General features: G+C 41.5%; 3 protein-coding genes and 1 long non-coding RNA gene across 5 annotated transcripts; 2 read left to right on the forward strand and 2 right to left on the reverse strand.

Annotated features, from left to right (window-relative positions):
- Positions 1 to 10093: 10093 nt before the first annotated feature.
- Positions 10094 to 36605, reverse strand: LOC116326936 (protein NLRC3-like). The gene is made up of 5 exons (XM_039602632.1): positions 36117 to 36605; positions 35897 to 36004; positions 35225 to 35737; positions 11578 to 13337; positions 10094 to 10271 (listed from the first exon to the last, which is right to left on the reverse strand). The coding sequence occupies exons 1-5, from the start codon at positions 36603 to 36605 to the stop codon at positions 10094 to 10096; spliced, it is 3048 nt and encodes a 1015-aa protein (XP_039458566.1).
- Positions 36606 to 47043: 10438 nt separating this feature from the next.
- Positions 47044 to 50701, forward strand: LOC120437728 (P2Y purinoceptor 14-like). 2 transcript variants are annotated; one of them, XM_039608275.1, is made up of 4 exons: positions 47044 to 47091; positions 49252 to 49366; positions 49461 to 49720; positions 49909 to 50701. In XM_039608275.1, exons 2-4 carry the CDS (start codon positions 49262 to 49264, stop codon positions 50075 to 50077), a joined length of 534 nt encoding a protein of 177 aa, XP_039464209.1. In that variant the 5' UTR covers positions 47044 to 47091; positions 49252 to 49261; the 3' UTR covers positions 50078 to 50701. The 2 variants fall into 2 exon arrangements, with proteins under 2 accessions (XP_039464209.1, XP_039464210.1); XM_039608276.1 differs by lacking the exon at positions 47044 to 47091 and having other exon boundaries at positions 49091 to 49366.
- Positions 50702 to 55173: 4472 nt separating this feature from the next.
- LOC120437729 lies at positions 55174 to 59224 on the reverse strand. Its single transcript, XR_005611366.1, has 2 exons — positions 58941 to 59224; positions 55174 to 55250 (listed from the first exon to the last, which is right to left on the reverse strand). It is a non-coding gene; the product is annotated as an uncharacterized LOC120437729 (long non-coding RNA).
- Positions 59225 to 59774: 550 nt separating this feature from the next.
- On the forward strand, positions 59775 to 63754 carry LOC120434481 (P2Y purinoceptor 14-like). The gene is made up of 4 exons (XM_039602636.1): positions 59775 to 61512; positions 62531 to 62596; positions 62702 to 62961; positions 63136 to 63754. The coding sequence occupies exons 1-4, from the start codon at positions 61432 to 61434 to the stop codon at positions 63752 to 63754; spliced, it is 1026 nt and encodes a 341-aa protein (XP_039458570.1). The 5' UTR covers positions 59775 to 61431.
- The last annotated feature ends 8335 nt before the right edge of the window (positions 63755 to 72089 follow it).

Raw genomic sequence — 72089 nt, forward strand, 5'->3', positions numbered from 1 at the left:
CAGACAGAATGTTCACTCCTGAATCTTCCAGGTCATTGTCACTCAGGTGGAGCTGTCTCACACTAGAGGACTGGGAGCTTAGAACTGAGGACAGAATATCACAGCTTTTCTCTGTGAGAAAACAGCCATTGAGTCTAAAAAAAAAAAGAAAGACAAAAATGAAAAAAAAAACTAGATTAAACTGCTTAGTCTAGAAATTAAGAGCACACACACAAAGCTGAATTCAAAGTGTAGCAACGATGCAGTGATTAGTTACTAGATCTGGCAATACTGAATTTTCAAAACTGGCTGTAATTGCAATTTCCTTATTTTAAACACATCAGAAATGTGACACCTTGCTGTGATTTAGAATTAATCAAAAATGCTAAGATAAAACAACAAATTGATGAAGCTGAAATTTTGTAAGTTTTAACTATAAATTATGTCATTTGGCAAAAAATATCCTTTAAACCGACCTCAGCGTTTCCAGTTTACAGTGTGGACTCTGCAGTGCAGTAAGTAGAAGGTTGACTCCTGAATTATGTAGGTTGTTGTTACTCAGGTCCAGCTGTCTCAGTCTAGAGTACTGGGAGCTGAGAACTGAGGACAGAGCTTCACAGCTTCTCTCCAAGAGGTTACATTGACTCATTCTGAAAAAAGTTAAATAAATAAATGGAAATATTTGTGTTTAATACCAATTTTTTTTTTATGTTCAACCTAAAGAAAACTAATGTCAGTGGGCACCTGAATTTATAGTTGAGAAAATAACTTAAAACTTAAGTTGAGAACAACAAAGAATTGCTCAGTAAAATCACAAATATAGCTCTAAATGGAAACCAGCAAGGAAAAGGTACATTTAGTGACACTAGTTTAGTATGTGCTGCCACAGGCATGCAGAACTATTGATCGTTCATCTGTGGTTATTGTTGTTAGATACAATTCAAAATAATCCTGTTTTTATTTCACATACTGGTCCATGGTACGAGCCCTCAGTTCATCCTCTGTCTAAAAATAGCTGTTTTAGCTCCTTTCCCATTATCTCCCTTAAAGGCTGTTTCCTTGTGATTGGCTAGTTTCAGAAAGTATGATAAAGAGCAGCACTCAATCCTTGTGAACTCCACCTCCTTAACCTTCCAATTTAGACATTCTAAAAACAAACTGTAAACCTACTTAAAACATACTTTCTGATTTCTTGATGGTAAATAACATTTTCTGATATATCTTTACATTTTAGCCATATGACACCTGTTTGGTAAATGTACTAAATACTATGCTTTTTCATATCTTTAACATATTCAAAACTGATTTAAATTGTTGGAAAGCAACCCTAAAACAAACAAACAAAAAAACAAACAAACAAAAAAACAAACATTGTATATATCCTGCTACATTTTATTTTCAGAATTAGGATATTTTAATAATCCCAGAGGAATATGTGAAACTGCACACACACACACACACACACACACACACACCCACCCACCCACCCACCAATGGAACAATTTTCACTTGTTCCATTGGCAGAGTTTTTTTTTTTCACTTGTATTAAGTGAAAAAAATCTGCCAATGGAACAAGTGAAAATTATCTAGTTTTTCTCTAGTTTTAAGATTTTCGGTCTTGAAACAACTTCCTTTAGCTTACTGAAATGTTACCCTTTAGCTGATTGTGTCTTATTTTAAGTGTAATGAGATAATTTTGACTATAAAATAGACAAATACTCTTGGTAAGATTTTGTTTTTGCAGTGTGGATGGGCGTACATTCAATGAAATTGATTTTATCTGCATTAGCCAAAAATGGAGGTCGACACAAGGACCTATCAAAAGATGTCAAATGGCGCCCTGGAATGGCGGCTGCGGTATTTCAGAAGATGAACGAGATCTGGTCCTCTCTGACCAGCTCCCTCAAGATCAAACTCCGCTTGCTTAATTCGATCGTGATCCCAACCGCCATTTATGCCAGCGAGACTTGGAAGGTGCATCAACACCAAGCTCGACTCAAACGATGTCTTCGCTGGATTCTGAACATACGCTATACCGACCACATCACCAACGAGGAGGTCTTGCGAAGGAGTGGCACAGTCAAACTTCACAACATCGTTGCACGCCAAAGGCTCCCACTGGCCAGCCATTTCTAATCATGGATGATGGACGGATTCCAAAAACAACGATGCGCTGGCAACCCCTGGGCGTTAAAAGACCACGAACGTCCCCGTAACACCTGGCGAAGGTCATTCCATCAAGACCTAAAGACACTGAATATATCGTTGGAAGAACCTGAAGCCAGGGCACAAGATCGAACCTGGTGGCATTTGTTTTTTCCGCCCGATATGCCACATAAGGCATGGGAAGATCTAAGTCTAAGCAAGTAAGTAAAAGGAAATATAAGGTGAACTTCTCCAGATTACTTAGGAGAAATTCACCTATGTGGAACACTGATCAGATGGCAAGTCCCTGTTTAAAAGGATTTTAGCGAGTTAATCGATTCCAACATCATAAAAGATAGATTTGAAATGACGTCATATTGCTGTTTGTGGATACTCATATATGTCCTGAATTTGAATTGAGATTAAAGACTGTACCCATTTTAGCATCACTCACTTCCGATGCCTAATTCACCCCTAGTAGTAAAAAAAGGGTGGACGTTTTATTTTTTGTTTGTGTTTTTGCAGGAGCAGGAGGATGACAGAGACCAGAGGAGGGGGAGACAGTAGGTTCTGTGAGATTATTATACTATCTTATGCCACTTCATACTTCTAATCAAAGAATTGTTGAATCGTTATATGGCTATAGGCCACATTATGCCTTGGATTAAAGATTGTGAAATCATTAAACTGTTTTATGATACATTATACTGCTGATTTATAAGACATACTGTTTTCAGAGAATCATGGCCTTATTTGTCTGATTAGAAAGAACAGAACATACTGTACAGGAAGCCGAGGTCGTAACTTAGGCTCACTGAGAGAGAAAGAATGTGGATGTTTAGGATTTATGACTTTGTCATAGCTTCAACCCCCCCTCCAATGTGAGAAACGGTCAGATACTTCGAGATCTGGCGGACACCCTCCTGTCCACATCTCCCGTCTGAACGTTTATGCTCAAAGTGTTGTATGGAATAATGAGAATTGTATGGAATAAAGAGATTGTTTATTGAGCATTTATACACCGAGTGTTGTTCTTCCTTCATCTCAAAGATCAAATAATTGTGATATTTAACAGTTCACATAATTGTGTGTGGGCCCCTCCAGATCTACCCCTTTTAGCTGCCACTTTTCTGTGTTACTGATTTTTGTGTGAAGGAAACTGATTTTACTGGCTGCTTGTTGGTAATGGTATCACACTGTATTGTTGGAAGAGGCCAAATGCTACAGTGCGAAAAATGTGCATACAAGTCCAAAATATAATGTGTTAAAACCAGTGTTACTCCTTCACAGCAGAGGGTTGACCACATGAATTACAGCAGCACCTCTGGAATCTGTTGATTCAGGCCTGACATCCAGGATGCTCCACTGGTTATTATATATTTTTTTCCTCTGAGGGTTTTGTGGAGGATTTGGCATCACGCAGACAGACATGAGTGAAAATAGAGCAGGATGTGCAGTAGGAAAATCTGGTTTGATCTGGATGGGGCTAAGTAGAATGGCACAAAGGAGCGTGTGTGATGTATGGTGAGGTGTGTGTGCCTCTATCCCTAAGAATATTAGGGATAAGTGATCTTTTACTTAAACAGTTACTAAATTGGGAAACAGGGGTTGATGGATTTAATGATAAAGTGGAGAAATATGTCTCACAGTGAAGGACTTTCTTGTCTTAATAACAGGTTCTTATGAATGAACAACTTGATGTCAACTTGAAATTTTATTTTGCAGATGAACAACTAATGCCGTTTCATATTTCTGTGTGGATATATAAGATATTTATATGTATAGGTATATGAGGGCGGTGGCTAAACTTCAGAGACTATCCTAGTGTTGACTGAGGTGTTTCTCTCCACATTGCAATGTCTTTATTAAACTCCACGTCATGCTCACTGGGGGGTGTTTTTTAGTTTATTTCAAATTTTAGCTCACATGAGTAAATTCCCTGCGCAAATAATATGGCCTGTGTACAATAGTGTACAATTCAATGTCTGGGAAACAAATCTGCTTTGATTGTTATGTGAACAGGGTTGTACCACCGGTTGTTAACAAGAATAGCAAGCCCGTTTCCTTTCCGTTTACCACTTGCAACACTGTCCCTGCTGGCCCGAACGGTGTAGAAGCCTTCCACAGATGTGTTGTCATCAGGAATATGGTGGTGCATCCATGATTCGGTGAAACACATCAAGCTACACTCCCAATATTCCACCTGACTGTGCTAGCACTGTTAGCTCATCCACCTTGTTTGCTAGCGGCTGAACGTTCCACATGGCAGACATGGTTAGTACCACCTCCTTTCTTTAAGCCTTTGTTTTCTCACCATCTACCTTCTTTCTCCTCCTCTTTCCTCCACCTCTGCATCCAGTGTTTTTCTCCAGATTTCAGCTGGTACATCCATGGGTCTGGACGATCAGCTGATCTCTGCAGTAGACAACATCTGCATTGTGTAGCTGAATCAACTACTTTACTCAAGCAAAAATAAAAAAGTACAGGCTCTGAAATGTACTCAAAGTAAGGAAGTGAATAGTAGCTTTGTAGAGGACTTTACATTTGTGTGCAAGGCTAACTAAACTTGTGCTATATTAATATAATAAAATAATATAGATGGTAATACAAACTTAAGCCTAATTTTTAAATTCTAACTATACTCAGCTTGAATCAGAAGAAAAAGAAGGAAAATATCTCTGTTTTATGTTCCCTGGATTGTAGATGGTGACTTTGCCTCTAAACAGGAAAATGTGTACAGTCAAGGTTTAACGTGATATACAGTAAGTGGGGGAACCCTAAAATCAGCTGACCTGCTGCTCTTTTTGTGTGGAAACTAAATTCTACCAGACGTGAGCAGATGTTTAATGATGTCTTCTGGTTCATTTCCATCCTCTACACTGACAGTACACTGTTTATGCTGTCTGATTTCTATATGGTATAAAGTTGGTATGAAGGTGGAATTCATTCAAGGAATTCGGCTCAAATCAGTTTGAGGTCTAAAGGCCCACAGTGACATGAAATAATAACCCCACTTAAATGTGTTAAACCAAAAGTAACAAGCCTTTTATGAACATGTAATGAGTAGAAAGTACAGATATTTGTTTAAAAATGTAGGGAGTCAAGGTAAAAACCAGTGTAGTGTCTAACGCGTTAAGTTACGCGTTACAGTAACTACGTTATTATTGTGATAACGAGCACGGTAACTAGTTATGCCAAAATCAGGAACGCGTTAATCGTTACTGGGATTTAGATAGGGTCGTTATTTGTTACTTCGTGTGGTGGCTATTGCGGAGCTTCCACAGATTCGGTAACATTAGCAAGTGGTGGAGGCCAACAGGTGGATGAGGGGATGCAGGAGGAGGAGAAACCCAAGGCGGCCGCCGGTCCGAGTGTTGGGGGAACTGAAGTTTAGGTCGTGTTAAAAAACAGCAGTACTTTTAAGCTTGATCATCTGTTGTTAGAATTTATTTAATATTACTTTCTAGTATCAGCTGATGTTTGTGGGAGCCACAGCTGTAAAACTGCTGGTCATGATGTCGGTTTGGTTATCTGGTGAGAGGGAAACATGAAGATGAAACCAGGAGATGTCCTTACTGAATCATCAGAGCTGAACAGGTGATGGAGAAACAGCTTTACCTTTTAGGTGACATGAATGAGTTGAAGGGAAGTTATGAACTGTTTCTGAGAGAAAAATAACACCAGGATCCTTTTCTAAGTAGCTGACAGCTGGTAACTGTGCAGGGGCGGGTCTAGCAAAGTGTTGCCAGGTGGGCCAGGTAGGGCATTAACAGGGAGAGGGGGGCACAAAGTACTATTTTTTCTTATTCTCATTTAAAATATCTAACTTTTAAAAATAATTATCTAAATCTTACAACAAACCATTGATAGATTGATACATATATATACCATCAAAACAGTGTACATCACTGTCACAACAGCGTTTGTTTTCATTCAAAGGCTTTATGATTTTTCCTATAATGACGGGCCGGTCTCTAGTCAAAACGCCCGGGCCGATTTTTTGTCCCAGTCCAGCCGTGTATGCAGCTCATCTGCAGTCTGGTGTTACCTACATCTTCCTATTCGGAAGGCAGAATTTTCGAGTTCTCGGTACAATCGAGAGCACCACAACTGCAGTTTTTGTGTTGAATGTAAAAAGCGCACATGACGTTGTGACGTAGGCTAGAATCATGGCGGTGGTCAATGAAGGTCCAGGCGTGGGATTTCTCTCGTGGAATTATGCACATTATTTTTCCTTTCTATTGGTAGGTGGCACAGTGCACTTGTGGCAAGTAAGCAAGCCAGAAGACTGGCAGTCTTGCTGGGTATCGAGTTACAGAAGCAACACATTAACAAGAGAATTTTGAGTAAAAACGAACTTACTTTCCCTAGTAACTAGTTACTTTGAAAGTAACGAGTAACTTGAAGTAACTGAGTTAGTTACATTACTAGTTACTTCTATCAAAAGTAACTAGTAATGTAACTAGGTACTTTTGTAGTTACATTACTAGTTATTTCTATCAAAAGTAACTAGTAATGTAACTAAGTTACTAATTTAAAGTAACTTACCCAACACTGGTAAAAAGTAGTCAGAAAAATTTTAGTAAATGGTAAATGGCCTGTATTTATATAGCGCTTTACTAGGACCCCAAAGCGCTTTACACATCCAGTCATTCACCCATTCACACACACATTCACACACTGGTGATGGCAAGCTACGTTGTAGCCACAGCCACCCTGGGGCGCACTGACAGAGGCGAGGCTACCGGACACTGGCACCACCGGGCCCTCTGACCACCACCAGTAGGCAATGGGTGAAGTGTCTTGCCCAAGGACACAACGACAGAAACTGTCCAAGCCAGGGCTCGAACCAGCAACCTTCTGATTACAAGTCAAACTCCCAACTCTTGAGCCACGATCGCCCACAAAAAAATACTGTAACAACGTATTTTTACTTTGTTATTTACAACCTCTGGGGACCAGCTTTAACGTCTTTATAACACTGGGCCCAGTGTAACTGTGGAGGAATGGCTTATGGGGACAGAGGCCACTGCCCTTTCAGGCAGTCAATCCCCTTCATTCCAGCAAGGTATGACATCAAACTCTGGGCTGGTTGTGATCTTGCTTCATTTTATGTATGGAACGTAAATTTATACAGAGAAGCCAGAAGGAGGAGATGCTGAAAATAACCAGGGGGCATGAGTGGTGCTGGATATGTCAGAATGGCGGTGTCGTGTAACATGGAGTAAAGAAAGACTGAAGTACCCCTGGCTGCTCCTTAGTGTTATGATCCAATGTTGTCAGTGTTTGTTTTATGTGTGACTCCTCCCACCAGAGGATGGCTGTGGGTTTTTTCCCCTTTCTCTCTTAGGAGGTGGACACCTGGGCGTGTCTGCTGAGTAGTTGGGTGGAGTCTCTTCCTATCCTCGGATTGGATAATTGGTTGATCACCTCCAGTATTTAACTACCAGATGACAGTCACCTTGCCCCCTCTCTCCTAGCCTCCACCATCCAACAAAGAGCATGTGTTTTTGAGTCATTGTTTCATAGAGTGTCTTTGCCCATTGATTTGCAAGTCTAAACATGTGTGTCCTCAATTTTGTAAATAGCTGTAAATAGATTTGTCAAGTAACAATCGTGTATTTTGTTCACCTTGTATACTGCACACTGCAGCAGCCGAGTAGGCATGAGAAGCCATTTCTGTTGATTGAGTTTTCTCCTTTTTCATTTAGAAAGTTAGGTAAGTGAATTGTCTTTTGTTTGGTTTTCATTTGTGTAGGGAAGCATAGGGACCATTAGGGATTTTTGTTTGTTATTTTTGGCACTGCTCACTGCTGAAGCAAATAAATGACTGCTTAGCACTTTAAAAGATACTACTGTTTGTGCTCTTGCTTTGGTGGTGCGGGAGTGGGCCAATTTCGTGTTGCGTTCAATACACGCTTAGACAAAGAACGTAATATAAGAATCACAGCTGAGGGGATAAAAGGACTTCTGACATATCTACCATACACCATAAAAGCACCTTGAGGTGACAGTTGTTGTGATTTGGTGCTGTGTAAAAAGAATTGAATTGTCTTGACATCAGCCTTATGTGTTAAGATGTGTTGAAAATGGTCAGATTGCAATAAGATTTTACATGTTGAAAGAGAGATTGAGAGAGTGTTATAAGGTGGGGCTGAAGATCATTTAATCTTATGTAAACACCTGATTAGTAGGGGCGAGTGAGCACTTGACAAAGTATAAATCAGGATGAATGGAGGTGTTTTGGGTCAAGGGGAGATTGGCCACAGTGGACTGGAATTACAGACTGGATTTGGATTAGAATCTATTTCTGCTCCTCCTCATGATCACCGTGTTGGATTATAATTCTGAGAAGGATGTGGACTTCCATCATTTTCCAAGTGAATTGCTGCTCCTCAAGTCTTCTAATGTTTATTGCTGGTACCAGCAGCCCTGTACAGAAAGTCTAAGAAGTTCTAATCTAAGGTGAGATCATTTTTATTTTAACGGGCGATTTATGCTTTTATTATATCCCAGCTAGACTATTGTAACTCCTTATATGCTGGAGTTAGCCAGACCTGCCTGGCAAGGCTGCAGTTAGTCTAGAATGCTGCAGCTTGTCTTCTGACATGTACTAAAAGATGTGAACACATTTCCTCAGTGCTTGCCTCTCTTCATTGTCCCCCTGTCCACTTCAGAATTAGTTTTAAAATTTTATTGTTGACTTACAAAGCCCTGAATGGACAGGCTCCTGGGTATTTGTCTGACCTCTTGCAGACTTATACCCCCTTAGATCTCTTAGATCAAGTGATCTTTTGCTTTTAGCCATACCAAGGTCGAGGCTGGTTCATAGAGGCAATCGAACATTTGCAGTCGTAGCGCCTAAGCTGTGGAATAATTTACCCCTATACATCAGACGGGCTCCGACTGTCAATCTTTTTAAATCTTATCTTAAAACACATTTTTATTTACTGGCTTTTAATACAGTGTGAGAGTTATTTGTTAATTCATATTTGATGTTTGCTATCAATACTCTAAGTTATTTTATTAGGTATGTTGTATTCTTGTACAGCACTTTGGTCAACGCTCCTGTTGTAATTAAATGTGCTACATAAATAATTAAACTAGTAAACTATTCATCTCTGTTCTGAATAACAAATATTAGATTATAAGGGTTCTGGAGCTGATTTGGGAGGGGGGACTATCTCTGCTTCATTGTCTTGACGTCCAAGTGTCTTCCCTGCTTGCCCTGATACGAAAAAACCTGAGTAGCCTTGCAGGTCAAATCTTATCATTTATACCTATTATGCCAGCTTTCTTGATGATTGCTAATCTGGGATGGTTTTAGAAGTGGAAATCAACTACAGCCCGAAAAAGTCCCAAAAAAGTTGGGAGAGTGGGAGAAACGTTTCATCACTCATCCAAGTGACTTCTTCAGTCTCAGCTTACTGCAGATTTCCCCAACCTTATAAAAAGTACATTTCACAATGACTGAAAGAAGCACCACTGAATGAACAATGGGCTGTGACGTCAGTTTCATGATCATTAATATGCAAATTGTCATGGAAATTGATGAATTACCATTGATCAAGTGAAGAAAGAAAAAGAAACACACAGCCATCTCTTTGCATCACAAAGTATTGGAATTGGATCCAACTTTCTGAAGCAGATTTCTAATCAGCTGCTGTTTTAACATTTCTAATTTCCTCTTGAACTGTATTAAACTCTGTAAATGAACTGAGAACTATTTCTACATTTGAATTCAACTATGAATTCATTTCCCCATTCACTTCTGTAAATTATTGTATAAATGAATGTTAGACTGGGTTCCATGGAAACCTCAGAGACTTGGACTGGTCTCGGCTGCCTTCTTTCTGTAGTCATTCCAAGGGGCGAGTGAGCACTTGACAAAGTATAAATCAGAATTTCTGTAGTCATTCCAATGATTCAGGACAGTCCTTTCTCTTCTTCAGCTGTTGTTTGAAATCCCTCACCTCAGAGTCTCAAGTCGACATTTTGGACTCTCCAGTCCAGCACACAGAAGCTTCAATGCTGAATCCTGAAGGTCGTTTCCACTCATGTCCAGTGCTGTCAGATGGGAGGGGTCAGACTTCAGAGCTGAGGCCACAACTTCGCAGTGGGTCTCTGAGAGTCCACACTGAGTCAGTCTGTGATTGGACAAAATTTAAAAAATATTATCATAAAAGCAGAAAATCTGCATCAGCGTCATGAACACAGACTGAATGTATATGAAGACAAAATAGACATCATAATCCGATGAACACCTGTGCTTCAGCTCGTTTTGCTGCATTTGACACAACGATTCAGTCTTTCTCAGACCTGGAGGCTTTTAATGAGAATCTTTGTTTGGCTATAATCTGCAGATGAAGGAGTGAAGAGAGAGTCACATTTAGGCTTCCATAATGCCCAAATTCCAGCTAGGAAAGCTCTTTTCCATTTGCCAACTGCCAGATGGTATGATGGAGTATTAGGGCCACATTAAGACGCAAAAATATTGCTGATCATTTGGAGAATACAGTGGAAATTTGGAGATAAAAGTGGAAAATCTATTTGAAGTAAAAAGTGGAACTGTGCAGGTTACAGTTGTTGTTTCGAGGCAAACTGCAACAGCTGCTGTACCCTTTAGAAAATGCCTTGTGTAGATGAGTTAGTGAAACAAACTGATCAGTTATCTAGTGATACAACATCCATCCTCTTTATTGCACGAGGGTGGAACCATTGATAACTTTGCATCTTTCCATGACCGGACGTTTCACTTTCTACAATTCCACTCTTCTGAGTTTGCTTTTCTGTCTAAACAGACGCAGCTTTCTGCAACATCTTTTCAACATTATTACACTCATCACCTGTGTTTACGAGCTAAAAATGATTCTGAAGTAGAATTTCTCCAACTCAGAGGTTACAGCAACTGTGAAACAACAACCCTGATCTCCACATTTCCACTTTATTCTCAAAATGATCAATAATATTTGTTTTGTTATGTGGCTCTAATACTTAACTGTAGGTACGACTGTTTACGCCAACACGCAGCAGAAATCTCATCAGTGGACATTAAACATGAATTAAGACAGTTCCACGTTACATCTTGAAAATCTCGTTGACAGTTGGATTTCATAACATCAAAACAGGTGAATGAATCAAAGGGACTAAAGAGGATAACAGTGACTTACTCCACATCACTACATCCTAAAAATTAATAAATGTGTATGATAACAAAAAGGACATCAAAATTAAGTGGCAAAGCCATGAAAAATTATTTAGAAAATGCATCTTAATAGCTATGCTATGTATTGATACACAAATTGATACTGATAGGTAATTTAATTTAGAAATATGATCTGAAATTTTCCTTATTTTCAGACTTTTTCATATCCTACAGAAACCCTGGTGTATTTCTAAATAACAAATCTACTGCTCTATGCTGATGATGTTGATGAATAAATTTGGACTCACTGAGCCTTTCTGCAGTTCCTTACAGCTGGAATCAGTCTTAGTCGTCCCCTCTCTGATGTGTTGTACTTCTGCAGGTCCAACTCATCCAGAACCTCCTCTGACATTTGCAGCATGAAGGCCAGAGCTGAGCAGTGGATCTCAGAGAGTTCCTTCTTTGATCTGTTCTCTGACTTCAGGAACTCTTGGATCTCGTGATATACTGAGAGGTCGTTCATCTCCATCAGACAGTGGAAGATGTTGATGCTTCTGTCAGGAGAGATTTTGTCACTATTGATTTCCTTCAGATTGTTGATGGCCCTCTTAATGATTTTTGGACTGTTGTCTGTCTGGCCCAGCAGACCTTCTAAGAGTTTGTGGTTGGACTCCAGAGAGAGGCCATAAAGGAAGCGAACAAATAGGTCCCAGTGGGCATTTTTTGTTTGGAGGGATGTTTTCATGACTCTCTTTAAGAAACCATCCAGAGATAATTCATTGTAGTCTTTCCCCAGGAAGTTCTTCAGCACCTCTGTCTTCTTGTTGGTGTGACAGTGGAACATGTAGACTGCAGCCAGAAACTCCTGAATGCTCAGATGAACAAAGCAGTAGACTGTTTTCTGGAAGATCACACTCTCTCTTTTGAAGATCTCTGTACAAACTCCTGAGTACACAGAGGCTTCTTTAACATCCAGACCACACTGCTCCAGGTCTTCTTGGTAGAACATGATGTTTCCTTTCTCCAGATGTTCAAACGCCAGCCTCCCCAGCTTCAGAAGAACTTTCCTGTCAGCCTCAGTCAGCTCCTGTGGACTCGTCTCATGTCCCTCATGGTACTTGTTCTTCTTCCTCTTTGTCTGAACCAGCAGGAAGTGTGAGTACATGTCAGTCAGGGTCTTGGGCAGCTCTCCTCTCTGCTCTGTAGTCAACATGTGCTCCAGAACTGTAGCAGTGATCCAGCAGAAGACTGGGATACTACACATGATGTGGAGGCTCCTGGATGTCTTCATGTGGGAGATGATTGTGCTGGACTGCTCTTCATCACTGAATCTCCTCCTGAAGTACTCCTCCTTCTGGGCGTCAGTGAAGCCTCGTACTTCTGTTACCCTGTCAACACATGTAGGAGGGATCCGATTGGCTGCTGCAGGTCGGGAAGTTATCCAGACGAGAGCCGAAGGAAGCAGATTCCCCTGGATGAGGTTTGTCAGCAGCTCGCTGACTGATGACTTCTGTGTGACATCAGACAGCAGCTTCCTGTTGGTGAAATCCAATGAAAGTCTGCTTTCATCCAGGCCGTCAAAGATGAACAAAAGCTGAGAGACAGCCAGCTTCTCTGCTGTGACCTTCTGTAATGTTGGATGGAAAACATGGAGCAGCTCCAGAAGACTGTACTGTTCATCTCTGATCAGGTTCAGCTCCCTGAATGAAAGCAGAACCACCACACTGACATCTTGGTTCTCCAAGCCCTCTGCCCAGTCCAGAGTGAACTTCTGCACCAAGAAGGTTTTTCCAACACCAGCCACGCCGTTGGTCAGAACCACTCTGATGGGTCTCTGTTGGTCAGGTAAGGCTTTAAAGATGTCCTGGCACCTGATTGGAGTGTCATGGAGGGCGTCCATCTTGGAAGCTGTCTCCAGCTGCCTCACCTCATGTTGGGTATGAACCTCTTCACTCTGTCCCTCTGTGATGTAGAGCTCAGTGTAGACCCTGTTGAGGAGGGTTCTACTTCCTGTTTCATCGCTTCCTTCTGTCACACGTTCACATCTCCTCCTCAGACTGATCTTATGTTCATCTAAAACCTCCTGCAGACCAACATCAGCTGAAAGAAAAAACAATGAGGCTAAAGAGAAAAAAAACTCTTAAATGTTTGAAAAACACAACAAAAAGTCCAGTTTTCAGAAATGAGTCCATCAGCAGACAGATGTTCAGTCTTACTTTGTACACAGCTGCTCTGACTGGCTGTCTGCAGTCCAGCTCTGGTTCTGGATCTTTTTCCACACTGGGGACAGGAGGAGTCTCCTGATGAAGCAGATCTGTCACAGTATGAGGTGATGCACTGTCTGCAGAACCAGTGTCCACAGCTGGTAGAGACTGGATCCTTCAGGACATCCTGACACAAAGCACAGCAGGACAGCTGCTCCTCCTCACAAACACCACACCTCTTTCTCTCTCTGTCAATAAATTTCTTTATCACTAAAATCATTTACTGACTGTTGCTGGAAATATCAAAATTTTTACAATGGTGAAGAAATTCTGATGGTCACAGAGAAGAGTAAAAGTGGAGATACTTTTCTGTTTGAAGGCAGCATTCAGTCTGGAAACAAAGTGATGCTTCATTTGATTTCATTAACACTAATGAGCTGCTTTTCCTGTCTGCCTGTCTGATTAAACAGTCAGTGATCTAACTGCAGTTTGCAATGAATACACACTTCCTGGAAAGACTTCACAGTAAAAGCCTTCCATCAGAGGGGGCTGCTTATATCCTTCATGTTTTCCAGTCAGTGTGCAGATTAGCAGGGTTTAGTTCATTTAGATTATTTTAAGAAGTAACTGTTTAGTTACAGAAACATATCCAAGGTGAGCAGGTTCCCCTTGTTAGATTATTATTCTATCATATGTTATCCTATGCCTGTAATCGAAATGAGTGAATCATTATACTGCTGTAAGCCGCATCATACTTCTTATTATAGAGAGTATAGTCATTATGTAGTTTTAGTTTGCATTATACTTCTGAATTACAAGAAGGTGATAACTATTAGATTTATTAAACTGATTTGTATTACATTAGACTGCTGATTTATTGTGAATGAATGATATTGTTTTATGATCCATTATACTGCTGAGGTATAAGAAATACTGTTTTCAGAGAGTCATCACCTTATTTGTCTGATTAGAAAAGAACAGAACACTGCACAGGAAGCCAAGGTCATAACTTAGGCTCACTGAGAGAGAAAGAATGTGGATGTTTAGGTTTTATGACTAGGTGGAGGGGGGCTGAAGCTATAAGAATCTGAGGAACGCTCAGACACTTCGAGATCAGGCGGACACCCTCCCGCGCTCATCTCCCCTCCGGATGGTTTATGCTCAAAAGTGTTGTATGGAATAATAAGATTTGTATGGAATAAAAGATTGTTGATTGAGCATTTATACACCGAGTATTGTCCTTCCTTCAGCCCAAAGATCAAAAGAATTGGGAGGTTTCAACACCCTCCAGCATAAACTCTAAACAGCTAAAACATGAATGAATGTGAAAAGTGTCACAGCTTTCAGTCAGACTTTACTCTGTGTCACATTACAGATGTGGTTTCTGACAGCTGCTCCAGCTGCAGGATCAAACACATGCACGTCCAAACATCTTTGTCTTTGCTGCTTCTTTATTATTTATCAGCACAACATGTAGTTCTTGCCCCAATAGAGCATTAGTTATGCAGCCTGTAACATTACCATTATTAGCATATCTACAACAGAAAACATTCAAGGCTTGGATGCAATCCAAGCCTTACATCACCAAGCACAAAACATAGTTGAATGCATTGGCGAGTAAAGGTTTAGTGGTTGCCAGGACAACAGTACTTGTTGTAATTGTGCCAATTATAAAGCTCTCATCAAACATCAGTGGCTGACCTGAGAAATGTGCTTCGTGATGAATTCCCATAAACACTCCTAAAACTGTGGAAAGCCTTTTTAGAAAAGTTCAAGTTCTTATAGCTTGGACTCTTGGGTGGGCTGATATTATATCAATTGGATTAAGAATGGGATGTCACTCAAGTTTAAACGTGTGTGAAGGCAGACAAGTGAATATTTTGGCAGTATAGTGTACAGTTGAGGTGAATTTAATGTGATTTCCATGTACACCACTGTTGTTCAGTGTTACCCTGATGGAGGCCTCATTAACACCACCCGGTATGATCCAGGCTTCAGCTGCTGGGTGTCTTTGTGACCTCTCAGACTGTTTAATAGATCAGACACAAAGACATGAGAATCAGAGACAAAGCAGCTCTGTTCTTTAAAAACAAACATGAACCCACTCAGTACACACTTTCCCCACAGATAGGAGCATCACTGGAGCGGTCGTCGCTCAAGAGTTGGGAGTTCGCCTTGTAATCAGAAGGTTGCCGGTTTGAGCCCTGGCTTGGACAGTCTCAGTCGTTGTGTCCTTGGGCAAGACACTTCACCCATTGCCTACTGCTGGTGGTCAGAGGGCCCGGTGGCGCCAGTGTCCGGCAGCTTCGCCTCTGTCAGTGCGCCCCAGGGTGGCTGTGGCTACAATGTAGCTTGCCATCACTAGTGTGTGAATGTGTGTGTGAATGGGTGGATGACTGGGTGTGTAAAGCATTTTGGGGTCCTTTGGGAGTAGTAAAGCACTATACAAATACAGACCATCACTGTCCTCAAACAGCAAGATTTTTATCTTTGTGGTTTCATTGTTTTCTTTTAATAACTCTTTGTAAATATCTGAGGAATTTTTCAGGAAAATACAAACATATAAAGGAGCTCAGCACAGTTCTCTGACCTTGTTGGTCCAGGTTCATCACTGAAGTCTGGATTGTTTCCTCTGGACCAGTCACTCCTCACAGATGGACAGCTGGATCTTGCAGACTGTGATCTCTGAGCTCTGCAGACACAGATATGTTTTATTCAATAATAAATTATCTGATGGAGGTCATTGAAGCAGCTCTTATCACACAGACTGCAGAAAAAGTAGCTGTTTCCTGTCAGTAACAGTCCTCTTAGATTAGGTTACAGCTTTTTACAGCAAAACTGGACAAAAGAGATTTATGTTATAAGTTCATTTTCATTTCCTCTCAGCTCACAAACAGAGTCATGAAATGTACCAGAATCAACACTAATTATAATGTCAGTGCAGAATTATTTTTCTGTCAACTCAGTGAGTTCAGGTCTCTGACCTCGTTGGTCCAGGTTCAGCAATGAAGAGTGTATGTGGATCTTTGGACCGGTCACTGGTCACAGACGGACAGCTGGATCCTGCAGACTCTGCTCTGTCCTCCTCTTCATCCATCATCATCTTCTTGTGGACTTCAGTCCGTCTGAGAGGTAAACCACAAAAACTCAGTAAAGTTCATGTTACTGGGTGAAACTGACACGTTTTAACTTTGTGATTTTAAGCATTTGTACATGGGTTGCTGTGTTGTATCACTTTTAATCTTTTAATAATGTACAGTGTTTTATTTTTACAGTTTTATTGCATGCTTTTATTGTATATATTGTTGATGTATTCTAGGGAGACTTCCTCCACCTACTAATTACTAATTTGGTATACCTGAGCAGGCATGCCAATTCAGTTCGCCTTTGGCCACTGTAGGCCAATAAAGCCAATAAGGCCTGAACTTCAAACTCTTAAAAATCATGAAGCTAGAGTCATCATACTTTATACAAGACATCTACTATTGATTATTACATGCAGTGCCTTTAAAAAGTATTCAAAACTAAAACAAAATGTTATTGAAAGAAAATATAGATTTTTAAGCCAGGAAATAAAAATTCTGCCAATTAAAAACAAAAGAGCATTAATGAGAAATATAGAAAAACTACATAAACACTGGACTAATGTGGTCATTAGAATTAATTAAAAAGGTGGGGAAAAAAGAACTGTACATCACTGTATTGAAATGATTTAATAGTACCTTTATAATGAGACCAACTCACACAAATACACCCAAAGGCCACAGTGGTTTGTTAGAGAACATTACTGAACAAACAGTATTATCATCAAGACCAAGGTACTCACCATACAGGTCAGGGGTAAAGTTTAAGTTTAAAGTAGAGTTAGGTTATAAAAATATCCCAAGTGTTGAACATCTGAAGGAGCACTGTTCAATCCAAAAAATGGAAAAAGTATGCTACAGCTGCAAACCTACCAAGACATGACTGTCCACCTAAACTGACAGACCGAGTAGGGAGAGCACTGGTCAAAGAAGCTTCCTTGAGGCCCACAGTCACTCTGGAGGTGCTGCAGAAATCAACAGCTCAGGTGGGAAATCTGGCGTATATGGACGAGCGGCAAGAAGAAAACTATTGTTGACCGAAAGACATAAAACGTCCTGTGTGCAGTTTGCCTGGAACCATGTAGGGTACACAGCAAACATGTGGATGAAGGTGCTCTGGTCAGACAAAACCAAAGTTGAACATTTGGGCCTAAATGCAAAGCGCTACGTGTGGCGGCAAAGTAACACTGCTCATCACCTACCATCCCCACAGTGAAACATGGTGGTGGCAGCATCATGCTGTGGGGATGTTTTTCTTCTGCAAGAACAGGGAATCTGGTCAGAGTTCATGGGAAGATGGATGGAGCCAAATATAGAAATCCTGGAAGGAGAACCGGGGATGAGGTCACACTGAGAGGGTCAGAGGCTCGTGAGCTCCCGATAAGACTTTTCAGAACTTTAATATTTTGCTCATAAATTGTGTTGCCATTGCGCACAAATCAGGTGACTGACTAACAGAAATCATGCCAAATAAAAAAGATAAAACAGAGAACGCCGATAAGAGACCTCCAAAGTCTAATCTGCAAGTCCGAAGTCAGGTCAGCCCGGAGGCTAACCTTGAAGCTAATGACGGAAATATGGTTGAAGCTAATCCAAGGTATCCCTTCGACTACAGTGTTGGGTAAGTTACTTTAAATTAGTAACTTAGTTACATTACTAGTTACTTCTCTAAAAAAGTAACTCAGTTACTTCAAGTTACTCAATTCAATTCAATTCAATTTTATTTATATAGCGCCAAATCACAACAAAAGTCGCCTCAAGGCGCTTTATATTGTACAGTAGATAGCACAATAATAAATACACAGAAAAACCCAACAATCATATGACCCCTATGAGCAAGCACTTTGGCGACAGTGGGAAGGAAAAACTCCCTTTAACAGGAAGAAACCTCCAGCAGAACCAGGCTCAGGGAGGGGCGGGGCCATCTGCTGCGGCCGGTTGGGGTGAAAGAAGGAAAACAGGATAAAGACATGCTGTGGAAGAGAGACAGAGATTAATAACAGATATGATTCGATGCAGAGAAGTCTATTAACACATAGTGAGTGAGAAAGGTGACTGAAAGGGAAAAACTCAATGCATCATGGGAATCCCCGGCAGCCTACGTCTATTGCAGCATAACTAAGGGAAGATTCAGGGTCACCTGGTCCAGCCCTAACTATATGCTTTAGCAAAAAGGAAAGCCTAATCTTGAAAGTAGAGATAGTGTCTGTCTCCCGAATCCAAACTGGAAGCTGGTTCCACAGAAGAGAGGCCTGAAAACTGAAGGCTCTGCCTCCCATTCTACTTTTAAATACTCTAGGAACAACAAGTAGGCCTGCAGTGCGAGAGCGAAGTGCTCTAATAGGGTGATATGGCACTACAAGGTCATTAAGATAAGATGGGGCCTGATTATTTAAGACCTTGTATGTGAGGAGCAGGATTTTGAAATCAATTCTGGATTTAACAGGAAGCCAATGAAGGGAAGCCAAAACAGGAGAAATATGCTCTCTCTTTCTAGTCCCTGTCAGTACTCTTGCTGCAGCATTTTGGATTAGCTGAAGGCTTCTCAGCGAGTTTTTAGGACTTCCTGATAATAGTGAATTACAGTAGTCCAGCCTGGAAGTAATAAATGCATGAACTAGTTTTTCAGCATCACTCTGAGACAGGATATTTCTAATTTTAGAGATGTTGCGCAAATGGAAGAAAGCAGTCTTACATATTTGTTTAATATGTGCGTTGAAGGACATGTCCTGGTCAAAATGACTCAAGGTTTCTCACAGTGTTACTGGAGGCCAAGGTAATGCCATCCAGAGTAAGAATCTGCTTAGATACCATATTTCTAAGATTTTCAGGGCCGAGTACAATAACCTCAGTTTTATCTGAATTAAGAAGCAGAAAGTTAGCGGCCATCCAGGTCTTTATGTCTTTAAGACATTCCTGCAGTTTAACTAATTGGTGTGTGTTACCTGGCTTCATGGATAGATAGAGCTGCGTGTCATCTGCATAGCAGTGAAAATTTATGCTATGTCTTCTAATGATGTTGCCTAGGGGAAGCATGTATAATGTAAATAGAATTGGTCCTAGCACTGAACCCTGTGGAACACCATAATTGACCTTAGTGTGTGAAGAGGACTCTCCATTTACTTGAACAAATTGGAGTCTATTAGATAGATATGATACAAACCACTGCAGTACAGTACCTGTAATACCTACATCATGTTCTAATCGCTCTAATAGGATATTATGGTCAACAGTATCGAATGCAGCACTGAGGTCTAGCAGGACAAGCACAGAGATGAGTCCACTGTCAGAGGCCATAAGAAGATCATTTGTAACCTTCACTAAAGCTGTTTCTGTGCTGTGATGAGCTCTGAAACCTGACTGAAACTCTTCAAATAAGCCATTCCTCTGCAGATGATCTGTTAGCTGTTTGACAACTACTCTTTCAAGGATTTTTGATATGAAAGGAAGGTTGGAGATTGGCCTATAATTAGCTAAGACAGCTGGGTCTAGAGATGGCTTTTTGAGTAAAGGTTTAACTACAGCCACCTTGAAGGCCTGTGGTACATAGCCGATTATTAGAGATAGGTTGATCATATTTAAGATTGAAGCATTAATTAATGGCAGGACTTCTTTGAGCAGTTTTGTAGGAATGGGGTCTAAAAGACACGTTGATGGTTTGGAGGAATTAATTATTGAAGTTAACTCAGAAAGATCAATTGGAGAAAAGAGTCTAACTTAACATTGATGGTACTAAGAGTAGCTGTAGATAATATTACATCTGTGGGATGATTATTGGTAATTTTTTCTCTAATGATAAAAATTTTATTTGTGAAGAAGTTCATGAAGTCATTACTAGTTAACGTTAAAGGGATTGTTGGCTCAGTAGAGCTCTGACTTTTTGTCAGCCTGGCTACAGTGCTGAAGAGAAACCTGGGGTTGTTCTTATTTTCTTCCATCAGTGACGAATAGTAAGATGTTCTGGCTTTGCGGAGGGCTTTCTTATAAAGAAACAAACTATTTCTCCAGGCTAAATGATGATCCTCTAAATTTGTGACACGCCATTTCCTCTCCAGCTTACGAGTCATCTGCTTTAGGCTACGTGTTTGAGAATTATACCACGGAGTCAGGGACTTTGGATTTGAGGCCTTAGTTTTCACAGGAGCTACAGTATCCAGAGTCGTACATAGTGAGGAGGTAAAATTATTAACAAGATAATCGACCTCTGTTGGAGTAGCATTCAGATAGCTGCTCTGCTCTGTGTTGGTACAGGGCATTGAAGATGATAACAGTGGGTGGATTATATTCTTAAACTTAGTTACAGCGCTTTCAGAAAGACATCTACTTTGATAAAGTCTACTCTCCACTGCTGTGTAATCAATTATTGTAAATGTAAATGTTATCAGGAAATGATCAGACAGCAGAGGGTTTTCAGGAAACATTGTTAAATGTTCAGTTTCTATGCCATATGTTAAAACAAGATCTAGAGTGATTAAAGTGGTGGGTGGGTTCTTTTACATTTTGAGAGAAGCCAATTGAGTCTAATAACAGATTAAATGCGATGTTGAGGCTGTCATTTTTAGCATCTACATGGATGTTAAAATCACCACAATAATTATTTTATCTGAGCTGAGCACTAAATCAGATAAAAAGTCTGAGAAATCAGAGAGAAACTCTGTGTAAGGCCCAGGTGGACGATAGATGATAACAAGTAAGACTGGTTTCTGAGTTTTACAGCTGGGGTGGACAAGGTTAAGCATCAGGCTTTCAAATGAATTAAAAGTCTGTCTTGGTCTTTCGTTAATTAATAGGCTGGTGTGAAAAATTGCTGCCACACCGCCCCCTCGGCCTGTGCTTCGAGATTTCTGGTAGTTAGAATGACTCGGGGTGTTGATTCATTTAAACTAACATACTCATCCGGCTGCAACCAGGTTTCTGTAAGGCAGAGTAAATCGATTTGTTGATCAATTATTAAGTCATGTACTAACAGAGACTTGGAGGAGAGAGACCTAATATTTAATAATCCACATTTCACTGTTTTACTCTTTGGTTCAGATGTGGATACTGTATTGTTCTTTCTTTTGATTTTTATGTTTAAGTTGTTTATTGCTGGTTTTGGTTTGTTTTTTGTCCTTTTGGGAGCTGACACAGTCTCAATGGAGATGGGTTTTTGGGGGTAGCAGGAGGAGAGAAGCTGCAGAGAGGCGTGTAAGACTGCAGCTCTGCTTCCTGGTCCCAACTCTGGATAGTCATATTTTGGGGTCAAGGAGTTTGCAAAGAAAAGCGTCTGGACTTCTTTGAGTTGCTTGAAGCGTTTCACCTCTCATCCGAGAAGCTTCTTCAGTTCCAGGTCAAATGGCCGAGAGTCCCAGATTTAAACCCAGTGGGAGTATCCCCAAAGAGGGACAAGGACCCCTGGTGATCCTCTAATCACGCGACAAGGGTGAAAGCGGGTGTGGTACCTAATCAGCCAGGGTTCGGGTGAGCTCATTGTGAAACCTGGCCCCACCCTATCATGTGATTTCCTGAGGTCAGATGGCCCAGGATGTGAGTGGGCGCAGCAGGCGTCTGGGAGGGAACTCAAAACTGGATTATAGATGGCAGACAGTTGGTGTCGTAAACCACCGCCTCGCCAAAGATGGTCGCTCACAGTGGACATAGATGGCCTCTTTCACTCCTCTTTCAAACCATCTGTCCTCTCTGTCCAATATGTGAACATTGGCATCCTCGAAAGAGTGACCTTTATCCTTAAGATGCAGGTGGACTGCTGAGTCTTGTCCTGTGGAGGTGGCTCTTCTATGTTGTGTGCCATGGCTTGTGAAGTGAGCTGTTTGGTCTCTCCAATGCAGAGGTCCGGGCATTCCTCACATGAATGCCCCTCACATTGGAGAGACCAAACAGCCACTTCACAAGCGCATGGCACAACATAGAAGAGCCACCTCCACAGGACAAGACTCAGCAGTCCACCTGCATCTTAAGGATAAAGGTCACTTTTCGAGGATGCCAATGTTCACATATTGGACAGAGAGGACAGATGGTTTGAAAGAGGAGTGAAAGAGGCCATCTATGTCCACTGTGAGCGACCATCTTTGAACAGAGGCGGTGGTTTACGACACCAACTGTCTGCCATCTATAATCCAGTTTTGAGTTCCTCCCAGACGCCTTAACGCCCACTCACATCCTGGGCCATCTGACCTCAGGAAATCACATGATAGGGTGGGGCCAGGTTTCACAATGAGCTCACCCAAACCCTGGCTGATTAGGTACCACACCCGCTTTCACACCTTGTCGCATGTGATTAGAGGATCACCAGGGGTCCTTTGTCCTCTTTGGGGATACTCCCACTGGGTTTAAATCTGGGACTCTCGGCCATTTGACCTTAGAACTGAAGAAGCTCGGATGAGAGGTGAAACGCTCTTCAAGCAACTCAAAGAAGTCCAGACGCTTTTCTTTGCAAACTCCTTTGACTACGATGACCTGGATGACTGAGAACCTTCACAGACATATTTTGGGGGGTTTAATAAATTGGTCCATATTTCTAGAAATGAGAGCTGCTCCATCCAAAGTGGGATGGATGCCGTCCCTCCTAACAAGACCAGGTTTCCTCCAGAAGGTTTGCCAATTATCTATGAAGCCCACATCGTTTCTGGGACACCACTCAGACAGCCAGCAATTTAAGGAGAACATGCGGCTAAACATGTCACTCCTGGTCTGATTGGGAGGGACCAGAGAAAACTACAGAGTCCGACATTGTTTTGGCAAAGTTACACACTGATTCAATATTGATTTTAGTGACCTCCGATTGGCGTAACGGGTGTCATTACTGCCGACGTGAATTATGATCTTACTGTATTTACGTTTACCCTTAGCCAGCAGTTTTAAATTTCCTTCAATGTCGCCTGCTCTGGCCCCTGGAAGACAATTGACTATGGTTGCCGGTGTCTCTAGCTTCACATGTCTGACAACAGAATCACCAATTACCAGAGTTTGACCCCGGCGGGTGTGTCGCCGAGTGGGGAAAAACGGTTAGACACATGAACAGGTTGGTGGTGTACCTGGGGCTTCAGTTTAAGACTATGCTTCCTCCTCACTGTCACCCAGCCGCCTCTTTCCCCAGCTGCTTGGGGTCTGCCGGGGAACAGCTAGCGGGCCCACGCTATCTTCGGCTGCACCAGCTACAGGGGCCTGGCTAGCTACGGGTGAATGAAGGGTGCGGCCGAGTCTCCAATTCAGTAATCCTGGCCTCCAGAGCTGCAAATATGCTACATTTATTACAGGTATCATTACTGCTAAAGGAGGCCGAGGAGTAACTAAACATCTGACACAATGAGCAGGAAAGTGCAGGAGGGACAGGTGAAGTAGCCATGGTGCTAACGAGTCGGCTACGAGCTAAGCTAAGCTAGCGAAACAGTAAAGAGACAGTGAGTGAATACTTTGGCTATAAATTAGGTAGTGAGTACACAGAAAGGGTGATTCAGATGAAGCACGTTAAGATTATACTATGAAAAAGGGATGTATCAAAAGATTTAAATTAAATTGCTAAGCAGAAAAGCTACTCAGAAACACCACTGTGTTTGAGCAGGAACAGGAAGTGATACTCTACCACAAAGCGAGCGAACACCAAGTGACAGCACCACCTACTCGTTACTTTCAAAGTAACTAGTTACTAGGGAAAGTAACTTTGGTTTTACTCAGAATTCTCTTGTTAATGTGTTGCTTCCGTAACTGGATACCCAGCCAGACTGCCAGTCTTCTAGCTTGCTTACTTGCCACAAGTGCACTGTGCTACCTACCAATAGAAAGGAAAAATAATGTGCACATTTCCACGAGAGAAATCACGCCTGGACCGTCGTTGACCGCCGCCATGATTCTAGCCTGCTTTTTACATCCACACACAAAACTGCAGTCGTGGTGCTTTTGATTGTACTCAGAACTTGGAAATTCTGCCTTCTGAATAGGAAGATGTAGGTAACACCAGACTGCAGATGAGCTGCATACAGAGCTGGACTGGGACAAAAAAATCGTCCCGGCATTTTGACTAGAGACCGCCCACCATTATAGGAAAAATCATAAAGCCTTTGAATGAAAATAAACACTGTTGTGACAGTGATGTATACTGTTCTGATGGTATATATATGTATCAATCTATCAATTGTTTGTTGTAAGACTCAGATAATTATTTTTTTTTTAAAAGCGAGACATTTTAAATGAGAATAATAAAGAAAAGTATTTCCTTGTCCCCCTTTCCTGTTAATGCCCTACCTGGCCCCCTGGCAACACTTTGCTAGACCCGCCCCTGCACAGTTACCAGCTGTCAGCTACTTAGAAAAGGATCCTGGTGTTATTTGTCTCTCAGAAACAGCTCATAACTTCCCTTCAACTCATTCATGTCACCTAAAAAGGTAAACCTGTTTCTCCATCACCTGTTCAGCTCTGATGATTCAGTAAGGACATCTCCTGGTTCCATCTGCATGTTTCCTCTCACCAGATAACCAAACCGATATCATGACCAGCAGCTTTACAGCTGTGGCTCCAGCAAACATCAGCTGATACTAGAAATTAATATTAAATAAATTCTAACAACAGCTGATAAAGCTTAAACGTGCTGCTGTTGTTTAACGCGACATCCGCTGGTTACCTCTTTCTGGCGCAAAGTGGGCGATAAATAAACAAGAGAGAAAAGCCGATCAGCTGATCATTGATCAGTTTCGTGATTGAAGTAGAAACAGGAGAGGAGAGAATGAGAGAAGAAGAGGCAGCTGTGCAGCTTCAGCTTTGTGTCTTTTTCATTGTAGCTGAAGTCCGGGACAAACTGTGTTCCTTTTCACCTCAGTACAAAACGCGTAATATTTTCTCTGAATACGAGACGATTCTGTTTTTTACAGGACGGTTGGCAATTCTAATAATTAACCGTATGAACAAAATAAAGTTCAACATCAGTAACATAGCACCCACCCAGCTGTATAGAAACTCCGTCATGCTAGCTAGTACGCAGTACGAAAATGTCAGCATACCGAAAATAAACTCCACTAAACTTGGTTTATATCTGACTCCGATAGACTGCAGGTCATAACTTCTTACCTGAAGTTCAGTTCACCTGACACGCGGATCGGCGGCCGCTTCGGGTCTCTCCTCTTGCCTCCCTTTTCCTTCATCCACCTGCTGGCTTCCACCACTTGCTAATGTTATTGAATCTGTGGAAGCTCCGCAATATCCACCACACGAAGTAACGAGTAACGACCCTATCTAAATCCCAGTAACGAGTAACGCGTTCCTGGTTTTGGCATAATAACTAGTTACCGTGCTCGTTACCACAATAATAACGTAGTTACTGTAACGCATTACTTAATAACGCATTAGTCCCAACACTGTTCGACTATGATATGTTAACTGCAAAAATAACAGATGTGGTTGGTGCGATTGTAGAAGGGAAGATGGATGTTATTAACAATAAACTTGACGCTATTCAGGCAACCCTTGATGGCAACACAAGACGCCTTGATGAAGCCGAGACACGTAGATCGAAGGCAGAGGATATAATTGCCGACATGGAAGCCAGGCTGACTCGTGTAGAAAGTAAGATGTGCAGCTAGATGACCGGCTGTTTCCTGCAACCTTACATTTCAAATATGAAAACAGAAGATTTTCCTTTGACTCTGCAGAAGAGGCATTGAAAGTAGCATCAGCATTAGGAGCATTACGTGAGTAATCATGAGGTCTACCCAGAAAGTAATAACTGTCCCTTGTTTCAAGTGACGAACAGTTGACTATTACACTCAGTGAGTATGTTGTATTATGATATTCTGGGAAGAAAATAAGTAAAAGAAATGTGGCAACACCTATTGGTACATTGGAAGTCTTGTTGGGTGTTTGCTAGGCGCATACGTGGATGCGAGGTGTATCATCTCTCTTCAAGGTGCGCCCGCAACGGGTGAAGTTTCCTCCCAATCTTCGGGAGCAAGGAACATTTTCTGGGACTGGTCTAACCCTGTTTTTGGGACGATATAATTGTTTATTGCTGGAATATTATTTTTCTGCAAACAATCTCCTGCTAAAAACCAGGCAAAGACCCTGTATATCCCTCAAGCTATCGTCCAATATCTCTTATAATTGTAGACCGTAAAATAATCTGCAAAGCTCTCTTAAAGAGACTAGAGAAAATAACCCCCCTCTTAATCCATCCTGACCTAACTGGTTTCATAAAAGGTAGGCACTCATCAACAAATACACGTAGATTACTTAATTTGATAGACTACTCATACAGTAAAAACCTTGAAACTACAATATTTTCTTTAGATGCAGAAAAAGCATTTGACAGAGTTAACTGGAAATTTCTATTTGCAACTTTACACAAATTTGGTTTTGGTTCCTCTTTCATTAACTGGTTAAAAATATTATATAATTCCCCAACAGCTTGTGTCAAAACAAATGACCAACAATCCTCCAGCTTCTGTCTCCTGAGGGGCACCAGGCAGGGATGCTCACTCTCCCTTTCACTGTTTGCAATTTTTATTGAACCACTAGCAGCAGCAATTAGACAGAATTCAGTAATTAAGGGCATAAAATGCAAGAATGTGGAACATAAAATCAGCCTTTATGCGGATGATGTGTTACTTTTTCTCCAAAATTCACAAACCAATATCTCTGGGGTGATTGAATTGATAAACTCTTCTGCAAGACTATCAGATTACCCAATTAACTGGTCAAAATCTACAGTCCTTCCGATTAATTGCTCCTTCCATAATTCTTCTTCTACACCACTGCAATCGGGAAATATAAAATATTTAGGTATTAATGTTTCTCCCAAGCTTGCAGATCTAACTAAATTAAACCATATCCCACTTTTAAAGAACGTAGAAGGTGATCTGGCTAGGTGGAAATGTCTACCCATATCACTCATGGGAAGGGTTGCCGCTATAAAAATGATGGTCTAACCAAAAATAAATTATTTATTCTCAATGATCCCAACTAAACCACCACAAGATTGGTTCAGATCTCTAGAGTCATACATGTCCAAGTTCCTTTGGAAAAATAAACCTCCACGTATCAGCTTAAAAACACCACAAAAGACCAAGGATAAAGGAGGATTAGAACTACCTAACTTTCAGCACTACTTCTTAGCCAACAGGCTTCAATTTATCTCACAATAGCTAAAACATACCCTCTTAGATGAACCTTGGCTAGATGTAGAACAAGCACTTTGCAATAATCTAGAGATTTCAGATCTACCATTTATCAGCTCAAACATCCAACGACATGAATGCTTCAAAAGCATCAACATCAGCTCTTCTCTGACAGCATGGTGGGAGTTTCTAAAATTGACGGAGTCTTCATTAATCCCATGCAAACGTACACCTATCTGGAACAACCCTGACATATTACAAAACAATAATATGATAAACTTTCCAGATTGGAGTGGTAAAGGAATCAAATTCTTAGAACATATATTAGAAGGAACAGAATTTATTCCATTTGACAGACTAGTTACACAATATGGGATCAACAAGAAAAGCTTTTTAGAATATCAGCAAATTAAATGCATAGTAAAAAAGAAATTCAAACCGGGTCAAGTTGAACTACAAACACCACCAAGTGTGGATCAATTTCTTACTCTTAAAACCCCTAAATTACTTTCCAAAATTTACAGAATGCTTTCTAAAACAGACGAATCAATATCACTTCCTATTGCAAAATGGGAAGCGGATTTATCAGTTAACTTTGACCAAAACTTCTGGTCTCAGATTTGCTTAAAAACCTTTCATCTAATTAGAAATCCCAGTCTTCAATTAATTTAATACAAAATACTACATAGAGTGCACTATACAGGTCATCGGATGTTCAAGATGGGCTTTACATCTACCAACAACTGCTCACACTGCCACACCAATTCACCAGACAATTATATCCATGCTCTTTGGTTCTGTCCACCAGTTCAGAAGTTTTGGTGCGAGATATGTGAAGACTTATCAAAGTGTCTGAAATGTAACATTCCAACTTCCCGTTTAGTGTGTTTGTTGGGCAGCTTAGATAATGTCACTTCAGAAAAGAATATAGCCCATATGGTTTTCACTGCCCTATGCATAGCCAAGAAAACAGTCCTCCTGAACTGGAAAAATAAAAATAATCTTAATTCTAACCAATACAGAAATTATCTATTACATTACATTAGTGTAGATACAGCCTCTGCCACCACATCAGATCAATTGCTCTGGGCTACTTTGATCAGCTCCATCACCTAGTGGGGGTGGGGGGTCATAGTTTGGTCCCACCTTTGCTATGGTGATTGGTGTGGGGGTAGGGACAGGCTTAGGGCGTCGGGGGGTTCCCCAGGAGCATCTTCCTTGGAGGGCTCAACCCAGGGTAGCGGTCATGGCCTATTAGGGGCTCTGTCGGCTCTTAGGTGACGGTTTCCTCGTGGCTGTGTGCAGCAGGGCTAGGGGAGGGTCTGTGCTGACGGACGTGGGTTACTGACCTGGTAGCCTGGCTGCCCCAGGGTGGGTCCGGGACGGGCGTGGGGTTGTGGGAGTGCTCCGTCTCCGGGCTTGGGCCCTGGCTGGGCCTCGGGGGCTTGGGTCTTGGTTGGTGTGTTGCCGGGGTTGTGGGCGGGTGGGTGTATGGGGGCCCAGCCCTGGCGCAGGGTGCCGCCAGTGCATCGAGCCACCTGGGGGGCTCTTCGACTGGTGGGGGAGGTTGTTACATCTTGCAGGAGCTCTCCTCTCTTCAGGAACTCACTCTGCAGGAGGGGGAGATACAGGAGAGGTGGAGGAAGATCTCAGCCTGAGCGTCTATTGTCTCATGTAGTCTGAAAGATGAGTGGATGATGGGGTGGGTGCAGTTTTCTCTGTGGTGGGGTCGGGTGGGCCGTCCCGGGCTCTGTGGTGCCAGGCGGCCCTGCTGTACTGAGCCCCGGTCCGGATGGGTCAGGGCCCCCTTTCCCTGGCGGGTTGCAGAGTATGGGGGTGCCTACTGGGGTCAGCGGGGGAGCTGGCCCCAGGGAGGGGAGGGAAGGAAGGGAGGGCCCTTCCTTCCCTCCCCATCTCCAGCTGCCTCCCTCTTCCCGCTCCACCACAATCACCCACACATGCAGGGCCTTGGGGTAAAGGTGTGTCACCAGGGTGCAGAGGAGGCATCCACCCCTCTGTCCCCTTCTGGCTGCCTGTGCCTCAATTTTATCTCACAACTTAGACATTCACATTACTCACACTCTCATAACACATACATATAGGATCTTGGGGGTGGGCACGCTACACGGACTCCAAATTACCATCAGGGTGTACACCTCACCCCTGGCGTCGTTGCCCACCTCTCAATTTTAAATACACGTAGACATTGAGGGCTAGCAGGAGGGGGCATCGCGCATCGTGCGCGCCCCCCACGCCTGTGTGTCTGTGCGCGCTTGTGCGCGCGCCTGTCTCTGGACCGTGCTTGTGTCAAAATGTGTTAAACTAGAGTAAAAATGCTTAGTTAAACTTGTGCTTTTGTAACGTTCAGTATGGCCAGACATACAGGGTGCATGCCTTGGGGGAAAACTTTATTTCAATTTATATGCATTTGTTTAATCCGAACAAAGAAATTTAAAATCAAACTCAGAGTCACAAAAAACAATCGCGATCCCCGTGGCTCCCACCCCGATCCTTAGGCACATAAGCACGCAAAACTCCTTAAAAAACCCTCGGCGTTTTTCTCCAAAACCCCTAGACCAGGGGTGGGCAATCTCAGTCCACGAGGGCCGGTGTCCCTGCAGGTTTTAAATGTGTCCTCGAACCAACACAGCTGGTTTAAATGGCTAAATTAGCTCCTCAACATGTCCTGAAGTTCTCCAGAGGCCTGGTAACGAACTAATCATGTGATTCAGATGTGTTGACCCAAGGTGAGATCTAAAACCTGCAGGGACACCGGCCCTCGTGGACTGAGATTGCCCACCCCTGCCCTAGAATAACCCCTCTATTCCCAAAAACACCTGAAACAAAATCCTTAGTCTTTTTTCTCAAATTCAGCGCCCCACGGCTCCCACCCGATCCTTAGGCAAAATAAGCAGGGAGAAACTCCTGAAAAAGAAAAAAACCTCCGTATTTCTCCAAAAAACTCCCAACAAAAAACCCCTAGAAATAACCTGTAGGCAACCTTCCTACCCCCAAGCCTTGGGTGCGATAACAGGGGAAATCCTGAAAAAAATCCTTAGTCTTTTTTCTCCAAAACCAGCCCTCTCACTAGCTCCGTGTAAAATTCAGCGCAGAGTCTAAGTTCTACCTCGCCCTTACTCGCACCGAACCGCAGCCAGAGCACAGTTTTTTTCCACTGTTACTCTCGCTGTATCGTTCAAAATTTGCGCCGGAGACCAACTCCGCCTCCCAGGTGTACCTAACTGCCCCGCTGCCAATCACTTAACAAAGGGGCGGCTCCCCTCGCACCCCGGTTAGCCAATCGGCTGCAGATCCGATGGAGGAGAGATTCAGGCTCAACACCGGTGGGTTTTGGGGCTATGCTTTCAGCCTTAGAGAGAGCAAAATCTATTTCTATCAGCTTAAAGCGGGTGAAAGTTTTGGCCCGCTAACACCGCGGATCGACTTTACTTTGTCTAATTGGGGTGTTTTGAGCCTCATCGCTACGCCCGAAGTGCAGAAGAGCCTGCGGGAAACGAGCTCGCAACAACCGCGAACCAGGGATCAACAACAACTCGCCTCGCTTTCCCTATGTGCGTATCACTTGGTAAGTGTTAATCTTCCTCTCTAACTACATTTTTGCATTTTCCTTTTTACCATTCTGTCAATCCTTTCATTTAAAAAAAATATCACAATGGTTTGTAACACGTACAATACACCATCTGTCCATCCATTCGCTTCCGCTTATCCTTTTTTCAGGCTCGCGCTGTGCGCTGGAGCCTATCCCATGTACAATACACTTTAAAAATATTTATAACCTTGAGTTTAACTCCCGTGAAAGCTTATACATTACATCTCTACATCACCTATCATTTTCTCATCAGGTATCTCATATCATCTTCTTATTGTTATGTTATGCTCCTTTGATATTTTGCTAGTTTGCGTGTTTTAAAACTCTTTTTGTTTTTCTTTGTATTTTTAGACTCTGATATAAGCCAGATGTGTTAATCTGATCGCTGCGAAACACCAGCTCTGTGCGGATTTTGACCGCGAGTGACCGGATGTTGTTTCTGGCCTGAGGTTGCCTGAAATGCCGTGAGGCTTGTTTGAAAGATTGCGCCCGAGACCAACTCCGCCTCCAAGGCGTGCCTACCTTTTGCTGCCACCAGTGAGATATCAGAGCCGGGCTCCACATATCCAATCAGGAGCACAAGCAAGACAGCTTTTGCAGACTCTCCAGAAATATACAAGGCCTTACCAACTGCTCTGCAACTCAGTGTTTCTGGTCCCCTCACCAACATCGCTTTTTGAGATATTTTTTATGAACCACCAAAAAAAGCCATTTTACCCCCCAGTACAGAAGACTGGATCTGAGGGCAGCAGCGGGGACAAATGATTGTAATGAAGCGACGGACATTTCATGGCTGGTCTTAGATAATCGTGAGTTATTGTGTCTTATGGTGAAAAGTACATAGTTTTGCAAGAGGCAAGCACTGTAGAAAAAGTAATCATAAAACTGTTTTTGTGAACACTTTGCTCCCTACGTTATGCTTTAAAAAAATGTGATACAGGTGATGTGATCATCAAAGAACATGAGTTTTTAAAAAAAACTTTTATTCTTATGCTTTTCAAACTATGTCAGATTATCATAAAACACTTATTTGTATGTTATAATGTTTTTCTTACACCATGTGTAATTTTTTATAGACACCTTGTTCATTGTATCAATGTGTAATTATGTATCTTTGATAAATAAATAAAATATTTAATCTTGTATTTGTGTACTTTCTGCTGATTTAATAAAAAAATTAGTCACATATCGCTCTGATAAACAGAGATGTCTGAAAGAAATGTTTGATGGGACAAAGGAAACAAGTGTCTCGCTGCTAAACTTTTAAGTCACCATGGTTTAAATGAGAAAATGCCACTAGGAAACCAGCAGCCCTTAGTCTTTGTGTAAAACATGAAAAACTCCATATCAGTGATTTCTACAAAGGTGTACTCATTTCTTTGTTATGGTACTTTACTGTTCCAATGAAACAAAAAGAAAATCTCATTTTAAAGTACATTTTTCGGCCATCCTGACCTTTTTTCAGGGGCAAGAATGTTGATTTTAGACTGTGTTTTAAATCAGGTTTTGATCTTAAACTAACTATCACAGCACTGATTTTACTGATTACAGTTGTAATCTCAACTAGAATCCCAAACTGGCTTTTCTCCAGTCAGTGTTATGGTGAAATTTAAACTTGTTCTTTTGTGTAATTGCACATGGCCCATCAAAGGACCCCTTAGTAAGCTGTACAGCACAAGTTTTCAATTCACTTTTGTCAGAAAACTTCACAGTATGAGAAGTTACAGCACAGTTTCTCCAAATGTGTGCTTCTTTTTCAGTCAGCGTGCTTTTAGAGCATCTACATTAGCTCATGTAGTAAAAGTACAATCAGTAAGTGTACTTTAACATTTGAGATTCCGAGTGACTCTTGCTTAGATCATGTGAACTATGTCATGAACCTTTTTTTTTTTGTATAATGCATCAAACCTGTTCAATTCATTTTATTTTCAATTTATTTTAACTAATCTAGAGACAAGCAACTCATTTTTAGCTTCTGTGATGCATTTACCTCTCACATGTTAAACTAAATGTTAGTGTTCTCAGAGTTAACATGTCTCATGTTACCATGTTGTATTTCTAATACCCAGCCTCAGTGTTCGCCCTGTTGACCCTCAAATCCAAACACTAATGATCTAGATATTCACAAAATTCATCAGGAGATTCTTAAGGTCTTAAGTTTTTATTGTTTTAATGTTTTACACAAAAAACTTCACATTTTTTATATTTTTAAATGAAAGTGTCATGGAAAGACATTTTTTCTTTAATGATGTTGCTTCCACATTCTCAAATACTAATTATTCTGGGATTTTATGGTCAAACTGTGATTTTCCAAATGTGTGTGTGCTCTTCTTCAGTTCTGTTTATGTAGCTTTTATGAAACTGATTTTCCATAGTACAAGTAGCATTTAATCTTTCTTTGCTCTCCAGTATAAATGCAAGAATTTGCAGGCTTTATTGAAACTGTCACAAATGTAACCAAAAACACGGTTGATCAATGTTTCTATGAACACTGCTTCGTATATCAACAGCTCTGAAACCCCCCTTTATTTTTTTTAAAGTAATGCAGAAGAGGATCTTTCTCACACTCTGTGTCTCTAAAAATCCCAACAAAACTGGCAATCACCTTGTAGAGGAATTTCTTTCATTTATGTATTGATCACATTGTTTATTGGTAATGCTTTTAGGTCACTGTTTTAGCATGTCTGCCTCATGCTCCATTCAGTTTTCAGTTTTATTTGTCATATGCAAGTTAGCACAGGGTCAACATTGCAATGAAATGTGTTTGACGAGCAGCAGTCACTCAGCAGCATGATACAGTAGGAGAAAATATAATAAAATAAAATAAAAAATAGAAAAATAGTAAAGAGTATAATATTAGAGAGACATGGTAAAAGAGAAAAGATGACTAAATATATATGTATCTATAAATATAAATATATGTACACTAGTGATTAAATAAGAAAATCTTGAAAAGAAATATGACGGGAGGGCAGATGGGATATTGCACAGGAATGAGCAGCAGAAGATTACAGTATTGCACTTTTTAAATATAAATATCAATAACAATAAAGTGAAGTGACCAGTGCAGATTAAACAGAGTACTTGTGAAGCTGCAGGGTAGCTTCTGAGTGCTGTGTTGTGTGTGTTTAAGTGTTCTGGTTGAGGTGTCGTATGGCTTGGTGGTAAAAACTGTTTTTAAGTCTTGTAGTCCGAGCAGACAGACTCCTGTGACGTCTGCCAGATGGTAACAAGGAGAAGAGCTGATGTGCTGGGTGGCTGTGGTCCTTGATGATGCTGTGTGCTTTACGGAGGCATCGCTGGAGATAAATGTCCTGAATGGCAGGAAGCCTCGTGCCAGTGATGTGCTCTGCTGCCTTCACCACCCTCTGTAGTGATTTACGGCTGCTGGCAGAGCAGCTTCCGTAAAAAACTGTAATGCTGCTCGTCAGCAAGCTCTCAATTGCACACCTGTAAAAATTTGAGGTGATGTTGGCATTCATGCTAAACTTCCTCAGCCTCCTCAGGAAGTAAAGCCGCTGGCGAGCTTTCCTGATAGCAGTGTCTGTGTGAAGGGTCCAGGAGAAGTCCTCAGTGATGTTGACTCCAAGGAACTTGAAGCTTCTGACCCTTTCGACCTTGACACCGTTGATGTGGATGAGCTGGTGTTCTCTGACTGGTCGTTTCCGGTAGTCCACTATCATTTCTCTAGTTTTGCTGATGTTGAGAGTCAGGTTATTTTCCACGTACCACTCGTACAGTGCCATCACCTCCTCTCTATAGGCCGTCTCATCATTGCCTGTGATGAGGCCTATGATGGTTGTGTCATCAGCAAACTTGATGATGATGTTGGACTCATGTTTAGCAACACAGTCGTGTGTGAACAGGGAATATAGGAGGGGGCTAAGCACACAACCCTGTGGCGTACCTGTGTTTAGGATGAGTGATGAGGAGGTGTGCTTACCAACTCTCACCACCTGGGGCCTGTTTGTGAGGAAGTTTAGAATCCATCTGCAGATCGGTGTTCCCAGCCCAAGGTCGACGAGCTTCGTGGCAAGTTTTGAGGGGATGATGGTGTTAAATGCCGAGCTGTAGTCGATGAAGAACATCCTTGCATATGTATTCCCTTTCTCCAGGTGAGTGAGGGTGGTGTGTGTTGCCAGGGCGATGGCATCCTCTGTGGCTCTGTTTGTCCAATAGGCAAACCGAAGAGGGTCCAGTGTGTCAGGGAGGGAGGAGCAGATGTGACCTTTGACCAGCCGCTCCAGGCACTTCATGATGACGGATGTCAGTGCAACAGGATGGTAGTCATTCAGACAGGAGACCACTGATTTTTTGGGAACGGGAATGATGGTGGATGCTGTGGGGACCACTGACTGCCTCAGGGAGAGGTTGAAGATGTTGGTGAACACCTCTGCCAGCTCGTCTGCACACACTCTGAGTAGCTGGCCTGGGATGCCGTCCGGTCCTGGAGCTTTGTGAGGATCGACCTTTTTAAAGGTCCATCTCACAGCTTCTGTTTTCAGAGTTAAAGTTGCAGCCTCACTGTCCTCCTGAGGGTAGAGGATCTGCTCTCTGTTGTCTGCATCAAAACGAGCATAGAAGTTGTTGAGCTCGTCTGCGAGAGATGCAGTGGGCTGAACACTGACTGTGTTGACCTTCTTGTAGTCAGTGATCCAGCGCAGTCCATTCCACAGTCGCCTGGTGTCAAAGCTGTGGTAGCTGGACTCCATTTTGTCCCTGTAGTCCTTTCTGGCCTTTTTTTATGGACTTTCGGAGGTCATACCTGGCTGCTTTATAAGCATCAGCATCCCCGGAGTTAAAGGCGGAGGTCCGCACTTTTAGCTTGGCGCGAACGTCTTTATTTACCCAGGGTTTCTGATTTGGATATATGCGGACAGGGGTTTTTGTGATGATATCATCCATGCACTTTCCAATATATCCAATGACAGAGTCTGTGAGTTCATTGATGTTGCCATCAGCTGCATCCACAAATATCTGCCAGTCAGTTGTCTCAAAGCAGTCCTGCAGGACCTCCTCAGCCTCACTGTCCCATTTGTAAATAACCCTGGAAGCTGGTTTTTCCTGTTTTAGTCTTTGTCTGTATGCAGACAGCAGCAGTATGGAACAATGGTCTGCCTTACCAAAAGCTGGGCGGGGGAGGGGTTTGTAGCACTCTTTGAATGGAGTGTAACAGTGGTCGAATGTTTGATCACCTCTTGTGGGGAAGGAGATGTGCTGATAGTATTTGGGGAGAACCTTCTTCATGTTGGCTCTGTTGAAGTCTCCCAGCACAATAAAGGCAGCTTCTGGATTTTTGTTCTCAAGTCCAGTAATGATGTCATACAGTTCTTCCATAGCAGTAGCTTTATGCCGTTAGCATGCGTCCGTACTACCTGCCCCGGGAATTCTCACATGTTATCGCGATAACAGCGCATGTCCCCCCCTCGGCCAACGTGGATGCAGCCTGTGACTCTCTCCACTCTGTGGTCAGCAGACTGCAAACACAATCTCCGAGAGCCCTTCTCATAATATCAGGGGACTTCAATCATGCCTCACTGGACTCCACGCTGCCCACCTTCACCCAGTACGTGACCTGCCCAACCAGAGACAATAAAACACTGGACTTACTGTATGCCAATGCAGAACAGGCATACAGTTCATCACCTCTCCCTCCCCTGGGCAGATCTGATCATAACCTGGTGCACCTTGTCCCTGTGTATGAGCCCTTAGTGCGCAGGGAGCCACCAGCCACCCGTACAGTGCAGAGATGGTCGGAGGAGAGCGAGGAGGCTCTTAAGGATTGTTTTGAGTCCACTGTGTGGGAGGTGATCTGTGACGACCACGGAGAGGACATCGACAGCCTTACTACATGCATTACTGACTATATTAATTTCTGTGTGGATAACACCGTACCTACCAGGACTGTACGGTGTTTCTCCAACAACAAACCCTGGATTACCCCAGAAATTAAAGCTGTCCTCAAGCAGAAGAGGAGGGCCTTCAAATCCAAAGACAAAGAGGAGTTGAAAAGGGTGCAGAGAGAGTTGAGGGGACTGATAAGGAATGGGAAGGACAGCTACAGGCAGAAGATGGAGAACCAGCTTCAGCAAAATAACGTTGGTGAAGTCTGGAGAGGCCTCAGAACCATCTCAGGCCACAAACATCAGAACTCTCTGCCTGGGAAGGATTTGAGGTGGGCAAATGAACTGAATCATTTCTTCAACAGATTTGATTCAGCCATGAGGCAGTCTCCAACATCGGCTGCAGACTCACCCACCCCCACTGCTGCTGTTCCACCTCAGACACTTCACACCTCCTCTATTCACCCTGCTCACTCCTCCCCACCCCCAACAACAGCATCCAATACATACTCAACACAAGGCTCCAGCCTGTCTCTCTCAACCACCCAGGTTAGGAGGGAACTGAGGAGGATTAAAGCCAAGAAGGCAGCGGGTCCAGATGGCATCAGCTCGAGGGTTGTCAGGTCCTGCGCGGACCAACTGTGTGGGGTGATGGAGCACCTCTTCAACCCAAGCCTGAGGCTGGGACGAGTCCCACAGCTCTGGAAAACGTCCTGTGTTGTACCAGTGCCAAAGACTTCACGCCCCAAGGACCTCAACAGCTACAGGCTGGTGGCTCTGACATCCCACCTGATGAAGACCCTGGAGCGGTTGGTCCTGGCTCAGCTTCGGAACCTGGTGAGCTCATCACTGGACCCACTTCAGTTTGCCTACCAGTCTGGCATTGGAGCGGATGATGCCGTAATTCACCTCCTACATCGTTCCCTCGCTCACCTGGAGACCGCTGGGAGCACTGTGAGAATCATGTTCTTTGATTTCTACAGTGCCTTCAACACCATTCTTCCCTCGGTTCTGAAGGACAAGCTGGAGAACTCTGGAGTGGACCATCACCTCACTACCTGGATTTTGGACTACCTCACCGACCGACCACAGTATGTGAGGGCTGTGTGTCGGACAGGGTCGTCTGCAGTACGGGGGCCCCACAGGGAACGGTTCTGGCTCCGTTCCTCTTCACCATCTACACTGCAGACTTCTCCCACAACTCCACCCAGTGCTTCCTGCAGAAGTTCTCTGATGACTCTGCAATAGTCGGCCTCATCACTGATGGGGACGACAAGGAGTACAGAGGACTGACTCAGGACTTTGTGGACTGGTGCCAGCTGAACTACCTCCAGACCAATGCCAGTAAAACCAAGGAGCTGGTGGTAGACTTCCGCAGGCACAAGCATCCTCCACTGCAACCACTGAACATCCAAGGTATGGACATCGAGGCTGTGGACAGCTACAGGTACCTTGGTGTTCATCTGAACAGCAAACTGGACTGGACTCATAATTCAGACGCCCTCTACAGGAAAGGGCAGAGCAGACTGTACCTGCTGCGGAGACTCAGGTCGTTTGGAGTGGAGGGCCCACTCCTGAAGACCTTCTATGACTCTGTGGTGGCCTCAGCCATCTTTTATGGTGTGGTCTGCTGGGGCGGCAGCACCTCTGCCGCAGACAGGAAGAGACTGAACAGGCTGATCCGAAGGGCCAGCTCTGTTCTAGGATGCCCTCTGGACCCAGTGGAGGTGGTGAGTGACAGGAGAATGGTGGCTAAGCTGTCATCCCTGTTGGACAACATCTCCCACCCCATGCATGAGACTGTGACAGCACTGAGCAGCTCCTTCAGTGGGAGACTGCGGCACCCACGGTGTGGGACGGAGAGATTTCGCAGGTCTTTCCTCCCCACTGCTGTCAGACTCCACAATAAAGACTTTGACTGATCAAACACACACATCCACACATGTGCAATAAGACTAATGTGCAATAATCTTTTCTGGCATCGTTGTATTTTTACTCAGTTGTATACAGCATTTGTATTCTATTTTTATCTTATTGTATATTTTATTCTATTTTATTCTACTGTATATAGTATTTTATTTTATTCTATTCTGTACAGTTGTGTACTGTATTTATTCTTATTTTATTTTATTCTAATTTTTGCTTCATAACTTTGCACTGTCCACTTCCTGCTGTGACAAAACAAATTTCCCACGTGTGGGACTAATAAAGGTTATCTTACCTACTGATCGGAAAATATTATGTGATGCTGGAAGTTTTCATCCTATCCACCTCCAAAACAAGTTTACCTGTAAGCCAACACATTAGACTTAAGAAAATTTGTGAAATTCCTGAACAATATGCTTTGTGCAGTAGCAGTAGTACTAGAACTAGTACTAGTAGTCCTAGTATTGTGCAGCAACCAGGCTTCAAGAGTGATCACTCTTCTGGCTTGCAAATGGTGAAAACATGTTACAGTCTTAGCTGCAAATCAGAAATGTTGGTAAATTTAAAAAAGGAGTTTAAACGTCAGCTTTGACATAGACACGGACTTTATTAATGTCACACTCAGGAAATTCACATGTTACACATGATTTAGATCACCTGCTAAATCACCAGAGCATTAACCCCATCAGCATCATTAGCCTGAGTGTTGATCCCTCGGGTGAGTGAGTGAAGTTGAGTGTGTGTGTGTGATCAGAGGTGAAGCTGCTTTCTACAAAGTCTCAACAACAACATCTTTAGAAACAAACATCAACAACCAGGAAGAGTCTAAAAGCACTAAATATGAAACAGACCATTTACCATACTCAACAGTGAGCTCCTGCACAGTCAGATGGAGTGAAACATAATGTCCCAGTGGTATTTTGTTGGATTTAGCAGGTGAGCGTTGTTGCCAGTCAAAACCTTTTTTTGGAAACTCTTTACAAGTATCAATGTAATTATTGGTTTGACAAACAAATGTATTGGTTTGTTTACTTGAAATAAAACTTTTTGGAAACCCGTTATATCAAACAAAACTTTCTTGGAAAAACTTTACAAGAATCAATGTAATTATTTGTTTTACTTGAATCAAATGTATTGGTTTATATACCTGAAATAAAACTTTTTTGGAAACCCTGTACATGAAGTAAAACGTTTTTGATGTTGTAAGTTCTGGCTTTAATATTTTCAGCTGATAAGGTGAACTTCATACAAACTTTGTGTTAAAAAAAATCAAAATGTGTCTCGTGAGTGTGTATTGTGACTGCTCCATCACAATGTATAATTTGACTTGTGAGGTACACACAACAAGGCCAAGATAATATTGTTAAACTGATTAGGAGTTGGGAGGGTGACCTCCAGTGTGATTGTGATGATCATGCCTGAAGTGAGTGCACAATCTGTGCATTCTTTATTTCTTAGATTTTTTAGTTACAGATTTAAAGAAACACAATATAAATTTTTTACACAGACAGTATAGAACGCCTATTTTTCTGAATAAAATTGATCCGAGCAGGTCTGCACAATGTATTAAATGTAAATCTGCGGCGGGGTCCTACTTGCACTGTCTTTGGACTTGCTCAAAAATCTCAAAATTCTGGCTCTGTGTAACAAAAGAATTAAAAGGTATATTTAAAAGCAGAATACAAAAAAGATCCAGCTCAGTATTTATTGGGGCTGCCAATTCAGTACAAATTTCCAGATAAAAACAAATATATACTATTATATAAATTATTGTTTTTGGCAAGAAAATGTATTCTTTTTAATGGGATTAATGAAAAACCACCAACAATAACTCGGTGGTATAAAGAAATCAAATGGAAAGACTAAGTGCAAAATTAAGTGCCAATGAAGATATTTTTTTTTTGGATATATGGCACCCGCTACTTACCTGATGATCTGAAGAAAACCATAGTGAGAGGGGCAGCCCCACTTCAATGGCAGATTGAAGTGTAGCCATTTAAATCAGCTGTGCTGGATCAAGGACACATCTAAAACCTGCAGGACAGCAGCTGTTGAGGGCTGGAGTTTCCCCTACCCCTGGCTGAGATCAAAGAATATTCATGTGTTAGCCCAGTCAAAGTCCAGACCTAAAATCCACTGAGCATCTGTGGCGGGCTTTGAAAATTGCTGTTCATAGATTCTTGACTTATTTTGCATCAAAGAATGGGGACAATTTTAAGTCTCTAGATGTGCAAATTTATGGTAGAGACATACCCCAAAGGTCTTGAAGCTGTGATTTCAGTGAGATCAGGCACGTGCAGAGAGTGTGGGCAAGAGGGGCTTGAGCACCTGCCCCTTTCCTGATGGGTGCCCAAAGTGCCCTTTTGTTGATGCAATTTTTTTTAAATTTTAAAATGTTGTTTTTTTTTTTTTTTAATGTGTGTGTGTGCACGTGCGGAGTCCTGTCTGTGCCCCTCAACAATAATATTTAACTATTACACACAGTTTTGCTAAATAAAAGAATCTGGCTTGCATCAGTCGCATGATGCCCGTTAACCAATGATTGCCCTTGAGGGCAGAGCACTTTGGTTACGAGCCGGGAACGAGCTCACAAAGAGCACGTGCATTTTTTTCTGCCTGGGCGGTCTGGAGCTGTAGCAGAAACACAAATTAACTCTACGAATTAACTATTACGTACACGTTGGTAAGTTGTCTTGTTACAACTGACGAACTGAAACAAATGAGCGTGCTGTGTGTGCAACAGCGCGACAAACATTACCTGTCCTTTTATTAACTGCACAAGTAGTGCTGGTCATAGCTGCTGGCTCACTGGGTAAGGCTGTCATGGGTCTGTAGCTCTGTCACCGTTTTAGGGAACATATTTAGTTTTAAAGTAAGTTACAGGGCTTTTCCTGCCTTTCTGGGGGGATTATATTTCACTAAAAATGATGTAATATGCATGTGCACATAATTAGGGATGATTATAATTATGATATTAAACACACACTGTATTTTAAAGAAAATACATTAAGAAACAGATTATGTTAGATTTATATTTCAAATATGACAAAATGCTGATTTTACAGCAGTAAAATTATTGTGTCTCTACAGTTTACACATTTAATAAACTTTCACTATCCACTCTGTGCACGGAGAAACAAATGGAATCATCATAAATACATTATTTCATATTTATTACTTTTTTTCCTCATTGCTTTTTTATTGTAGCTCTAGTAATAAATAATAAGGAAGGATTCTGGATTCTGGATCAGCACCATGATGAAAACTCTGTGGGCATAGTATATACAGTATTCTGAAGAAGGTCTAAAATGTCACTGTGTGTGTGTGTGTGTGTGTTTTATGTGAATAGATTTTTTAAATTATTACTCATGATATAACATTGTCCAGACATGGCTGGTAAGGACTCGAGGAGGAAACAGTAGCAGCTGTATGAGGCTAATAAAGGCAGTGGATCCCTCAGCAGCTGTATTACAAAGAGCACAGGTAACATTAACTCATGTACCAGTTGTTGGAGAGGTATTCCAGTATAAAAATAATAATAAGCACAACTGGAATGTTTTGCTTCTATAACATTTTTTCTGTTACAGGATCTAAGAAAATTTTTTTTTTTTTTTTGTGGTTTTAAGCTGACAAAATGTGAAAAAATTTAAAGGGGTATAAATACTTTTTCCAGGCACTGTATATTAAATCATTTCAATAGAGTGGTGTACAGTTCTTTTTTTTCACCTTTTTAATTAATTCTAATGACCACATTAGTCCAATGTTTATGTAGTTTTTCCATATTTCTCATTAGTGCTCTTTTCTTTTTTTTTAAATTGGCAGAATTTTTATTTCCTGTTATATTTTCTTTTTTGTCAAAGGGCTTAAAAATCTACATTGTCTTTCAATAACATTTTGTTTTAGTTTTGAATACTTTTTAAAGGTGCTGCATGTAATAATCAATAGTAGATGTCTTGTATAAAGTATGATGACTCTAGCTTTATGATTTTTAAGTTTGAAGTTCAGGCCTTATTGGCTTTATTAGCCTACAGTGGCCAAAGGCGAACTGAATTGGCATGCCTGCTCAGGTATACCAAATTAGTGATTAGTAAGTGGAGGAAGTCTCCCTAGAATACGTCAACAATATATACAATAAAAGCATGCAACAAAACTGTAAAAATAAAACACTGTACATCATTAAAAGATTAAAAGTGATACAACACAGCAACCCATGCACAAATGCGTTAATAATAATAATAATAATAATGGATTGCATTTATATAGCGCTTTTCGGGACCCTCAAAGCGCTTTACAATACCACTATTCATTCACTCTCACATTCATACACTGGTGGAGGCAAGCTACAGTTGTAGCCACAGCTGCCCTGGGGCAGACTGACAGAAGCGAGGCTGCCATATCGCGCCATCGGCCCCTCTGGCCATCACCAGTAGGCGGTAGGTGAAGTGTCTTGCCCAAGGACACAACGACCGAGACGTTAGACCTCTGCAGGATTAGTCCAGCTGTGAGTCCGTTACTGTGAACTATGGAGCGGCAGATTTGTGCTGTTTGTGCTGGAACTAAGCTGCACACAGCTGATGTTAGCCAGGAAAACATTACACACTGACTTTAATGGAGAGACCAGAAATAAAAAACACACACAGTTTGTTGTGTGAAGAAATCAAACATGAGGTGAACAAACAGTAAAGTTCCTAAAGACAAATTGTTAAAGGAGGAAGCAAAGCAAACTTACAGTTTCTTCACACACACCAACAACAAGCTCCACTCCACACTAGGATACTAAACACGGACACACAGGTGAGCTGCTTCCTGGAAGGAGGCGGGGCTCCACCTGAAGTAGTCAAAGCAGAGATTGTCCTCCTAGACCTGATGACTTTCAGCTGTGTTGTGTAAACAAACATGAATAAGATCTATTATAATAAATAAGATCTCTGTTTGTTTCTGCTACAGTTCCAAGATCTGAGCTAGAAACCCCGAAGTACCAGTTTGAAGATCATGAACTGTGAAGATCATTCTTTCATTTTTAAAATACTTGTTCTCTATCAGATACAAAGATAATTGAACATTATTCTGTAGTTTATAATATGTTTTCTAGAGAAAGAGTATAATGAGTCACTCATATTAGTTTCTTACTTTTCTTGCTCACACCATTGATACCCTCTAAGTTTAATTCCATATTGAAGACAGTTTTTCACCTCCGTTTGTATTACAGCATAACGTAACCAACCAGAGTGCAGTTGCGATGGACTTTACACTCTTCCTGGTTGCTCCTTGTTCTTTCTGGTTTTGTGTAGAAAACGGGCAAAGTGTAAGAGGCAGATACTAACAGGAAACAAATCTGTTGTACTCACCTAGTTTTTAAAAAAGGCCTGCTAAACTTTTCTGCGTTCTCTCCAGCAGACAAACATGCAGTGTTTTGGATTTAATTTTACATGAACTACTTCACTAATCTTGCCTTGAATTGACTGTTTTTCCTGTTTTGAGGATGTATAAATAAAATTTAATTAATCTGACTTTTAGACATTTCACAGATTCTTTTTGATTTTTCAGATTCTTTCTCAGACACACAAGAATAAACAGAGGCCATCTATTCTTCACCTAATGATTCAAAAACAACAAAAATGTGTGTTATGTTACTAATAATCAGTTTCCAATTAGTTTCTGGTTACTAGAAAAATCTAAGACAAATAAAATCAGTCTAACATTTTTAATAAATCCCTATCATTAAACAAACTACACTCACAGTGAAGAGACAGATTTTTGTGTTTATCATTTAATGTTAATCTGACTACAGATTCTAATTCTTCATATGTGTGTTTAAACTTTAAACCTTTAGACTGGTTCAGAGTAAAATTCATGCTGTTAACACTGTGAACACACTGACCACACATTTAATACAACCACAATGTTTCCTGTGTGTTGACTATAAATATTTATACTGTAAACAGCAGGAAACTGGTGTGCTGATGGAGGAGGGGTCAGGTGATTGGAAACAGTGGGAACACACTGAGGCCACCTACAGGGCATATGATGAACAGCAGGGATGTGAAATCATAAGAGATGTTAGTGGGTGACAAGTTAGAAAAAACGGATTTAAGATGGCTCTAAGTGACCAAAGTTTATCTAAAACAGAAGATAAATCCACTAATTCTTTGTAAAGTTCATCTGGTGCTCACATGAATCCTGTGATGAATTATTATTATTTATTTTTTTATTATTTATTATTTATGAATTATTTCACTGAATGTTTCTTCAAAACAGCGTAAGCCCACCATAAGAACCACAGGAGCTCTGACCTTTGACCTCACACACACAGCTCGCTTCATCAGCAGCTCATTTTCTGAACTCCATTTATAACTCAAACATGTTTCAGATTTCTGAGCTCTGCTTTGAATCAGTGACAGTATTTGCTGACATCATGAAACTCTCATAAGACTTGACACAAGAAATAATGCTGAATGAGTTTATTTAAGTATCAGAACATAGGGACAGAGTTCAGCCAGCAGCAGTAAGACCTGATCCTGAACCCTGAAGCCCTACAACTCATTTCATCACCACCTGTTGGATAGAAAAGGAATTAGAAGCAGTATAGAAAAAAGTGCTTGTGTGAATGGGTGAATAAGGCAAGTTGTTTTAACTTACTTAATTTGCTTTGAGTGCTCAGAGTAGAAAACCACTTTGTAGGAACTAGTCCATTTACCTCCGGGCCATTTAGGAGCTCGCCTATGCTGTATATGGTACACCATTAAAGTTAAGCCATATACGGGTGTGGGGAGATTACCTTTGGATAAGTAGGAAATGTGGTTAAACAGTTGTAAGCATATATTGTGTGGCATCAAGACACACACACACTAAATTCATTCACTATTTTATCGTATTTAATAAAGGTTTATTTAAAACTCACAGCATTTAAATGTTAAATTTCACTTTGCTCTGCTTTTCTTGTCTAACGCTGAACTAGTTTAGTTCTCATCAGAATGTTCATTGGGTTCATGAATTCAATCACTCTCTACTGCTTAGTTGATACTTGTTTAGACTCAATTTTTAAATAGATTTGAATGAACAATGTGGATTCTCTGTATTTCACAGTGTATTTTAAAAACATGAACAGTTTTTATGGTTTTATATGTTTGAGTGAAACCACAGCATCGACTTCCTCCTCCGGTTTCCACTGAAGTGATGTCTGAATCGTCAGTGACATTTCTCAGCACAGAGGTGATAAGAGCGTACACGATGTACAACTGGAAAGATGACACAGTGTGGCTGGAAACTGCTGACAGGTTGAAAAGAATACTTTTCATGATGCTTCATGAATAAGAAGCATCTTATTTTAACGTACATTGTACAATAACACTACTGCTACCTCCTCTTTTTCAGTGACACCCGGACTTTAAACTTTATTGCAATATTTTGGAGAACATTGACACTCGGAAACTTATTGGAGCTGAAAGAATTTGTACCATTTTCACTCAGTCATGGTGGCTCCATGTTGGCTGGAAACTTAGGACTGCCTGCATTTGGACCCTAAATGACATTCAGCACTTTATGATCTTATCCAGTGTTTTATTCATTTAGAAGAAACAAAAACAAGCAAACAGCAACAACCAAACAAACTAAAAAATCTAAGATAATCTGAAAAATATAATCTAAAACAGCCATGCACAGAAATGACCACCAATAACACTACACGTATTCAGTAACGAGAGCTTCATCAAATCATCACGCTAAAAATAGATCTTTAAAAAAAGCGTCTCATCTTTAGTGAACTGAAACGCAATGAAGCTGAATCTGTGGATTTCTGCTGAAATTTTATGATTTATGAATTATACGTTAATGTTGCCAACACAGGAAGTGTATTGAAAGTCTGAAACCTCAGACTGTCATGAAGGAGGCCAGTCCAGGAACTTCCCGTTTTCTGCTGCTGTTTTGATTCGCTTTCGCTTAAATGAAGAACTGGGATTTTGAGAATATGTCTCTTATAATTTTACTTTCACCAGCTGTAGGATCATAGAGCAAACCCAGGTGGAATCGCTGGTCTGACTGGATTCAACACTGTGGTGAGTAAAAGAGACAGAAAGAAGTCTGCTTGGGCTTTTGTGTTGCGAAAGTTTCATCATTATTATTGTTTTTTTCATAGTTTAGTCCTCAGAAGAGGAACCAATTTGTGGAAGGAAAAATCCACTGTGGTAGGAGGTATAGAGGAGGTGACCTTCACTGTTTAAATTGGATTAGCGGAGTTGAAAGGATGTTTATTGTTTTGCGGTTTTCTTGAGACCCTGTGGTTTTGGTTAAATTTGAAATATTTTTTGAATGTATGAGTTTATTTGATGCTCAGGATGTTTACAATTTCCTTTTAATTGCATTCTTCATGAAGTCTTCCATGGCAGTAGAGAGTAGGGATGGGTACCGGTAACCAGATCGAAAAGCAGAGCACATTTCGGTGCTTTATTTCGGTGCTTTTTTTTCCCCCTGAGATGTCATACACTTTGGATTCTAGCCAATCATTTTACCTTTCCAAGGATAGTAGGCGGGCCCAAGTACCTACGTTCTTTTAGAGCAGAGCAACAGATTAAAAATGCCCAAGGCGAACCAAAGTCTGGCTGTACTTCACATCAAAAGATGCAAACTCAGTAGCCTGCAACAAGTGCTTTAAGGTGATACTATGCAAAGGAGGTAACACCTCGAATCTCACGACAAACCTTGAGACGTATAGCGTTTTGTTAAAAGCCGAGAAATGCACCGTTTCAAAAGTACCAGTTTGCCACTGGTATCGGATAAAACGGATGAGAGGTGAAACGTCTTCAAGCAACTTAAAGAAGTCCAGACGCTTTTCTTTCCAAGCTCCTTAGACTACGATGACCTGGATGACTGAGAACCTTCCCAGACGTCTAACTGGTAAGATGGAGATGATGAGATGAGGGGTCAGTTTTGTAGGACAGCATCCCCTGACCCCTGATGCTGAGCCAAATGCTCCACCCCTCCAATGCAGCTGAGCCACAAAACACCACCTGCCACAGTCAGGAGCATCCAGCAGGAGAATATGGTTTTTTCTTGGTCATCTATGGCACTGGTTCAACAGGCAGAAGAGGCCAAATGCCTCTGCTGTGTCAGCAGCAGCAGTCTGTATGAAGTGCTGTAGTAGAAGAACAGAAAGATGATGGTGCAGATGGTGGGGATTGTTTTGTTGAGCTTTCTAACTGATGCACTTAAAATCCAAGATAACGTCAAAAGACAAGCAAAGAACTGAAAATTAAAGTAGACCTAACCATTATAAATTATGTACAGTATCAATACCTCAACCATCCATTCTATTTTCCAAGGTTCTGTTAGTTACATTTTGGTTAAACCTCAGACAGATTTTCCTCAAATAAACTGGTTGTTTTTTAGCATTATTGCAAATGAAGTGTACAATAAATATACAACTTTTAAATTACAACTCAACAGAAAATAGTCTTTTTTCCACATGTGAATGTGTTGCGCCAGTTTAGCGACAAAGAGAAACAGGAAATAACTCAGACTTCACGCTACAAGTGCGTGTTTCCTTATCTTCAAGAGGGCATAATGACACAACACAGTTGAGTCCTACTGCTTGCTCATCCTTAAATTGTTTCTTTTTTTTTTTTTTTTTTTTACCCTTGTCTGTTATACTGATCATGAATCCGTCCATGGTTTCTCTTCGTTACTGATTCATGTTGCTGAGTTATTGCTCTCATGTTCCTGTCCTGTGTTTAAGACACTGAGTGGAGGGATTTTTGTGTGTAATAATGAATTAAAACAAAGCTGGTGTTTGTGTGTCAGAAGCCAATAATACTTTACAGAGCCGTAAGTCAGTAATAAGATTCAGGGGAGGATTATTCCCACTCCTCCTTCTCAGACTGTGCTTAAAGGATTATTAGACCTAAAAAGACTCATAAGAGGAGCTGATTGATTGATCAGTTGGTTGATTGAAACAGTACAGGTGCATCACAGTACAGGTGCATCACAGGACAGGCAGGGCCTTCTCGTTACAATACAACACAGCTTTAGGCGACTGTTTAAATTTGGTGCTTTATTAATAAAATTGAAATCAATCACGAAACAGCCACAGCCAACAGTTGTGAAATGAATTGTATGAACATGATAAGACAGTGGAAAAGTAAAGCAATTTAAAGGGAAAAAAGCTTTTCTTTAAAATTTTCTCCAAAAACAAATATCTGTGGCTGGGACTTTTTTTGCAGCTCCAGAAACATGGCTGACCTTAAACCCGTGACTTCATCTGTCAACCGGACGTGTGATCCGGTTGTCCCATCGGTCAACCCTTTCTTCATGCTGGTCTACAGTCTAGTGTTTCTGGTACGTTTCAAATCTTTGGATTATGGATTAAGGATCCCCCTCACCTGGTTCAGATTCCACACAAACAGGATCTCTTCTGTCTCTGTCTTATCAGGTGGGTTTACTCCTCAGTGGCTTCATCATAAAGTTTTACTGTTGCCAAGCTCGGCAGCAGGCATCGAGGAGCTTGATGGTCTACTTGAAGAACCTGACAGCTGCTGACTTCCTGCTGTGCGTCTCTTTGCCAATGCGTGTCACTGATTATGCCAGCAGGTCTGTCATCTTTCGGGAGCTCTACTGCAGCTTTGGAGTTACTTCCCTGTATCTCAACATGTACGCCAGCATCATATTCACGGGGTACATCGCTGCCAACAGGTGAGGAACTTTTACTGATTTCAGACTTGAATTCATGACAATGTTTAAACTAGATTAGTGGCTGAACTGCAAATTCTGTGCTCCTGACTAAAGCATCAACGTCTTTCACCTCAACAGTAAAAACATATCTGCACCACTTTTACTAATGATTGAAGATGTCTACCGCCACCTTTCTCTTCTCTCTGCAGGTATCTGACAATCATCCATCCTTCAGGAACTCACATCCTGCAGACAGTACGGACTGCCCACATCATCTCCATGGTCACCTCAATGCCCCTCAATGATTATGAACCTGACACACCTGCGAGGTCCCAGAGGCCAATAAGAGGGCCTGGCAGACCACAGAGAGGGGGATGAGAGACAGAGCAACAGAGATGGCAGAGTGAATGGTGTCAGGGGGCGGCGGCCGCAAGCCGGAGGGGGCTGGTGAAGGTTGGCGTGCAGGACGTGGGAGAGCATACGATGCCAGCGAGCAGAGGAGCGGAGGGAGCTGTTCTGCTGCTGGAATAACTGGAGGTCAGATCACTCTATGGTGGAGAATCAGTGGCAGTGGGACAGCGCTCTACCTCCCACGGCGAGATGGGCTGGTGCCGATTGGGGTGCTACAGGAAAGCGGCGGGCAGAGTTAAGAGCTCTGCCCATCCGGGGTAAGTCTCGCGACTTATCCCACTATAACAAACCGTAGCCACTATAAAGAATAGTGACTGTCGCTGCCCCTCTCTTCCAGCACCCCGGAGCGGAAACGCTGACAGGACGGCGAGGACGCCGCCGGGTTTTTCCTTGCCCGCTCCGATTGGCTGGATTTTAACTTTTAGTGACTTTTATACCGTGGCGGATGCCACTGGACTTTAATGTTTATGTTTTATTGATCTTTATTGTGTTTTTTCCCTGACCAGGGTTGTTTTAAATGCTTTTATTTTTTTTAACTGTTTGTGTGTAATAAATTATATTTTAGTGATACAGTTCTTAACTCAGTCCATTCCCTTGGCTACTCCACTGTGTACTCGTGTATCACGAGTACATGAAGAACTATAATACGCACAGAAGCACGCATATTGATAAACGCCCAGGGCGTTTCTCAATATGCGCATTTCAGCGCATTTCGCGCTCGTGATACGTCATCAGTCGGAGACCAAGTACTGTTCCAATTGGCACGCATCACGCCGAGAACGCGAAAAAGTCCCGGATGTGTTCTCGATCCGCCCATTTTATCGAGCATGCATCGGTGTAGACTTGGGACAGCTATATATCCCAGAATGCATTTCGTCCAAAACTCAACAGCGGACTCCCGTCACATCGTCCCCCCCCCTCCCCGCTCGCGGTCTTCTCACTACTCAGGTTAAAGAAACCCCAGCAGCTGTCTATAGTATTGAGTGTCCACTAGAATAGAAATAAAAGCTTTCTAACATCTCACCTGCTTGTTTTTATTAAGGTATGTACACGTATGTACATGTACACTATTTTTATTATTAGAGGTTTCACTACTGAGGTTAAAAATGATATATAAGTCACTTAGATCACTTCTAAATGTTAATGTTTGGTTCATTTCAGTGTTTTATTTGTTCCTGAGTAAACCGGTTTGGCTGTGATTAAAGTTAAGCTTCATAACATGTTACTCACAGTTACATTAGGAGGGGACGGCAGTAAAAACTCCGGACCTGTGACATCATCACGTACGCTGGTACAAATCACGAGTCCGTGCTCGCGTACTTGAGAATTGAGAGACGGCCCACGAGTCCGTGCTCGCGTTCTCGGCGGGTACGTACTCCCGTGCGTTCTCGGCGAGTACGTACTCACCGAGAACGCGAGTACGTACTAGCGTACTTGGGCATTGATAAACGGCCACAGGATACAGCTTCAGCTATGGTTCGTACGTGTTGTGTTATCAGTTGCAATGTTTGATCACACGATCGTGAAGGCAAGAAGCTGGATAATGGGCTCTCTTTTCATCGTTTTTCAACCTGGAGGCAACCTGAGGGATCCCATGTATCCGATATTACTAAACAAAGACGTCAGGCTTGCATTGCAGCGGTGAGACGAGCGGATCGAGTTCTGTGCAATCCCCAGCTTTTTGTTGGTTTGGTCTCCGCATCTTCTTTCCGGTGAGTTCTAAATTAATTCATATCACTATTAAAATGCTTTTAGTGTTATTTTCAATGTGCTGAGGTCATAGATAATGAGATAAAACATCCTAATGTGTGATGCTGCAGAACCACGTCATGTCATCATGTCGACTGAGTAGCTTATGATTTAGCATTATTGCAGGCAAACCAGCATATGAAATGGATGTAACAAATCCAGACTGGGCACCAACACTGCTCATGGGCCTTGTCAGGAGTTTTCCTGTAATGCAACTCAGATTGGAATAAGTGACACTCAGACAGGTTTTACAAATTAACGTGCACGGGAGAGAACTGGACAGGCGCCGGTGTTCCAGATCAACTGGCGTTTAGATCAACTGGCGTTGGTCAAACAGATGTGTGGCAGACTTGCGTTTCAGGAGCTGCTACCGACAAAACAGCAAAAAAAAACGCCAAATATGTCATCCGTGACACTTGTGAGGTTATCTCAAACACACTCCGTCAGTCTTGATGCCATTGAACAACAAAATGTTTAAAAATGTCGCGAGTTTACCTGGTGATAACCTCATGCTCGACACGATCGCGAAAACAGCAAACAATTAACACCACGCCGGTGTTGTTCACATGACATTAACACCCTATATCAGGTGTGCATAATTATTAGGCAACTTCCTTTCCTTTGGCAAAATGGGTCAAAAGAAGGACTTGACAGGCTCAGAAAAGTCAAAAATAGTGAGATATCTTGCAGAGGGATGCAGCAGTCTTAAAATTGCAAAGCTTCTGAAGCGTGATCATCGAACAATCAAGCGTTTCATTCAAAATAGCCAACAGGGTCGCAAGAAGTGTGTGGAAAAACCAAGGCGCAAAATAACTGCCCATGAACTGAGAAAAGTCAAGCGTGCAGCTGCCAAGATGCCACTTGCCACCAGTTTGACCATATTTCAGAGCTGCAACATCACTGGAGTGCCCAAAAGCACAAGGTGTGCAATACTCAGAGACATGGCCAAGGTAAGAAAGGCTGAAAGACGACCACCACTGAACAAGACACACAAGCTGAAACGTCAAGACTGGGCCAAGAAATATCTCAAGACTGATTTTCTAAGGTTTTATGGACTGATGAAATGAGAGTGAGTCTTGATGGGCCAGATGGATGGGCCCGTGGCTGGATTGGTAAAGGGCAGAGAGCTCCAGTCCCACTCAGACGCCAGCAAGGTGGAGGTGGAGTACTGGTTTGGGCTGGTATCATCAAAGATGAGCTTGTGGGGCCTTTTCGGGTTGAGGATGGAGTCAAGCTCAACTCCCAGTCCTACTGCCAGTTTCTGGAAGACACCTTCTTCAAGCAGTGGTACAGGAAGAAGTCTGCATCCTTCAAGAAAAACACGATTTTCATGCAGGACAATGCTCCATCACACGCGTCCAAGTACTCCACAGCGTGGCTGGCAAGAAAGGGTATAAAAGAAGAAAAACTAATGACATGGCCTCCTTGTTCACCTGATCTGAACCCATTGAGAACCTGTGGTCCATCATCAAATGTGAGATTTACAAGGAGGGAAAACAGTACACTCTCTGAACAGTGTCTGGGAGGCTGTGGGTTGCTGCTGCACTAATGTTGATGGTGAACAGATCAAAACACTGACAGAATCCATGGATGGCAGGCTTTTGAGTGTCCTTGCAAAGAAAGTTGGCTATATTGGTCGCTGATTTGTTTTTGTTTTGTTTTTCCATCCATCCATCCATTGTTTTTGAATGTCAGAAATGTATATTTGTGAATGTGGAGATGTTATATTGGTTTCACTGGTAAAAATAAATAATTGAAATGGGTATATATTTGTTTTTTGTTACGTTGCCTAATAATTATGCACAGTAATAGTCACCTGCACACACACAGATATCCCCCTAAAATAGCTAAAACTAAACACAAACTAAAAACTACTTCCAAAAACATTCAGCTTTGATATTAATGAGTTTTTTGGGTTCATTGAGAACATGGTTGTTGTTCAATAATAAAATTATTCCTCAAAAATACAACTTGCCTAATAATTCTGCACTCCCTGTAAATTGCTCTCATTGTACACTAATCCGCACATAACTTCCAGATGAATCACACACCTGTCATGTGCACTAATTTTATCTTACAGGCTTTTATTATGCAGCTGCAGAGTCTGAAGGTTCTTATTAATAATAATAAGCATAATTCTTAAACTGGTTTGCTGTGTATGCGCTGACTCCACAGACAAAGGGCTGTATCGCGACCGATTGCGCCCAGACGCCAAGAAACGGTACTTTCAAAAAATTGCGTGCATCGGTAATGTGGACCCGTATGAAATAACGAAGTGGAGTGGAAAACCAGACAACCTACCGCCTTTGTCCTATCCCAATCTTCGTATACCTTGTCTGTGGAGTCAGCGCATACACAGCAAACCAGTTCAAGAATTATAAATCCCTGGAGGCCCACATCCAATTCACGAACGGCTGGGTGCAAGATTTGTCCATCTTTATGCCTCCACGCTGCAACAACTGTACGTTGTCGTTAAGACAAAGGTGAGTCGGTTTGAACATGATAACTTTCTAAACAACTTCCTTGTTAGTTTTTGATTTGCACGTACAGCCAAACCATCTATATTAGCCTTGGTTCATTACAGACCTTTTATTAAAAGTGGTTTTTGTGTGTTTCAGGTACTGCACTCACAACGACTGAATGAAACTGCACTGTGACCTCGTTGTGTGGACACAGAGAGACCTTCTGTCATACGCATCTTCCCTGATGTGGATTTCTGGGAACCACGTTTAAAGCAAGCACAAGACTTCTTTCTTAAAGCGTGTCTTCCTGAACTTGTTGGGAAATACTTCTCCAAACAACGTGCTGCTCTAAATAGCCTGTAATGTTTCATTTTGTGGTTCAAGATTGATGCCAGCTGTGTGTTGCCATGTAAATAGTTAGCAAGTACATAAAAATGAAATGCTAAGTACATGTGATAAGATCAAGAATAAAAAAACAAACAAACATGTATACTATTCTTTTCTGTTTTATTGAAACTACTTCACACAAAGTACAATTATTTACAATGAACTACACATGCAACACAACAGCTTTATGAATACTCAACAAGAGCAAGTTTCATTTGGCGCTGGTTTGACAACCACACTGGGGCACATATTCACCAAAACACAGCAAACCTTAACAATCTTATCAAGCAGTGTTGTGTTTATTTCTGCTCTGCCCTGTTCATTGCACACACAATGCTTCGTCTGCCCTTTAGCTTCTGTGATGCTGTCTGTCCGATCACCACTGTCCACATTTACAGGTGGTACCTCAACCTCCACTTGTCCAACACAACTGCTGTCCACAGCTATGACATTGTAATTTTGTTGTTGTTCTTCTGTCAGATCTTCATCGATTACTTCTGCACGCGGCACACCTTCAGACTCTGCAGCTGCATAATAAAAGCCTGTAAGATAAAATTAGTGCACATGAGAGGTGTGTGATTCATCTGGAAGTTATGTGCGGATTAGTGTACAATGAGAGCAATTTAGTATGTTTTTAGAGGCCTGTTGAAAGATTTTATTATGTTTATGTTTAGAAGTACATTTTGTTTAAGGTTTTCTAGATGTGTTTGCTCTTTTTTACTAGAGAAGTTACGTTGTGCAAGCTTTGTGTGCATTCCAGAGCTCTCTGACTTTCACACACACATCCTGGGAGCATGAGAGAGGTTGTACCTTCTCTTACTGATTTATGGTATAGGAGGACACCTACTCTGTATCTGTTTTAGTCTAAGAGCCTTTTGTTTAGATGGACCGCTAGACTCCTGGCACCAGCTTTGGGGAGTCTTCATGGGATCATATCTCACTACACATACACACACACACACACAAGGTATAGGTTATATGTTAATGAAACTATGCATATTCATGTAACCACAATAAAAGAGCAGTGTTACGGGGGAACGGACGAGAGCAACTGGGGTCAAGCGAAGGAACGGTGTTCCAGATCAACTGGCGTTTAGATCAACTGGCGTTGGTCAAACAGATGTGTGGCAGTCTTGCGTTTCAGGAGCTGCTACCGACAAAACAGCAAAAAAAACGCCAAATATGTCATCCGTGACACTTGTGAGGTTATCTCAAACACACTCCGTCAGTCTTGATGCCATTGAACAACAAAATGTTTAAAAATGTCGCAAGTTTACCTGGTGATAGCCTCATGCTCGACACGATCGCGAAAACAGCAAACAATTAACACCACGCCGGTGTTGTTCACAGGACAGCGAGAATAAATGATCGGGAGACTCTTGTCGTCGTTATCGTTCCCCTCGCACGTTTTATTTCTCCGGTTTCAGCGTTTTATGCTCAAAACTAAAGCGTGCAGTTTACTTTGTGTGCACTAACATGGACTCGAATCAACCAGCGCCACCTCTGGCCGAGTGCCACAGCCTACAGCCAGATCAACTTGTGACACACATCTGCACCACGTTTGAATTCGTTTCATGCACAATACATTTGTACTTTTCAATTGTGTGTTTGTTCGTCATGCAAATAAACCTTTGAAATGAATGAAATCATACCATATATTTATTATTGGCCTACATTTGTACAAAATGCCAAATTATATACACAAAGTCATAGAAATCACCACTCCAATTGGTCATCATGATTTTAATATTCTCTTTTTCCATAACAATGAAATACGCCTTGGACAAATATGACACATCAATAGTTCATTAGTGTTGTCACATCACATCCTGTAAGCATCTTCTGTCTGTGTCCTTTCTCTGAAATGAATATTTCCAGCCAATATAGGCAATCCATCAACATGGCTGGAGAGTTGGTTGTTGTATATAGTCTAAGTGTGGTTAATCTAATGAACATTTGTAAGGAGATGGCAGTTACTGTGAATTTACAGCAGATACACAGTGATTAGTAATAAACAGTCAGACAATGACTCTGACAATCTCATTCAATCTTGCAGATTTAATGCACCTTCATGAAAGTGGTACCACACAGTGTGTGTGGACTTCCCTTGTGCAGAAGGCGACTACAAATGTTGTGGGTGCTAAATAAACAGAAAAATTGATCCCTGTTGTCTTTGTTTACTGATTGTTTTAGTGTTGACAATGCACATTGTTGGGATTGCATCTTTCAACATGTTTGTGGGTAGATTTGGATGTACCAGGGGTAAGTGCAGCCACTCAGCCTCTACTCAATGTGATCATAGCAGCAGGTGCAGATGTGTCACAAGTTAATCTAGTAGTAGGTAGGCTATGGTACTTGGCCACAGGTGGCAGCAGTGGACATACCTCTATTTGAGACTGCTCCAGCTGCTATGACATAGCAGCTATGTGATATTGGATCTGCTAAAATTGAAGATCATATGCACGTTTGGAAATTAAACCTTATAGTATGTTGAAAAACAGAAAATGACATTGATTTTGTTGCAGGTAAATGTAAATCCACTCAGAACTGTCAAGAAACTGCAATAAAACAATAGCAACTTTATTTTCCATTAGATAAACATGTAGAACACAGACATACAACAGTTAGACTTTCCATAACTATTTTTAGGAACAATTATTAAAGGTTTTTCGTTCTTACAAGCACATTTCTTTTGAACTTGCCCAATGTTCTCAGTTTTTCAATGTTCAACATTTTCAATTTTGTCCACATGATGGACAGAATGTAACTGTGTGCTTTCTGCAGATGTACTTCTTGCATTTCTCACAAAATGTTCTCGTTTTAAAACAGGAATCTTCCTAACTAAGATTTAAAACAAAAGATTTCTACGTCTCCTCCAGTCTCACAAACAGATGACAAACCAATCGACACACCTGAGTCACTGACTTTCTTAAATCCACTCACTCTCACTGGCTCTTTGTTACTAATCACTGTGTAACTGCTGTAAATTCACCATAACTGGCATCACCTTACAAATGTTCATTAGATTAACCACACTTATACAGACTGTATATAACAACCAACTCTCCAGCCATGTTGATGGATTGCCTATATTGGCTGGAGATATTCATTTCCAGAGAAAGGACACAGACAGAAGATGCTTACAGGATGTGATGTGACAACACCAATGAAATATTGATGTGTCATATTTGTCCAAGGCGTATTTCATTGTTATGGAAAAAGAGAATATTAAAATCATGATGACCAATTGGAGTGGTGATTTCTATGACTTTGTGTATATAATTTGGCATTTTGTACAAATGTAGGCCAATAATAAATATATGGTATGATTTCATTCATTTCAAAGGTTTATTTGCATGACGAACAAACAGACACAATTGAAAAGTACACATGTATTGTGCATGAAACGAATTCAAACGTGGTGCAGATGTGTGTCACAAGTTGATCTGGCTGTAGGCTGTGGCACTCGGCCAGAGGTGGCGCTGGTTGATTCGAGTCCATGTTAGTGCACACAAAGTAAACTGTACGCTTTAGTTTTGAGCATAAAACGCTGAAACCGGAGAAATAAAACGTGCGAGGGGAACGATAACGACGACAAGAGTCTCCCGATCATTTATTCTCGCTGTCCTGTGAACAACACCGGCGTGGTGTTAATTGTTTGCTGTTTTCGCGATCGTGTCGAGCATGAGGTTATCACCAGGTAAACTCGCGACATTTTTAAACATTTTGTTGTTCAATGGCATCAAGACTGACGGAGTGTGTTTGAGATAACCTCACAAGTGTCACGGATGACATATTTGGCGTTTTTTTTTGCTGTTTTGTCGGTAGCAGCTCCTGAAACGCAAGTCTGCCACACATCTGTTTGACCAACGCCAGTTGATCTAAACGCCAGTTGATCTGGAACACCGGCGCCTGTCCAGTTCTCTCCCGTGCACGTTAATTTGTAAAACCTGTCTGAGTGTCACTTATTCCAATCTGAGTTGCATTACAGGAAAACTCCTGACAAGGCCCATGAGCAGTGTTGGTGCCCAGTCTGGATTTGTTACATCCATTTCATATGCTGGTTTGCCTGCAATAATGCTAAATCATAAGCTACTCAGTCGACATGATGACATGACGTGGTTCAGCAGCATCACACATTAGCATGTTTTATCTCATTATCTATGACCTCAGCACATTGAAAATAACACTAAAAGCATTTTAATAGTGATATGAATTAATTTAGAACTCACCGGAAAGAAGATGCGGAGACCAAACCAACAAAAAGCTGGGGATTGCACAGAACTCGATCCGCTCGTCTCACCGCTGCAATGCAAGCCTGACGTCTTTGTTTAGTAATATCGGATACATGGGATCCCTCACGTTGCCTCCAGGTTGAAAACCGATGAAAAGAGCCCATTATCCAGCTTCTTGCCTTCACGATCGTGTGATCAAACGTTGCAACTGATAACACAACACGTATGAACCATAGCTGAAGCTGTATCCTGTGTCTAGCTTACTGTCATGGCGGAAAGGGGGCGTGGCCCACCTCCACTGACGTCAACTCCAAAGCCCTATTGGAACACCTGCGTACGTGATGATGTCACAGGTCCGGAGTTTTTACTGCCGTCCCCTCTTAATTTAACTGTGAGTAACATGTTATGAAGCTTAACTTTAATCACAGCCAAACCGGTTTACTCAGGAACAAATAAAACACTGAAATAAACCAAACATTAACATTTAGAAGTGATCTAAGTGACTTATATATCATTTTTAACCTCAGTAGTGAAACCTCTATTAATAAAAATAGTGTACATGTACATACGTGTACATACCTTAATAAAAACAAGCAGGTGAGATGTTAGAACGCTTTTATTTCTATTCTAGTGGACACTCAATACTATAGACAGCTGCTGGGGTTTCTTTAACCTGAGTAGTGAGAAGACCGTGAGCGCGGGGGGGGGGGTTGAAAACGATGTGCCGGGAGTCCGCTGTTGAGTTTTGGACGAAATGCATTCTGGGATATTTAGCTTTACCAAGTCCACACCGATGCATGCTCGATAAAACGGGCGGAGCGAGAACACATCCGGGTCTTTTTCGCGTTCTCGGCTTGATGCGTACTTCGAATTGGAACAGTACTTGGTCTCCGACTGATGACGTATCACGAGAACGCAAGTACGCACAAGTATGCATATTGAGAAACGCCCCCTGTGTTATCTGAGTTGGTGTCCACAGCAAATGTTTGCAAGCCTGGTAAAACCCCTCTAATCCATACACTCTAATCCATAAACTCAATGTCCATGAAGCTAATCTTCGTGTGTTTTGCACTCCACAGAGGCAAAGCCTGCGACTGTACAAGTGTTTTTTTTTTGTTTGTTTTTTTCGAAAGCCACCCCTGTACCATCTCCTCTGTCTGTTCCTGCTCTGAGGGTGGCTATGATCCAGCACATTCCTGCACCCTCAGGGTCCTGCACATCCTGTGGTTGTCAAGCCATTGCTAGCCACCTGCCAAGCACTCTGTGAGCCGCTGACCCCAGGGGTGGCCTCCAGACCAGCTCTTGCTGGTGCTGGGCCTGTTTTGGTGCATCTCAGACGCTTTTATCCAAAACTCACTGGGTAATCAGTAATTAAACTCAGGTAACCCCTGAAGATTACTGCATTGCCACTGCAAGCTGACAAGTTAATTGGTCGACTGCTTGTTGAGTGAGAGCAGCAAACTCCAGGAAAGACAAATGAATTAATCAATGAGCACAGGAGACCAGCTCAATTATAGCAGAGAGAGGAACCACCAGTAACCAACCTGCAATGTAGTACCTAACACCAGTGCAACAGAACGAGGAAGAGAAAATATACAGGGTGACACTGTGAGCTGATCGGCTACAGTAACAAAATAACAACAGTAACACTGATGCTGTCTATGTGGGAGTGTGTATGTATTGAACTCTCATATAGATCTTCATGAAGACTGACATCTATGGCACTGACTTTAAATCTCACCCAAAAGCCAGAGGGGCCTCTGCCACTGCTGTGCCAGCAACATCCTGCAAAATGTGTGTTTTAGTAAAAAAAAGACAGATACAAGGATCACAAGGAAGATGATGATGGAGCTGCTGTGGATGGTTTAGATGGATGACTGATGCAGTTAAAATAGAAGATAACATCAAACTGTTATGGTCTGGAGTCTAGTGACTCCGTGGTTATGTTTGTGTTTATTAATATTCACAATTTTAACTTGTTTCCTGGTTATTTGTTAATTATTTCCATTTCCTCATTTTCCCTTCGTGTGTATTTATTATGTGTGTTTACCTCTGTTCTTCATCCGATCATCTGTGTTTCCTTCATGTTTCATGTCTCAGGCTCCATGTTCTTGCTTCAGGTTTTAGTTATGTTTCTTCGTTCTATATGTTCTTTAGTTTAGCTGTTTCCAGTTTAGCTTTTCCTTCGTGTTGTCAGTCCCCCGTTTACTTTGTAGTGTTGTGTCCAGCCAATAATAAAGGCTCGCTTTTTTTAACATATACCTTCACACCATTTTGTGTGTGCTTAGGTCCTCATTCTCATCACGAGGTCATCTGAGAAAAATAGAACAAACACATGACACAAATAATATTTAGACAACCTGTTTATAACAACTGATCAGAAAATTGCATGCCTGTATTAGGAACATGTTGGCCCGGTTTAGCAGGGAAGGCGAGCAGGAAATAAGTCAGAGTGCCTGTTAGTGGTGTGATCACTGTGTGTTTCCTGATGTGCAGCAATACTGTTAAACCAGATGGGCATAACTACTCAAGCAGCTTTTCTTGCTCACTGAAAACTGCAGAAGCACAGGTGAGTCTTGCTGGTTGATCATCCTTAAATTGTTTGTACTTCTACATATTTCATGCTTAGCTTAAAAGATCACTTTTAGCGACTACTGACATGGGGCATTGAAATACTCTACACAACTGCATCAGCATTACAAGTGGCCTCTGCCAGTGTTCAACATTAAAATCTAACATCTAATAATCTAATATTTGGTATTTCATACAGCTACTGGTTTCACTTTCCTCTTGTTGGCATGCTTTCTGCTGATCATAAATATTTGGATACAACTTTTGTTTACACTTCTGGGTGAAACACAAATGAAATGCCAGTATGAAATTTTGTCCAACATATGTGACTGCTTAAAACCTCCTTGCTCCGATTCGGTCCCGTATGTGAAAGTGACTGTATCATCTATATAGACACGCTTTATATATCAGACAGATTATATAACAGACTGTGCAGCAATCCCATGTTACAAGCTCTTGATAAAAAGAACATGTTGTAGACCTGGATATATGCAGACAGGATTATAACCAGTTATATGTTGTTATACATGATACCTTGTAATGTTCAGAGGAAAGAATTGTGGATTGCTACCACTCCCACGTCTTGGTCCATGTTGAAATGATTGTTACGATTAGGCTCGTGAGAGGAAGTGATTCATTTTTGCTTCCATAAATATAAACTGTACATGAAAGATGACATCACTAATGATTTCTATACTTGCATGTTAAGTTCTCAACTCTGCATTTAATGACTGTAGGGTGCATCATATAGAAAGCAACCTGAGATAACTGTTGTGAACTGAATTTAGTCAAACTGTCAGCAAACTCCTCCAGAAAGCTCCATGTATTAAAATTACTGTCTCAAAGAGAGATGCAGTAGAGCTCAAAACAATATTTAAAATTAGTTTGACTTTGTTTTGTTTAACAATAAAATTAGACTATGATGGTAAATCCATTCAAAGAGAGAATAAAGTGGATTTGTTTTCAGCTCAAGAAACATGGCTGACTCAAAAAACATGACTTCATCTTTCAACCAGACCTGTGATCCAGTTGTCCCATCAGTCAACCCTTTCTTTGTACTGGTCTACAGTCTGGTGTTTCTGGTAAGTTTCTAATCTTCAGTGCTGTTTAAGAAATTGCTTTAAGGTTCTCAAAGTACTGTATGTACCGAAGTGATGTTCTCCCCATCCTTTCTGTGTCATATTCAGGTGGGTTTACTCCTCAATGGCTTCATCCTAAAGTTTTACATTGGTCAAGCTCAGCAGCAGGCATCAAGCAGTTTGATGGTCTACCTGAAGAACCTGACAGCTGCTGACTTCCTGCTCTGTCTCTCTCTGCCACTGCGCATTGCCCACTGTGGTAGCAAGTTATTCATCATTCGAAGGCTCTACTGCAGTTTTGGAGCTTCTGCTGTCTATGTCAACATTTATGCCAGCATCATATTCATGTGGTATATTGCTGCCAACAGGTAAAGGACCTTTACTGATTTCCCACTACAGTTAATGACAGTGTTCATGACTAAAAACCCTGCATTCCCGATGAAGGTGTAGACAAATCAACTTGATAATGACCTTTGCAAATTTGGTACCATTATGACTGATTCGTGAAGTTATCTACTGTCTCCTTTATCTTGTCTCTCCAGGTATCTGAAGATCGTCCATCCTTCAGGAACTCATGTCCTGCAGTCAGTGCGAACTGCGCACATCATCTCCATGGTCACCTGGGTTTGTCTCCTTGCTCCATCAGTTACTTACAGCATCCTCTTTTTCATCACCGAGAAACCTCTAACGTTTACCCCCAGCCGCTGTGAGCCCCTCTTCAGTGCATCAATCAGCCTGTTGTTCAAGATCGTCCACACCCTCTGTTCCATCATCTTCCTGTTGGTCTTCATATCCCTGGTCTTCTTCTACTACAGCACCTCCCGCAGGGTGTTGCAGGCACAGCAGAGGCAGCTGGCCTCCTCTGGCTCTGAGAAGCTGGTGAAGTCTCGCAGAAACATGTTGGTGCTGGTCAGCATCTTCTGTGTTTGTTTTGTCCCCTATCACCTGGTTCGACTTCCCGGCACTTTTCTGTGGAACAGCTGCTCTGTGGGTCCAGTGTTGTACTACCTGAAGGAAGTGGCCATCATGGTGTCAGTTTTCAACATCTGTCTGGACCCTGTTGTTTACCTTTTCTTCTGTAAGACTTTTTGGGCTCAGGTGAGAAAGATGTCCAGGAGAGCCGATGATCCAAATGAACAAACAAACAAACCAGGAGAGTGAGAACAGCAACAGTAACAAGGCAAACCTTGTAAAGAAAAGAGCTCAGACATCAATTTGAGGCTCAACTCAACATTTCATGGGGTGTAAGACTTTTCGGGATCAGGTGAGCCAGAGAATTGTATAAGTGGGGACCAACATATAACAAGCAAACAATAATAGCAAGAGTAGGAAGGAGGAAGTGGACACTGTTACAGCAACAAGTTTAATCAATGAGCTTTAAGGAAAAGTTTGACATTTTATAAAATGTTAAGATTTACATTTGTTACCAGAGTCAGATGAGTTCAGTGAAACCAGTGTCAGGGATCCCAAGTCCTCATGAACCACAGGAGTTTGTACTGAGCTCAGAGAGCAATACAAGGCTGAACTCAGCACAAACCCACTCCCACACATACAATTTCAGTGTTCATGTTGTCTGTGTCAGCTTTTGTCTATTCAGCTTTGAGGTCGTTCATCCTGCTGATGTAACACAAAATCAAAAATAATGTAACAATGTAATAATCCAGAGATGCCGCATAGTTTCATCAGTTGGGAAGCTCTGATAATCATCTGAGGGTCGGAGAAAAGGAACTATTTAATCTGATGGTCTCAAAGTCAGAGAAAAAAAAGGAAAAACATAATAAAGGACCCCGACAGAGGTTAAAAAGAGGAGAAAAAAGTGTTTTAGAGCATAAAAAACAGGTTTAAATAATCCAATCATTTTATATTTTATGCTCAGTTTTTACAGAAATCATCACAAAATTAAAGCAGATTCATTTTAAATATCAAACAGTGGATCCTTTTGATTTCTGTGTGTCATGAATACAATTTTGCAACCACCCAGACTGTTCAGGCAGGACTTAATTCTGTTTACACCTCTGGATCCACAGTCAGCCCTGAACAATATGGCCGCTGCACTCACACATTATTCTAATAGCAGCAGTCACCACTGTGACTACACTGAAGAGGACAAACTGTGGCCTCTACATGTCTGCTCCACCCAACATGATTCACAGTTCAAACTAATAGTCTTGATTGAGCTCATGATCTAATCAGTCCTCACGGGACAGTTAATATCTGTATAAAACTCTTTAACTTCACTTTATCAGTTACATAGACAGGACAACAGTAATGCATTAGAGCATCTATTTATATGTTTGTATGATGTGCACGTATAACCACAGCAGCTACTTCCTGCTCCTGCTACAGCAAGATTTCTCATCACAGAGCTAATAATAAAGTGTATCTAGTGTTACAAAGTGTGTGTCTGTTTGGTACCTTGCATTTAAATATCTGTTGTTATTTATGAACAAGAAAGATGATCATAGAGCTGCAGGAACCTGGTGACACTCACTAACATTTAATTTATTAATGCTTCTTGGGACGTCTGTGCTGCATCATCTCAGCCAGGGTTTTATTCACATAAATAAACAAAGCAAAACAAAATTAAACCTCATCTGAAAAATATCAGCTAAATGAATACAGTGGCTGAAGCAGCCCAACACAGAAATGACCAGAAATCACACTGCATGTATCTAATAACTTGTAATAGTGTACTTTAGTGTTGACTATGACTTGACAAGAATTTTTTTTTTTGTGGATCATATTTAGGCTACTTTGTGGCATCACTCCACTAAATGCTCACGCTAAGAAGAGATTTTTTTTCAAAAAGGTGACTTATCTTTAGCATCATATGATCTGTAACGACGTTCAGTGTGAGCTCAGGAAGTAGTTTGAAAGTTTAAGACTTCTGAGCGTCATGAAGGAGGCCAGAGTTCTCAGCCTTCCTGTGGTTTGCAGCTTTTTTTTGATTGGCTGCTGTTTAAGTGAAGAACTTTTCGAACTGCTGATTAAAAGTATTTTTAGATTTGGTCTGTAATATCTTTGGCCTTAGACTTTAACACAAAACAAGATATATGCATTTGTTACCTTTTGAAAACAAATGTAAGTGAGTGTGTGACCGATGCTTATGAATCCCAAGTCTTCATGAACTCAGCACAAACACACTCCCATGCAGACAATATGAGTGTTCAAGTTTCTACTGTCAGCTTTTATCTTCTCAGTTTTTGGTTGTGTTCTCACATTCTGCTGATGTCACAAAACCAAAAATTTATTTTTCTCGTCCAAATCATCATCTCAGTCTGCTCAAAGGTTGTGGTTTCTACTCTGAATCTTATCAGCAGCTTTTAATTTGTTTAAAAGCTTAGCAGAAGTAGTCAAACACATGTCAGACACTGAAGGAACACTCCATACTCTCTACTCTCTACTTCAGTTGTTTCAGTGATACAGTTTCACAGGACTTAGTAAAAGTTGATAGATGTAGATGTTCTGTGTTTGTAGATGACATTTAAAAAATGAGGGTGTTTTCTTTTTCTTATCTGGATCATGGTTTCTTTTTCAGCCTGCAGTTCGTCTGTGTAACAGGAACTAACAGCTTTGTGGTTTAACCCTTAATAGTGGCATTTGGACACTTAAATGACATTCTGTAATGTATTATCTCAACCACTGTTTTATTTGTGTAAACTGCAACAAAATCAAACATTATCTGAAAAAATAATCCCAGAATTCAAAGCCTTCCTGTGTTTTGAGTAATTGTTGTTTAAGTGAAGAACTTTTCGAACTGCTGATTAAAAGTATTTTTAGATTTGGTCTGTAATATCTTTGGCCTTAGACTTTAACACAAAACAAGATATATGCATTTGTTACCTTTTGAAAACAAATGTAAGTGAGTGTGTGACCGATGCTTATGAATCCCAAGTCTTCATGAACTCAGCACAAACACACTCCCATGCAGACAATATGAGTGTTCAAGTTTCTACTGTCAGCTTTTATCTTCTCAGTTTTTGGTTGTGTTCTCACATTCTGCTGATGTCACAAAACCAAAAATTTATTTTTCTCGTCCAAATCATCATCTCAGTCTGCTCAAAGGTTGTGGTTTCTCCCCTGAATCTTATCAGCAGTTTCAATCAGCAGCTTTTAATTTGTTTAAAAAGCTTAGCAGAAGCAGTCAAACACATGTCAGACACTGAAGGAACACTCCATACTCTCTACTCTCTACTTCAGTTGTTTCAGTGATACAGTTTCACAGGACTTAGTAAAAGTTGATAAATGTAGATGTTCTGTGTTTGTAGATGACATTTAAAAAATGAGGGTGTTTTCTTTTTCTTATCTGGATCATGGTTTCTTTTTCAGCCTGCAGTTCGTCTGTGTAACAGGAACTAACAGCTTTGTGGTTTAACCCTTAATCGTGGCATTTGGACCCTTAAATGACATTCTGTACTGTATTATCTCAACCACTGTTTTATTTGTGTAAACTGCAACAAAATCAAACATTATCTGAAAAATAATCCCAGAATTCAAAGCCTTCCTGTGTTTTGCAGGTTGTTTGAGTAATTGTTGCTTAAGTGAAGAACTTTTGAGCTGCTCGGTTTAAAGTCTTTTCAGATTTTATCTTTGGGTTTGCACTGTACTCGGTGATGTGCTGTTAATAACACTCTGCCTATGTGTCACAGACTCCGAGCTCGGCTGAGGCGCTCGTCTTTGACATAAGTTACCACACTAATCATTTCCTGGATGGTTTCTTTCACATTAGAAGCTTAATTTCTGCCACTTCATTTTCAACCCTTTTAATTTGAAACTAAGAGAGGAAGCACTGAGTTTTAACCATGGCACTTTGACATTATGGGACAGCTGGTGTGGTTTTGTTCTCATAAATTAGTGCAGTCAAACTTTAGGACTTGAAAACATGGATTATATTTGACTACTGGAAAGTTTCTTTTCGTCAATATAAACCTGTATCAAAATATGAACACTGATATCAGCTTATCAATGTTTTTGCCATTCTGTCAAACTGCTGCACATAAACAGAACTTGATTTGTGCTTATGATAAATAAACTGGTATTGGAATTTGTTTTTCTTTTCCAAGTGAACACTCAAAGCACTTTTTATTACAAGCTTCATTCAGCCAATCACACACACATTCAGACAACTGCTGTTTTTATAAACCCAAGCACCTCATCTAACATTCTCACACACTGACTTTGGCACAGGCAGGCAGAGCCCGGAGAGAAGACGTGGGCTAACCTTCCTTTAAGACCTCCACCCACAGGAGGCGCAGCAGAGGCCAGGTGCAATATATTATTTTCAAAAAAAGAAAAAGAAAATCACCACTGAGCACAATTTCTAATATAAACATTCTGTCATATATTGTTTCCTGATCTATCTGCTCTCTTCAACGGGAACTTCTGTTTTGGTTAAATGCTTTCCTTTCTTTTTCTTCTTTGCATTTCCTTTTCAGTGTTGCTGTCAATAACGTTTAAAAGCTGCAATTTGTTTTCCTTTGTTTTACCCCCTTAACTCTAATGGTCTGGGGATGTATTTTCACAATGAGCTGAATCACTTATGGTGACATGCTGCTACCTGCTGGCCAGTAGCGGTTTTTGATACGGGCGACACGGGCGGTTGCCCGGGGCGGCATCGTGGTGGGGGGCGGCATCACGGGCATCGGCAAAAAAAAAAAAAGAAAAGAAAAAAAATTGCTCGTACTCATGCTGCCCCGACATCAGCCAGCGCATACTGGGTATGGCATAGGCACCGATCGGCTTTCTATCGCCCATTTGCTGGGAGTAAGGGCGCCCTCCGTTTGCGAAGTGTGCCTGCTGCTTGTGGCACAGGGAGGAGGGAGTCTCTGGCTGGCTGGAGCTCACAAAATAAAATAAAATGAAAACAAACCAACAAACACGAAAACACCAGACATTATGATACAGACTTATAATTTGCACCGATGTTTTTTCGAAATTCTATAAGCGAAAAGTGAGCGCGAGAGCCCTCGGTGCGCCTGCGCGCTGCTGAAGTCAAAGTAAACTTTATTGTCATCTCCGCTACATACAGTCCAGTATATAGAGAGACGAGACGACGAGGCTCCAGTTACAGCAGAGCAAGTAAACAAACAATAAATATAAGAAGAGCAAGAAAATAAATATACACTTTAGGACTCGGGGTAAAGGGATCAATAACAATTTAAAATTTATAATTTACAGTTTGATGATTTAAAGTCTCACACATAACCCGTTGAAAGGGGAGGGGGGCCCGGCTGCTTCCAAATAGAGCACATTTCATTCATAATGTTGTAAATCCAAGCCCATTATGTATTCATGATTTGAATCCTGGGTTGTGCGAAATCCCAGAAATACACCTTAGACAAAGTGAATCTGTGAACTAAGGTGTAGGTCTATTAGGTTATGTTGTGGTGATCCTCTGGATGAGGGATGGGTGTTCATACTGGAGTGCAAAATTAAAACCAATGGAAGATGGACAAGAAAAGTTCAAAGCCATCAGGTGCTCAGTTTAGAAAAAAGAGCAAAGAAGAGGAGGAGAAACGAGCAAAAGATGCAGGTAAGCAGATGTGTCATTGGATAATGGCAGGTCATCCTGAAACAATCAGAATCAGAATACTTTATTAATCCCTAAGGAAATTATGTGGGTTACAGTTGCCCCAAGAAGAAATGGTAAAAATAGTAACAGTAACGTCTTGATGCATTCTCAATCATCCAGGAAAGTAAATCTCCAAAAGTTGAATCTGTTCATCTGGACGTAGCGTTTTGTGGGAGAAACGTTTCGTCACTCATCCAAGTGACTTCTTCAGTCTCAGCTGACTGCAGGTTTCCCCAAACCTTATAAACAGTACATTTGCATAATGACTGAAACCAGCCCACTGAAGGAACAATGGGCTGTGAGGTCAGTTCCTTAATCATAATTATGCAGTTATTAAATTCAGTGGGCTGGTCCTTTCATCAATATAAAACTGTCCCCAAAAACCTTTTTATGAGTTTAAATGTGATCGATCTAATTCGTTTATTAACTTTTCCTCATTCTATAATTTTATTTGTTTTAACAAAACACACAGCTCATGGTTCTGGATGTGGGTTTACAGATCTGTAAGCCAAACGTTGTCTTTGCCTCACTGAAGGAGTCTACCTGTCCAAGCACTGGTGTCCAGTGAGTGGTCCATCCAGGCCCCAGACCTGAGTACATATATATATTTTGTATATTGTGTTATCATAAAAATAACAAAAACAAACAAAAAACAAGTAGGCATTCACGGAAAAGGGATGAGAACAGGTCACTGTTTGAATGCTACACATGACAGCTAGACAGCCAGCGAACAAAATAGACGAGATCTCCACACAAGGCTTGCTTTTCTTGGTTTTACTGAAGATATTTTTAAGCCTTATCCTCTCTCAAGGCTTGTCTTTGCTATTTCTTAATTTTAACTGAAATATACAGAAAGTGAAAATAAATTGCTAGCTAATACACATCTTAATGACGAACTTAATGATTAGCCTAGCTTAACACGTGCGTTACATTAGCATCACAGTTCACTCCATGTAAACACATAGAAAAGTTGTTTCTGAACACATTAATACTCACAAAGATGAACGTTTTCCAAGGTACAAGCGTGTAGAGCACTTTTAGTGTATATGAGCTCATTCACTGTTTTAATACTGCCGAAGCACTTTTCACAGCATTAACGGTGAAAATACGTCAAAGATAGGTTAATGATGATGATACACTGTTCTGGCTCTTGACGAAGGCGGTCGCACTTTTCTCCTCTCCTCTCCTCCTCCTCCTCCTCCTCCTCCTCCTCTTCCTCTCCCTTAGCTCCCCTGCTTAGCGTCTTGTGTCCTTGTCTAGTCTCGTCTATTTCCTTACTCTTTCCCTGGAACACTCTCTCACAGTCTGTTCTCTAAAACCTAAAAGAGAATTATGAATTTGATCAACTGGTCCCTGAATGCAATTGACCCCTTTCTCAATGAGAAGTCTGGACTGAGTGCTGAAGATATCTACCTATTCGGAACCATGATAACAGGGTTCTTGCTGATCGGAGCTGGCTTGGCCCTGGCTTATCGAAGAATTAAGGAAGTGGAACTGGCTGTTCAAACCCCCACAAGGCTGCCCGCTGGGATTGAAACGATGGGACGAGGCGTGAGTTTCTCAAAATGGGCTCATTGAGTGCAGCACAGATAAGATCTTGGAGAAGCTTACGGCTGCCGTGAATACTCAGAATAAGACCTCTGAGTGCAAATTGGTTCACATCTTGGAGAAGCGCACTGCGGTCGTGAGTTCTCAGAATCGGCTCTTTGAGCACAAGAATGACAACATCACGGAGCGTAAGGTTGATAACATCATGGAGAAGCTCACGGCTCTCCAACGGGAGATTGAGAGACCAGTGTGGACTGTTAGAACTGCTTTGAAATTCATATGAGTTGTTCGCACTTAAGTAAAAAACACCATCACTTCATGCGGATACCCCTTTGGCGCCAGCTGCGGTCTCAAGGCTGGAGCTGAACAACAACACCCTGATAACGACTGTGTTTAGATTGTTCTTCCCATTCTATGCAAGGCCACCTGGGTTGGCTGGAAGACTGTTTACTTAGTCTGGCAGGGCGAAGGACACTGTCTCAGCTGAACTCTGGACACATACACACACACACAGACATATATACACATGCAGATATACACTCATCCCCCCTCCAAACGCCTTCGAGGCTTATTCCCTTCCGATGCTGACCGTGAATCATGGAGACCAGCGCATACGCTGCAGGCCCGGATGTACTGTCTACATCGGCTGTCTCTCACCCTTTACCCACCCCTGTTGCTTGTCATGTGTTTGTTTGGTGTATTAAGAGTTTTTCATGTGCTATGTGCAGAGGTGTTTTTTTCTGTTCTCAAACTGATCTCCCTGTTGGAGCTCAGTCTGGGGGGAGTTATTTTATCTCCTTATCTTTTCCATTGTTATACCTCTCTGACCTGTCTTCCCCATGTGATGTTTTTGTGTAATGTATGTATGGTCAGAAGGGTAAGATGACGCCGCCATTGCGCTGGCAATTGGTCGGCAGCTTTAACATGAAATTTCTCACTTGTGGGACTAATAAAGGTATCTATCTATGATCAGAGGGCTCCCTCACTCCCATTTCCACTCATACAATACAAAGATCGCTTGCGATAACAATGTCTCACTCTGAGCAAATTTCGAACCCACATATTTTAACTGTTTTTAGCATGAATTACTTATAATATTTCTTAACTTTGAACTTATTTATCACCTTGCTTACGTAACTTAATCAGATTATGCACTAACTACTGACTTTTGACCAAAAGGCATAACAGTCTTTCTTCCTCTCCTAACTCCCACCCACAGCCTCCCTGAGCCTGGTTCAGCCGGAGGGTTCTTCCTGTTAATTTTTTCCTTCCCACTGTTACCAAGTGCTTTTTCAAAAAGGGTTTTGTTTGCATTACTGTTGGGTCATTATCTTACAATATAAAGCGCCTTGAGGTGACTGTATGTCAGGACTGCAT

Source organism: Oreochromis aureus, linkage group 3 (genome assembly GCF_013358895.1).
Source record: "Oreochromis aureus strain Israel breed Guangdong linkage group 3, ZZ_aureus, whole genome shotgun sequence".
NCBI classification, from domain to species: Eukaryota; Metazoa; Chordata; class Actinopteri; order Cichliformes; family Cichlidae; genus Oreochromis; species Oreochromis aureus.

Excerpts from the sequence above, each read along its gene's own strand:
- LOC116326936 (XM_039602632.1), bottom strand. The coding sequence starts at position 36,605 with ATGGAAGAACTGTATGACATCATTACTGGACTTGAGAACAAAAATCCA. Across the intron at positions 35,738-35,896 it reads ACTACAAGAAGGTCAACACA|GTCGATCCTCACAAAGCTCC; the intron begins GTCAGTGTTCAG and ends ACCTTTAAAAAG. Across the intron at positions 10,272-11,577 it reads AGGAACTGCAGAAAGGCTCA|ACTGACTCAGTGTGGACTCT; the intron begins GTGAGTCCAAAT and ends GTCCAATCACAG.
- LOC120437728 (XM_039608275.1), top strand. The coding sequence starts at position 49,262 with ATGGCTGACCTTAAACCCGTGACTTCATCTGTCAACCGGACGTGTGAT. Across the intron at positions 49,367-49,460 it reads TCTACAGTCTAGTGTTTCTG|GTGGGTTTACTCCTCAGTGG; the intron begins GTACGTTTCAAA and ends CTGTCTTATCAG. Across the intron at positions 49,721-49,908 it reads GGGTACATCGCTGCCAACAG|GTATCTGACAATCATCCATC; the intron begins GTGAGGAACTTT and ends TTCTCTCTGCAG.
- LOC120434481 (XM_039602636.1), top strand. The coding sequence starts at position 61,432 with ATGTGCAGCAATACTGTTAAACCAGATGGGCATAACTACTCAAGCAGC. Across the intron at positions 62,597-62,701 it reads TCTACAGTCTGGTGTTTCTG|GTGGGTTTACTCCTCAATGG; the intron begins GTAAGTTTCTAA and ends TGTCATATTCAG. Across the intron at positions 62,962-63,135 it reads TGGTATATTGCTGCCAACAG|GTATCTGAAGATCGTCCATC; the intron begins GTAAAGGACCTT and ends TTGTCTCTCCAG.